Below are 70,554 nucleotides of genomic sequence, written 5' to 3'. Positions count from 1 at the left end.
AGGAGAACAGAACAGGGGTGGAGAGAATGTCCCATTTTCAGAGCCGTCCACTGGTTGGACCGTGTAGCTGGTGGACGCGTACCTTGATGATGTTAACTTACAACTGATTTCAGAAAACATGGTCTTGGTATGCACTTGGCCCACATCTCCACTCAAGTGCAGACTAAATTCCGAGGTCACTGATGCCTATGCTTTCAAGTGAAACCCAGGTTAGGCTGGGATCTTTCCTCAGTGGGTTTTACTTTGATGTGGTCCATTGAGCAGGATTCTCTGAAGCATGACTAGTGTCTGGTCCTGACTTTCCCCAGGAGGCCCAGGGAAGAGCAACTGAAGTGGGGGGTTCCCGTTCCTTAGATTCTCTTGCCCACCTGGACAGGTGAGCATTTACAACTCTTGATTTTCTAGAGGAGTACGACATCAGAACTCAGGTGTGTGCTGTCATTGAGCACAGACATCGGACCTCAAAACCTGAGCCCTGCACCAGGCGGCAGTTCCTCCAGTGTAAGTCGTGAGCTGCTCTGCTTTCCCGGGGCGGGGGGGCGGGGGGGGGAGGAGATGTGCATGTGATGCTTCAGAAGCAAGGATACCATCTTTCAGCAGGTTTCAGGTTCTTGCAACTTCAGGTCTATCCCCAAATGGTATATTTAAATTTTAAATAAGTTGAATTTCAAAAAAATCAGAACTTTTAATTTTGAAACCATTTCAGAGTTTAAAAAAACATTGCACGAAAGAGGACCAAGAATTCTGATACACCTTTCACCTAGCTTTTCCAAACGTGAGCACTTTACATAAATATGGTCCATTGATCCAAATCAGGAAGTGAGCATTGCTGGCTGGAATTTATCAGATTTCACCAGGGTTGCTTCCAGTGTCCTTTTTCTGGTCGGAAGTCCAGTCCAGAGTCACAGATGTTTTCTGGTCTCCTTAGCTTCCTTCAGTCTGTGTCCAGTCCTTTAGTCCTTCTGTGTCCTTCAAAACCTTGGCCCCTTTAAAGATCCTGGCTGGTTACCAGGTGGCTCCCTTTTAAGTCTGGTTTGGCTGAAATTACCTAGCCCATTGTCCTGTCCTGACGTTGAAGTGTCCTGGTCTGTTGGCATTTTTAGAAACACTTATTTCCAATCAATACTTGCTCATGGTTAACAAGACAGGGAGGTCTTGTCTCCCAGGAGAGGAAGGACATGTCTGGGTAATCAAGGCTAATTTTTCTGACTTTCATCTCTTTGGAACTCACTGTTCAACCCTGCTTCTGCTTGCTTTCTGGGGTAAGCTCTGGTTGGCTGACTCCTGAACCCCATTCTCTCTGGTCTTGACGTGGAGCCTCGGGTTTGATGACCCTGTTCTTGCCACAGCTCCTCGTCTCCCCCAGGACCTCTTGGTTTCCAGTTTCCTTTATTTATCTTTTGTGCTTCCTGACAGCAGCATATCAATGTTTTACAAACAGACAATGCAGTTAAAATAGGGGCTTCCCAGCTGGCGTGATGGAAAATAATCCTCCTGCCAATGCAGCGGACATAAGAAATGCAAATTTGATCCCTGGGTCAGGAAGATCCCCGGAGAAGGGGATGGCAACCCACTCCAGTATTCTTGCCTGGAAAATGCCATGGACAGAGCAGTCTGGTGGGCTACAGTCTGTGGGGGTTGCAAAGAGCAGGACATGACTGAAGTGACTTAGCATGCGCACATGTAGTTGATACAAGAAGCCAGCTGATGTGGAGCTGCTGCACGCGTCAGGGGAGATTCAGGGGTGGCTTAGATGGGGGTGAACGGGGTCTCTAGGTGGGACTTGGGGCTTCCAGTGTGAGTTGAGGGGCAAAATGAGGGAGGATGGGGCCAAGAGAAATGTCAAAATAACCTGGAGTGTGACTTGAGCATTTGGGTGTGTGGAGGTGTCCTCTGGGGCCAGAAAAAGAATATCTGTGTACATGTGGGGGGGGGACTGCTTGAGAATTCCCCTGCTAAATAGTGGCCAAATATTTTAACAAATGAGTGAATCAGATGTGGGTGTATGACCCTTGCCAACACTGCATAGAAAAGCACCTGAATTCAGGACGTGTTTGTCGAATGAATGAAAACATGAGCCCATCAGTAAATTTTATTTCTTGATTCAGTTCAACAAATAGTACAGTAAATGGCAAGCAGTTTGAGCTTCAAGAAGGAAGGAAGGAAGTGGGGGTGACTTGTTAAAAGGTGTCTGGGACCACTTACCACATGTGTGGAAGTGAGACCCCCTCCCCCAACCCCAACCTAGCAATTCCCCCAGACGTGGCTGGGCATCCCAGGATTTAACTCTGTCCTGATGCTATCTGCCTGGAGATGGTGTCAGAGCCCACCAGATGGACCCCGCTTCAGATGCCAGTCACAATTATGGGGCCCCCAGAGGACCCACAACTTCTGTCCGACTTGGCTGCAATCCAAGGCTCCCAGGACCCTCCTTGGATTCGAGCATTTGCTAGAACGGCTCACAGAATTCAGACACTTATGTTCACCAGTTCATCAAAGGGTGTGATGAAGGACACAGATGAGCAGCCGGAGGAAGGGAGAGATGCTCAGAGCGAGGGCTGGGAGGGTCCCCGTGGAGGTGGGGTCAATTGCCTGATGTGGATGTTTGTCAGCCCAGAAGTAGTCAGAACCCCACACTCCTGGGATTTTATGGGGGCTTTATCCTACAGGCATGATGAACCACTTCCAGCCCATCTCTCTTCCCAAGAGAAGAGGAATTAGGGCTGCAAGATCCAAGCAGAACTTGGTTATGACTTGGTTCTTCTGGTGACCAGCCAGCCCCACCCCCCCATCCCCACACACAGAGTCACTTTGTTAGAACGAAAGACACTGGGACTTCCCTGATGATCCAGTGGCTAATACTTTGAGCTCCAAGGCACTGGGGTCCAGGTTCAATCCCTGGTCAGGGAACTGGATCCCACATGCCAAAACTGAGATCTGGTGTAGCCAAATAAATAAATAAATAAACATAAAATGAAACCCCCAAACTCTACCTCTTAAGGAGAAAAAAGACATTTGTTTAACCCAGGAAATTACAAGGGTTTCAGGAGCTCTGTGTCAGGAACTGGTCTCAGCATGGGATTTTCTAGGCAAGAACACTGAGTGGGTTGCCATTTCCTCTTCCAGGGGGATCTTCCTGACCCAGAGATTGAACCTGTGTCTCCTGCATTGCAGGCAGATTCTTTCTAGGCAAGAATACTGGAGTAGGTTGCCATTTCCTGCTCCAGGGGATCTTCCTGACCCAGGGATCAAAACTTAGTCTCTTGCATCTCCTGTGTTGGCAGGCAGGTTCTTTACCTCTGAACTGCCTGGGAAGCCTGTCAAAGACCAAACATTAGAACAAAGGATGGTGCTAGTACTGTTACCACTCAGGAAATTACAGAGAACTCTGTGGTGGTAGCCAGGGGCAGAGACCAAGTCTACAATTACTGTAAGTCACAGAGTCCCGCTTGTGTTCTGTTTCCTGGTTTTCACCCACCTCTTCTTTGGGAGGGGACAGAACTTGGGTAGACAGGGAACAGAGGGATGGATGTCTTCTCATCCCTTGGAGGCTGGCTAGATGTGAGTCAGCTGCCAACCCCCGACCTTCTATATCCCCCCCAGATGCCTGTGACATTGTCTTCGACCCTGACACGGCACACAGGTACCTCCGGCTGCAGGAGGACAACCGCAAGGTCACCAACACGGCGCCCTGGGAGCACCCCTACCCCGACCTGCCCAGCAGGTTCTCACACTGGCGGCAGGTGCTGGCCCAGCAGAGCCTGTACCTGCACAGGTACTACTTCGAGGTGGAGCTCTCGGGAGCGGGCATCTATGTGGGCCTGACATGCCAGGGCATTGACCGCAAGGGTGAAGAGCGCAACAGCTGTATCTCCGGGAACGACTTCTCCTGGAGCCTCCACTGGGACGGGAAGGGGTTCAGGGCATGGCACAGTGATGCAGAGACCCTGCTCAGCGCCAGCGCTTGCCGGAGGCTGGGGATCTATGTGGACTTCCCCGGCGGGGGCCTCTCCTTCTACGGCATCGAGCCTGAGACCCTGACGCTGCTGCACAGGTTCCAGTGTAAGTTTTCGGAGCCCGTCTACCCAGCCTTCTGGCTTTCCAAGAAGGACAGTGCCATCCGGATTGCAGATCTGGGAGAGGAACCCGAGAAGCCAGGGCCGGCCCCGGTGGAGGCTGCTGCCTAGACGCCGGTCCAGGTCTCAGACCTGTGCTGACACACAGACAGGTGGCAGTTTCTATTGGGAGACTGACGGGGGGTCCAGGCCAGTGCCTGCTGGCTTTAGAAATCATGTGAGGATGAGGGGAAAGGTCTCTGGTTGCCGCCCTGGGCTCCTCACTGCGCTGGTCCCCGTGTTTGCAGTAATCCTCAAACCCTAGGTCCCCCTCACCATATTCTTATGATCTCGCCCTGTCTGCTTGGGTGGACGACATGCTGTGCCCAGAGGTGGTCACCAGGCAACCTCAGAGGGATCAGAAAGACTGCAGAGGAATCAGAACCAATCGCTAACCTTGTCTTACTCCCGTGTCCCCTGTTCTGAGCGCCTCCTGGGCCTCAGCCCTTGTGACCTTCTCGGCAGCCCCATGGGGAGGTGCTCAACCACCCCCACTTGGCGGATGGACAGGCTGCGGTTTAGGGGGTTAGTGAACTCACTCAGGGTCACTGTGGTCACGTGGCGAGTGAGTGGCCGAGCTGGGATTCAAACCTGACATCGAAGTTCTAACCACTACCCAACCCTGCCCTCCTCCTTAGATCACAGATGTTGTGTGTAAGTGAATAAACTACAAGCTGAACTGCATTTGTGAGCATGGAGAGTCTGACAGTCTCGGTGGCTTTTCCTGCCCACGTCTGATGGGCCTTGCAGCTGTGCTGTGACAGAGAGCTCACTACCTCACAGGCAGCTCTCCTGGCTTGGGCACAGCGAGAACTGTAGGACTGTCTTCATAGGGTCCATGTCCTAGTCCCTATGACCTCGGCATATGGCCCTAACACCTCTCTTCTGGAGCCACCTGGATGGTGGGGAGCTCCTTATCCAAAGGGCAGTTGTCTACACACTGAGGAGTAGCTCTCACAGGTCCCCTGGGAATATGCGTGTTTTCACATCCTGTTTCCCAGTTTCCTTGTTTCCAGATTTTTTACCTCTCTGGTCACTTTCTCTTCCTTTTGACAGATTGTTCCCTAAAATTAAAGGTGTCTTTAGTCCTTATTCTTGATCAATTGTGTCTGACTCTGTGACCCCATGGACTGTAGCCTGCCAGGCTCCTCTGTCCATGGGATTTCCCAGGCAAGAATACCAGAGTGGGTTGCCATTTTCTTCTCCAGGGGATCTTCCTGACTTGGGGATCGAATCTGCGTCTCTTGTGTCTCCTGCATTGGCAGACAGTTCTTTACTAACATCAAACCTTTAGGCAAATGACAAACTGTATTTCAATGGGTTTCTGAGGACGTAACCTGAAATCCCTTCTGGGATTCACTGGACATGTAACTTCTGGGTCTTTTCCATGACCTGTGTAAGGCAATCCTCTTCCTCTTTGCCCTGTCTGGTGGTCCTGTCTCAAGAGCACTTTGTTTCAGCATCACTTGACTTGTTTCTGGAGACCCTGTCAGACATTTGATCATAGGATTTACACAGTGTAGGATTTTAATTTTCAAACTGAATTTTAAATTTTTAAATTTTATTGACTTTTAAAAAATTTGAATTGTAAAACTCATGACATCACTGCTGCTTGTGGAGATAGATTTGTTTCATGATCCTACTGGGTTATAACAGCTCTCCTTCCTATCCTGCAGAAATTGGTGACCTTTTCTTAAATCTTACTTTCGTTGATACATAAATTGGTTAGAGTCTTGCAGTCCTCAGTCAATACCTTTTGGTTTTAGTTATTCAATAAGTCATGCATCCGTGTGGGACTTCCCTGGCTGTCCAATGGTTAAGACTTCGCCTTCTAATGCAGTGGGTGCGAGTTCAATCGCTGGTTGGAGAGCTAAGATCCTACATGCCTCGTGGCCAAAAAACCAAGACATTAAACAGAAGCAATATTGTAACATTCAATAAAAACTTAAAAAATAGTCCATGTCTAAAAAATTTTTTTAAAAGTTATGCACGAGTAGAACTCTTCGATAACATAGTCCACCTCTGCACCTTTATGCAATGGACACCATGAAGGACGTTTTCAACCGCAAAGGTCAAGATACACTAGGTCAGCGCTTCCTTCTAACAGTGCTCTGAAAGGAGAAAATGAGATCAGCTTGGCCACCGTGCTGTTTTTAAACCCCTATATGTTGTTGATGTTTCTTCCTTAAATGCTCACAAACTATTTGATAAAGCATTTTAGAAATCAGGTACAAATTCACATCTAGTCTGCTGTTTGTAGAATCTACCTTATTTTTCTTTTAAAAAATCTAGACAATTTTGCCTGTCTCCATCCTCCAGCATTCTCCCTAGTTTCTCAAAATTTACTGCTTGGATTTCAGTCACGTTGGTAAATTGTGTCAGTGTCGTGAGATGTCATTTGTTTACGCCACACTCAGACTCATAAAAGGAACCCTCTGGGTGTCTCCTCACCTGTCTTCAACACCGGCTTCTCTTTTTGTTCACTCATTAAGGGCTTTCCTGGTGGTTTAGGGGTGAAGAATCGGCCTGCAATGCAGGAGACACAGGAGACGCTGGTTTGATCCTGGGGTCATGAAGATCCCCTGGAGGAGGAGATAACATCTCACTTCAGTATTCTTCCCTGGAAAATCTCATGGACAGAGAAGCCTGGTGGGCTATAGTCCACAGGGTGGTAAAGAGTCAGACACAACTGAGCAACTATCACTTTTTTTCTTTCTTTTGGCTTGAAGACCTTTTTTCTTGATGTAAAAAAGTAGAAGTTGCTCTGCTGCTGCTGCTAAGTCACTTCAGTTGTATCCGACTCTGTGTGACTCCACAGATTGCAGCCCACCAGGCTCCCCCGTCCCTGGGATTCTCCAGGCAAGAACACTGGAGTGGGTTGCCATTTCCTTCTCCAATGCATGAAAGTGAAAAGTGAAAGTGAAGTCGCTCAGTCGTGTCTGACTCTTCGAGACCCCATGGACTGCAGCCCACCAGGCTCCTCCATCCATGGGATTTTCCAGGCAAGAGTACTAGAGTGGGGTGCCATTGCTTTCTCCGAGAAGTTGCTCAGTTGTGTGCAATTCTTTGTGATCCCGTGGACTGTACTATGGAATTCTCTAGGCCAGAATACTGGAGTGGGTAGCCTTTCCCTTCTCCAGGGAATCTTCCCAACCCAGGGATCGAACCCAGTTCTCCTACATTGCGGATGGATTCTTTACCAGCTGAGCCACAAGGGAATCCCAAGAATATTAGAGTGGGTAGTCTATCCCTTCTCCAGGGGATCTTCCCAACCCAGGAATCGAACCAGGGTCTCCTGCATTGCAGGCAGATTCTTTACCAACTGAGGTATCAGGGAAGCCCCTTCTTAAATTTTAGTAACACTCAGTTTTTCTGTGATCAAAATTGATTGATCACAGCAAAACTGGGTGTTAGGAACATTTAGTTTCTTTCTATTGTTGCCTCAAGTGACAGTCATATCTTCTTTTACTTGGTCCAAAACTGAAATTGCCTAAAACAAACAGATAAAAAATAAAAAGATAACAAAGGCCAGTGTTATGTTCTCTGTCATTTTCTCCAAGCTTGGTATATATATCTCCAAGCTGTATGTCATATAGGAGCCTCCACTGTCTCTGGCAGCTCCTTAATCACAGATGGAATGTAGGCCTCACACTAGGACGCCCCACCAGTCAGTGGTAAGCACCTGTCTTCTATGATGAGAACGGGGCCTGGAGGGGCTGTAGGGCTTGCCCAAGGCCACAGCTCCAGTAAGAAAACTGTGGGGGATTCCAGCCCATCTCTAACTCCCAAGGTTGGGCCCTCAAACATGAAGTCAAGGCCAAATTGGATTGTAAAACTGCTTCTTTGGCGTATGTCCGCTCCACAGATTAAAACCCTAATTTATTTAGACCTTTAGGAACAAGCTGCTTCCAGTATGTAGCATATTTGGGGGTAATGTGCCCCCTATACAGGTGCTTTGGGCCTCTCTGCTCTGTCGGGCCTTCCTGGTGGACCAGAAGCTAATCCACTCTTGCCGCTTCTCCAGGCTTGAGCTGTTAGCACTGATCTCCTTCTGGGTCCTGTCTTCACCCTAACCTTTTATAAGACCAGCCTGGCCATGACTTCCACCGCCTTTCTCTGGCAGTAGCTAGTTTCCAAATGTGGGTGCTAGAAATGCTCATGCCATTGCCTGCCTTTTGATGGTGTTATAGTTGCTAAGTCATGTCTGACTCTTTGTGACCCCATGGACTGGAGCCCGCCAGGCTCCTCTGTCCATGGGATTCTCCAGGCAAGAATACTGGAGTGGGTTGACATTCCCTTCTCCAGAGGATCTTCCTTCCTCTCCAGAGGATCATCCTTCCATCCAGTAAAGGATGAAGGGGGATCCTTTACTGTCTGAGCCAGTGGGGAAGCCCTGCTCGCATGTAATAATACCTCATTTAATCCTCACACTGACATTGAAGTGACGCTGACACAGAATGATCTCTGTTGGTTTCCAAGGTACCATTCAATATCATGGTAATCCAAGTCAATGCCACGACCAGTAACACTGAAGAAGCTGAATTTGAATGGTTCTATGGAGACCTATAAGACCTTCTAGAACTAACACCCCAAAAAGATGTCCTTTTCATTATAGGGGACTGAAATGCAAAAGTAGGAAGGCAAGAGATACCTGCAGTAAGAGGCAAATTTGGCCTTGAAATACAAAATGAAGCAAGGCAAAGGCTAATAGACTTCTGCCAAGAGAATGCACTGGTCATAGCAAAGACTCTCTTCCAAGAACACAAGAGAGGACTCTACACATGGACATCACCAGATGGTCAACACGAAATCAGATTGATTATATTCTTTGCAGTCAAAGATGGAGAAGCTCTATACAGTCAGCAAAAACAAGACCAGGAGCTAACTATGGCTCAGATTATGAACTCCTTATTGCCAAATTCAGACTTAAATTGAAAAAAGTGGGGAAAACCACTAGACCATTCAGGTATGACCTAAATCAAATCCCTTATAACTATACAGTGGAAGTGAGAAATAGATTTAAGGGACTAGATCTGATAGACAGAGTGCCTGATAAACTATGGATGGAGGTTCATGACATTGTACAGGAGACAGGAATCAAGACCATCCCCAAGAAAAAGAAATGCAAAAAAGCAAAATGGCTGTCTGAGGAGGCCTTACAAATAGCTGTGGAAAGAAGAGAAGTGAAAAGCAAAGGAGAAAAGAAAGGTATACCCATGTGAATGCAGAGTTCCAAAGAATAGCAAGGAGAGATAAGAAAGCCTTCCTCAGTGATCAATGCAAAGAAATAGAGGAAAACAATAGAATGGGAAAGACTAGAGATCTCTTCAAGAAAATTAGAGATACCAAGGGAACATTTCATGCAAAGATGGGCTCAATAAAGAACAGAAATATTATGGAGCTAATGGAAACAGAAGATATTAAGAAGAAGTGGCAAGAATACACAGAACTGTACAAAAAGATCTTCATGACCCAATAATCACGATGGTGTGATCACTCACACTCACCTAGAGCTGCACATCCTGGAATGTGAGGTCAAGTGGGCCTTAGGAAGCATCACTATGAACAAAGCTAGTGGAGGTGATGGAATTCCAATTGAGCTATTTCAAATCCTAAAAGATGATGCTGTGAAAGTGCTGCACTCAATATGCCAGCAAATTTGGAAAACTCAGCAGTGGCCACAGGACTGGAAAAGGTCAGTTTTCATTCCAATCCCAAAGAAAGGCAATGCCAAAGAATGCTCAAACTACTGCACAGTTGCACTCATCTCACACGCTAGCAAAGTAATGCTCAAAATTCTCCAAGCCAGCCTTCAGCAATACGTGAAGCGTGAACTTCCAGATGTTCAAGCTGGTTTTAGAAAAGGCAGAGGAACCAGAGATCAAATTGCCAACATCCGCTGGATCATCGAAAAAGCAAGGTAGTTCCAGAAAAACATCTATTTCTGCTTTATTGACTATGCCAAAGCCTTTGACTATGTGGATCACAATAAACTGTGGAAAATTCTGAGAGAGATGGGAATACCAGACCACCTGACCTGCCTCTTGAGAAACCTGTACGCAGGTCAGGAAGCAACAGTTAGAACTGGACATGGAGCAACAGACTGGTTCCAAATAGGAATTAGAGTATGTCAAGGCTGTATATTGTCACCCTGCTTATTTAACTTCTATGCAGAGTACATCATGAGAAATGTTGGGCTGAATGAAGTACAAGCTGGAATCAAGACTTCCGGGAGAAATATCAATAATGTCAGATATGCAGATGACACCACCCTTATGGCAGAAAGTGAAGAAGAACTAAAGGGCCTTTTGATAAAAGTGAAAGAGGAGAGTGAAAAAGTTGGCTTAAAGCTCAACATTCAGAAAACTAAGATCATGGCATCTGGTCCCATCACTTTCTGGCAAATAGATGGGGAAACAGTGGAAACAGTGGCTGACTTTATTTTGGGGGGCTCCAAAATCACTGCAGATGGTGATTGCAGCCATGAAATGAGAAGACGCTTACTCCTTGGAAGAAAAGTTATGACCAACCTAGACAGCATATTAAAAAGCAGAGACATTACTTTGTCAAGAAAAGTCCGTCTAGTCAAGGCTATGATTTATCCAGTAGTCATGTATGGATGTGAGAGTTGGACTATAAAGAAAGCTAAGCGCCAAAGGTGCTTTTGAACTGTGGTGTTGGGAGAAGACTCCTGAGAGTCCCTTGGACTGCAAGGAGATCCAACCAGTCCATCCTAAAGGAGATCATTCCTGGGTGTTCATTGGAAGGACTGATGTTGAAGCTGAAATGCCAATACTTTGGCCACCTCATGCGAAGAGCTGACTCATTGGAAAAGACCCTGATGCTGGGAAAGATTGAGGGCAGGAGAAGAAGGGGATGACAGAGGATGAGATGGTTGGATGGCATCACCGCCTCAATGGACATGGGTTTGGGTGGATTCCGGGAATTCATAATGGATAGGGAGGCCTGGCATGCTGTGGTTCATGGGGTCACAAAGAGTTGGACACGACTGAGTGACTGAACTGAACAGTTGTCTCCCTTTTACAGATGAGGAGACTGAAGCATAAAGGGTTAAGTAATCTACCTGTGATCACAGACCTTGTGAGCAGCTGGGCTGGGGTCCAAACCCAGGGGTCTGACCCCAGACTCCCCGCTCTTCTCCATTCAGCTGTGGTGTCTCCTAACACCAGGGTTGGCATGTGATTGAAGCTTGAAGAGACCCCAAATATATGCTCAGGCCCAATGACATTTTTTTCACTAAGGAGTTTTACCTGCAGAGATTTCCATTTAGGATTCTTTTTTTAAAAAATTATTATTTATTTACTGTAATATATTTATTTACTTGGCTGTGGTTGGGTCTTTGTTGTTATTTATTTGCTCTATTATTTGTATTTACTTGGCTGTGGTTGGGTCTTTGTTGTTATTTATTCACTTTATTATTTGTATTTACTTGGCTGTGGTTGGGTCTTGGTCACAGGCCTTAGGATCTTCCTTGTGTTATCAGGGATCTGTCATCGCAGTGCACAGACTCTGTAGTTGTGGCACATGGGCTTAGTTGTTCCTTAGCATGTGGGATTGTAGTTCACTGACCAGGGATTGAACCCACACCCTCTGTGTTGGATGGGCAGCATCTTAACCACTAGACAGCCAGGGAAGTCCCTTGGTTAGCATTCTGAAACACTTAAGTAACTTAAAAAGTGAAGTGAAACTGAAGCAAAAGTTTTAGTCACTTGGTCATGTCCAACTGTAGCCTACCAGGCAAACATACATTAAGCATTTGTGTTTTCACTTCAATGTTAAGAAGATAGCTATAAACATGCAAGATCATTCTAACTAAACAGCCATCCACAGAAGCCTCTATCTAATTTCATATTCATAAATATTTAAAATTCATTCACAACAACAATGGAAGCCTCAACACCAGGCTCCACCATATAATTTTCTCTTTAAAAGGGGTCCCTCCACTATCTAGATTTGACCACCTCTCTTCCTGCTGTTCTAGAAATGAGATGACCAGCTCTTTCAGAATATACAGCAACTGCCTCCCTCTGAGCAGCACCAGGCTTAGGAGATTTACGGTAAAGGCATGTTTCCTAGGAGGTCAGTACTGAAAGCCAGACTTAACCGGCAGTTTCTGGGAGAGACAAGCTCTCCACCCCATTGGAGCAGTGTACCTTTTCTTCGAGAGATGTTCATGTCGGAAAAGGCTCAGCTGGGATACTCATCAGCGTCTACTGTCCGTCTGGGGTTTGGCCGCAGGCAAGGATAAAATGAGCCAGTCTTCTCGGGGCCATGGCAAACCTGGAGTCCAGGCTCAAGAATGCCCCGTACTTTCGCTGTGAGAAGGGGAATGATTCTCTCCCTGTGTGCCAGAAGTGTGAGACATGCATCCTGGCCTGGAAGATCTTCTCCACGCGAGAGTGGTTCTGGAGGGTGGGTGCTGGGTTCCAGAGGAGGTTCCTGGTGAGTGTCCTGCAGCAACTGGACAGCCCGTACTTGTTACACTACTTCCTAACCCTCCTGCAGACCACACAGGGCAAGGACCTGGTCTACCACAGGACCCGGGTCGACCTGAGCAGGAAGGAGGGCAAGATGATCCAGTCCTGGAATCAAACGCTGGACGAGACGGTGGAGCAGAAGATGCGGGAGGCTCTGCGTTGGCTCCAGAACAGCAGCCAGCGGACGAAGGCCAACTACACGCTCCTGCTGCTGCAGATGTGTGACCCCGGATTGCTGCTCACCGCCACTGATGTCATCAGAGTCCTGTTTCTGAGAGAGTGGGGTGACGCCTCAGGTAAGCAAGGCCACAGGTAGAGAGACCAGGGGTCCCTGGAGACCAGGAGCCTATGAAGGGATGGGAGGTGTGGACGAGCTCAGGTTGACAGGGCACTGCCAGATGGCAGATGGTGGTGGGCTAGTTGCTCAGTCGTGTCCGACTCTTGGCGACCTCATGGACTGTAGCCTGCCAGGATCCTCTGTCCATGGGACTCTCCAGGCAAGGATTCTGAAGTGGGTTGCCATTTCTTTCCCCACGGGAATTTCCCAGGATAGAACTCAGGTCTCACCTGCATTGTAGGCAGATTCTTTACCGACTGAGCCACCATCCTGGTGCCTGGTCCTGTTGACTGAAGGAGAAGCTGCTGAAATGTGACTTCCTTCTGGAAAATGAGAAATGACACATGCAGAAGGAACTTTCAGCTGTCAAGCGTGGCTCAGGGACTTCTTCATCCCTGAAGCCCAGAAGTGGCTGGTCTCTCTGTCTCTGCTCATTAGTGCCAGGCTGGTTCCCGCCTCAGTGCATTCAGGATTGAAGTGGGTTTGGGAGAGGGTTAAGGTTACTGCTGACTTGTTTTGCCCTTCAGTTTGCACTGCACGGAAACCAGGCCAAGAGGTCCAAACCTAGGACTTTTCTCCATTCAAAGCGTTAGTCACTCAGTCGTGTCCTACTCTTTGCGATCCTATGGACTGTAGCCCACCAGGCTCCTCTGTCCATGGGATGCTCCAGGCAAGAACACTGAAGTGGGTTGCCATTCCCTTATCCAGGGGATCTTCTTGACTGAGGGATCGACCTGGGTCTCCTGCATTGCAAGCAGATTCTTTACTGCCTGAGCCACCAGGGAAGCCCTATCTCCATTCATTCCACTGTATTCCTTGCTTGGACATGAAATCGAACCTGGATGTGGAGTTTATCCAAAGCTGGGTCAGATGTTGTTGTTTAGTCTCTAAGTTGTGTCTGACTCTTTGCGACCCCATGGACTGTAGCATGCCAGGCTCCTCTGTCCTCCACTATCTCCCAGAGTTGGCTCAGATTCATATCCCTTGAGCCGATGATGCTATCTAACCATCTCATCCTCTGCCACTCCCAGCCCCTTGCCTTCAGTCTTTCCCAGCATCACGGTCTTTTCTAGCGGGTCTGATCTTCACATCAGGTGGCCAAAACATTGGAGCTTCACCTTCAAGGAGCATCAGTTCTTCCAATGAATATTCAGGGTTGACTTCCTCTAGGATTTACTGGTTTGATCTCCTGGCTGTCCAAGGAACTTCTCAAGAGTCTTCTGAAGGCATGAAAGGACTGAATAAGGCTGGGATAGGAGTTCTCCATTATTGTTGTATCAGAATCACTTGGAAGGCTTGTTAACATCCAGGTGGCTGTGGTCCTCCCCCAGAGCTCCTGACCCAGCAGGTATGATGTGGGTTATGAGTCTGCACTGCTAACATGTTGCTAAGAGATGCTGATATTGGTCTGTGTGCCTCATTTTGGGAGCCAGTGGTCCAGTCTGTTGGTGAGAAGGTATTGGCCAGCTGGACTAGGGCAGCAAAAGCAGCCAGAAAGGAGGCAAGGGACTGGGGTTGCAGGGGGGTGTCTAGAAAGGCAAGCAGAGGTTTAGTGGCATGGGAGAAGGTTGGAAGGGGGCAAGAGATGGAGAGATTCAGAGGTTGTGCTCTTGAGAGTGGGGGATTCCTGCTGTCCATGGTCCTATTTGCAGTGTGGTCCTATTTGCAGACTCATAGAATTTCAAGAAACTTTACAGCTCCCTAGGGGACTATTAGGGGCTTCCCAGGTGGCTCAGTGGGTAAAAATTCCTGGATTGGGAAGATCCTCTGGAGAAGGAAATAGCAAGCTATTCCAGTATTCTTGCCTGGAGAATCCCATGAATAGATGCAGGCTATAACCCCTGGGGTCACAAAGAGTCGGACGGGGCTGAAGAGGCTAAGCATGCACGCAGAGGGCTATTAGAACCTGATAAAGGCACTTGCTTTCTTTGGTGTCCAGGAAGTAAAAGAATAATCATATGGAATGAAGAAGTGGTGGAGAAAGTCAGAGAATCCCATCAGTTAGGTTAGAGATTGACCAGTCCAGCACCTTTATTTTTGTAGGTAATGATGTTGAAGTTCAGCCAATCTGAGTGACTTGGTTGTGGTCATCTGGTTGGGGGGTGAAAACCAGGCCTCCCATCCTAAGCATCTCCCATGGGCAAGGCTGCCCTCCAGGCAGGGAAGCAGATCTGTCCATATACATACCCTGCTCGGAGGTCCTCCCCCACCGTAGGAATCAGCTCCTTGTATTTACAGGTCTCCCTCTCCTAGGGGAGCTTCTGTCTTAAAAATGAAATTTTCTAATTTGACTCAAGGGCATTTATTCATATCACCGAAGAAAATTAAAAGTGCTTCGAAAAAGCAATCCCTCTTTCAACTCCTGCCTCTTTTTCTCTCTCTTGTCCTCCTTCCCTGTCTCTCAGTCTCTATCCTCATGTATATAGAAAACTGATGAGGTTTACAGTGCAGGCAGGGTGGCAAAGGCTAACAGAGGCTTTCTGTGACTTTTGTGTAGAAACTCAGAGGCCCCTAAATAAAAACAGACATGACTGGCCTGGTCTGTTTTGTGTAGATTTAAGAGAAACCGGTAGACCTAAAGCCACTTTTCTTCAGCACTTCCTCTCCATGCACCTGCTTCAAGGGCCGCTCGTCTTGGTCTTTTGTTCTTTAGGGACTGACCCAGACTTTACCAACATGTTTTTAATCCCTGAGAAAGGCCGCGTACACTCGTGCGACACCTCACAAGTCTGCTGGGCAGCCAGAACCAGGCACACAACCTTCCCGTTGTCCAAAGCTGCAGGAAAAGCAAGCTTGCATGACCTTGTGCGGCGGGGAGCAGCCACTGCTGGTAAGTCCGCTGGTGGCAGGAAAGCCCAAGGGGCGGGGTCCCCAAAGACCTGGAGGGGCTGGCAGGTGATGGCATCTGAGGAGGACAGATGTGGGCAACTCACACTCATTTGTTGTCTACAAAGTGGGCTGGGCACTCTGGTGTTTATTCCCTCATTTAATCCCATGTCTGGTAAGTGGGCTTCTCCAATGGCTCAGTGGGTAAAGAATCAGGCTGCAATGCAGGAGACACAGGTGACACAGGTTTGATCCCTGAGTCAGGAAGATCCCCTGAAGGAGGAAAATGGCAGCCCACTCCAGTCTTTTTGCCAGGAGAATCCCATGGACAGAGGAGCCTAGTGGGCTAATCCACGGGGTCACAGAATCGGGCGCAAGTGAGCGACTGAGCATGCACACACTCACTGCTGGGGTGAGAAACAAGGATAATAATCAGTCGGTGTGATCCTAAGTCTTCCTCTGCACCAGGCTGTACCCCTTGGTCTAGTCCTCCGACTTCTGGTGCAGGGAGGGGGAGGGGCACCTCCAGGATCCAGCCCACCAGGAGCTATTTTTGCAGCACTGGATTCAGCCTTTTTATTTATTTGTTTGGCTCTGTGAGGTCTTAGTTGTGGCATGTGGGATCTTTAGTTGTGGCATGAGGGACCTAGTTCCCTGACCAGGGATTGAACTCAGGCTCCTGGAGTGGGAGTGCAGTCTTTACCACTGGGCCACCAGGGCTGTCCCTGGATTCAGTCTTGAGGTGGAAATAAGAGCAGTGGGGAATTGGGCTCTGACCTTAAGGCTGTCCTCAGTTGGTTTTTGAATCAAGACACGTACATGGAATAAATATAGGAAACACAAAGCATAGGTTCTAAAACACTTTTTATATGGAAAATATGAAGTTTCAAAAATAGGTTTGTTTTTGTTGTTCAGTTACTAAGTCGTGTCTGATTCTTTGTGTCCTCATGGACTGTATCACGCCAGGTTCCTTCCTCTCTCTTCCCCTGTCTCCTGGAGCTTGCTTAAACTCCTGTCCATCGAGTCGATGATGCCATACAACCACCTCATTCTTTGTTGCCCCCTTCTCCTCCTGCCTTCCATCTTTCCTGGCATCAGGGTCTGTTCCAAAGAGGTAGAACAGTATAATTGTCACCCATGTTAACTGTCTTCCAGGCTCAGCAATTGTCACCATCTTGTCCATCTTATTTCGCCCACCCCTCTCTTTTGAAATTGTCTGAGGCTTTTTCTTGTTGAGACCCTTTAAAGGGAACTTTGGACACCATGCCTTTTCACCAGCAGGGCAGTTTTCATGCTGCAGATGTTACCTTGAGCTGGGAACGCTGAAAACTGCTTGGTTTTCAGCTTGGTTAGGGGAAATGGTATTTTCACTTTGGCAGAAGAAATCACCAAAGGTCAGTGGCCTCAGGGTAGACTCTGATGAGCTCTGTTTTGGTGGGGGAGCTTTTGGCAAGGACTTGTTTTGGGCCTGGTGGTGGTGGTAGTTTAGTTGCCAAGTCGTGTCTGACTTTTTTGCAACCCCGCATACAGTCGGACCCTATTGAGCGACTAAGCACACATACGGATGAGCTGTAGCCCACCAGACCCCTCTGTCCATTGGATTTCCCAGGCAAGGATACCGGAGTGGGTTGACATTTTCTTCTCCAGGGGATCTTCCTGGCCAAGGGACTTAACATGGTTCTCCTGCATTGCAGGCAGATTCTTTACTGGCTGAGCCACCAGGGAAGCCCAAAAGTGCTCGGAGAAAGCACACGTCCCTGGGTGGGCTTGGACCCATCCCAAAGATGCCCCAGCTGTGCCCCCTTCCCCGGATTCCCTCTAGAAATGCAGTGGAAGAGTTCGCTCCAGTGTATTTCCGAGATGAACAGGCTATTTTCTGAAAAAGCCAAATCAGGCTTGGCCCCGGCCCCTGATGTGCTGCTGGAGCTGGATACCGTCAGAAAACTGTCCTCTGGGGTCAGCAGGTACTGCGACTTCATCCGCCAGCTGCCCATCCACCTCTCCAAGTATATCCTAAGTATGTGGGGCCTGTTGGGGGGTTTCTCAAGCACCCCCTCTCCCTCATCGTGGCCCAGGTGGGAGGTTCCCAGGCCCACCTCTTGTTTTTCCAGGCTTGCTGGATAGGAGCACCTTGAACAGGTGTAGCTTTGTGAGCCAGCACTGGGCGGCGCTAGCGCAGCAGGTCAAGACCGACCTGTCCATGCACTCCTTCATCCAGCACCAGATCACCTTCCTGCAGGTATGGCCTGTCTGGGAGGGACAGGTCAGACCAGCCTCCTTTCTGCCCAGCCTTCCTGTCTGTGGTGGCCCCCGACTGGCCTCCAGCTCCACGTGGGCTGCTTCTTCACTGCTTTCATGTCCAGATTCCCAATCACCATTGACTCTCTAGTGGGGAGGACCCCGTCTAGAAGCCCCGCAGGCAGAGAGAGGCAGAGCCTTCCCCACGCCCCACGGAGCTGTGAGTTTTCCCCAGGGAGCCTTACCAGAGCTTGTGCCATAAGAGAGACTCATGTACACAGACGTTTACAGGGCCACAAAGTGTATTTTTAGGTTATGATGCATTATTCCCTGGCTAGTAACCACCTCTGGCATTTACAGTTCTGTCTCTTGCCTGAAGCCTGACTCTAAATCAGGGGTTCCTGGTAGTCTGGTTTTTTCCCAGCAGAGGGAGGGGGCAGGAGACAGATGAGGAGGCCCTGAGGCAGGCCATATGCTGGAGGCTGGGGACCACCCACCGTTGTTTTTTTTTTTAATTAATTTATTTTAATTGGAGGCTAATTACTTTATAGTATTGTAGTGGTTTTTCCTATTCATTGACATGAATCAGCCATGCCACCCACCGTTCTTGCTGGTCCTCCTTGGACATTTGATGTCATTACCCTCCTCGAGCCAGTCTGCCCATACCACTGGCCCAACTCTCCAGGCCCATGCCTTCCTGGGCCAGTGCTTGTCCATCTTTCAGACTCTGTCAAGCACTAGTTTTTAGTTTTCTCTTGGAGTGTAAGGACAAAGAATAACTGTTTTCTGTTATTTCCCCCAGGGGTCCTACACCAGGGGAATAGACCCTAGTTACGCCAGCAAGGTTATTATCCCAATTCCGAAAATGACGGATGATGGGAAGCGCCTACGTGTGAAAAATCAGAAGTGGAAACTGAGAACAAAGGTGGGTTCTGATGGCATATGGGGTAAGTGACTGTAGGGCGTCCTTTCTTACTGGCCGCGGAAGGCCGAAGTCCAGGCTCGGATCTCACATAAGGATGTCAGACATCAGAGGGTACAGGATAGAGCATATTATGGATGTGGGGTATGGAGGATATGGAATAGAGCATATGGATGTGGGGTATGGGAGGTGACATACCCTAAGAAGGAGGCCAGAGTCCTGTGCTGTGTGTCCATAAGCAAGTGATTTCCTCTCCTTAAGCCTTATCTTCCTCATCTGTTAAGTGAGGGCTCATTTGGGTGTCTTCTTGGAGTTCTTCCTGACTGCAGCTCCCACATCAGGTCCTATGTCCATGACACCAAGCATCTAGTGGGCAGCTGAGAGCCAGCAGCAATGTCAGGGTCACTGAGTGTCCCCACCACTGGTCTGTCCCTGCATTTCATGGCCGCAGAAGTCTGTGGCTGGGGATGGGGAAGGACATGGGGGCAGGGCCTCTCTGAGGCTACCCTCTCTGAGGCTCAGCTGTCTCATCTGTGAAATGATGAGAATACTTGGTGGGGCAGGTAGCATGCTGTGTGACTCAGCTGTGAGGAGATGAGGGTTGCTGATGCATAAAGACCTCGACACACAAGGCCCAGAGCGTGCAGCAGTGATTTCACTTGTGCCTCGAGTTCCCACAAGTATGCTCTGTACAGTTACATGTATGCAACATAAACATAAATCCCCGGGTTCCATGAAATAGTCAGTCAAGGGGCACCAGTGACTTTATTTTCCATGCATCTTGGTCCTGAGCTCAGTTTGAAAAAGTTGTGTTATCAGCAGCACTGGACGTTCACAGAATCAGAGGTGGAAGAGGAATTAGGACCCTCAATTCAGTATTTTTGCACTCAGGGGTTCCTTTTCTCACTGGTGGGCCCCCTCCCCATCACCACGTAGCGGTTGCCATGGCCTGAAGAGGAGGAGGCTGTGGACCCCTGCACCCTTGCCAGGGGGGAATCCCAAGGTGCATGTCTGGGACCCTGGGTCAGGTCGCTGCTGTCCTTTGACTGCGGGTGTTCCCTTGTTAGAATGACTACAACCTGTGGACTGCGTACCAGAACCAGGAGACTCAGCAGGTGCAGATGGAGGAGAGGAATGTCTTCTGTGGCTCTTACAACATCCGCATCCTCTCTGACACGTAGGTACTAGGCTCAGAATCTAGGGCCCAGGGCCCCTGGACTACCCACGCAAGCATCTGAGGATTCCCATGACCCTTGCTCACTGGAAAAGCAATCCTTCTTCACCTGAAACTCCAGCCCCAAGCCCATCTGGAGACTTGGTGCTTGATTTTTGCACCATTCTCAGTAGAGGGTGGGCTTCCCTGGGGGCTAAGTGGTAAAAGAATCTGCCTGTCAATGCAGGGGACATGGTTTCGATCTCTGGGTGGAAAAAGACCCCCTGGGGGAGGAACTGGCAACCCACTCCAGCATCCATGCCCGGAAATCCCATGGACAGAGGAGCCTGGCAGGCTACAGTCCATGGGGTTGCAAAAGAGCTGGACATGACTTAGCAACTAAACAACAACAAACTAGCTGGTGGAGGACACTCTGCCCTTCAAATTTTGGGTACACTGACCAGCAACCTTTTGCACAATTCACATGCATGAAATCTTTTAAAACTATCTTTACTGTTTAATTCTTATTTTAGAAGTAATATATCCTCATTGGAAAAATATACACTAAATGCCAGAAAATGTATAGAGAAAAAGAAATCTCTTCTATAATCTCGTCATATAGAGATAACTACCATTAACATTGATGTCTATCATAGAATTTTTTCTTGGCATGTATAAATACATATTTTAAATAGAAATGGGGCTATGCTATACATATTTTGGTAACCCACTCTAGCAAAGTACTGTGTCTTTTCATGTTAAATATGAAAATGGTATTTATGGTAACTATGTAGTGTGACATCATTTGAATATGCCAGAAAAAGATCCTTTCATAATGTCAACTTCCTGTCATATTTTAGATCTAGGACTTCACTCTTTACTCAAAGAGTTTTGTGAAGGACATCTTTTATTCTATTTTTGGCTGTGAACCTTACTAACAAATTGCATCTTGACCAGTCAAATAGGGGGAGGACAGAACAGATGGGAAAAGGCAGAGCTGAGTGTTTATGAGTAGTATGGTGATACGTGCTCTTTAGCAGAGAGAATGACAAGTTGAACTCTAGATACGACAAATGGAATGAGGGCAAAAATGTCAGGAATTGCTCCTTGTATTTAGAGTGACTATCCATCCCTGTTTATCCAAACAACCCTGCTTTACTCTGTGGTCCTCGAGTAATTAGTAATAGTGTCCCCTTTCATGATAAAAAAAATCTCAGTTTGGACAATAAAATTTTTGGTCATCCTGCTCATATTTAATCTATTTTCTAATAATCTTATGATTGGAAAATTAATTCAACTCGCTCTATTTTGTTGGATTTCATACTGATTGAGGGCAGGGTCCATCCATATCTTACTCATTTTTGTATTTCCCATGAGCACCTATTGGCACAAGACTTTGCCCCTAATGTAGTATGCTCACTGGATATTGGTTAAGGGAAACAGTGACAGCAGTGGGATATGCAGTGGATATAGGGCTTCTCAGCTGTGTTCCTCTGAGGTTTTCTGTGAAAAAAGGTTCCCATGGTCAAATAAAGCAGAAAATGCTGCATACTCTGTTCTCTGTCCTGGGCATTTATTATACATTAGCAGAAATTGTTAAAATAGTTGTGCCTTTTGTGTTTAGGTTTTAAATCTAGTTGAAATGCATTTTTGTTACAGTGTGAGGCAGGGATCCATCAGGGCTTATTAACGCTAGGCCTTGCCTTCTGCTACATCCCTTGCTGGATGGATTTTCCATGATGGCATTGCTATAGGCAAAAGGCACTGTACTAAGTTGTTCCATGGTTCTCTTCTCTCATGGTGCATCTTTTTCCCGGCAACTCAGGTGGGACCGAAACAGAATCATCCACTATTCTGGGGGAGATTTGTTAGCTGTGTCATCCAATCGAAAGATCCAGCTTCTGGACATCATACGTGTAAAGGAGATACCCATCAGGTTTCGAGGCCATGCTGGGAGTGTCCGGGCCCTCTTCTTGTGTGAAGAAGAAAACTTTCTCCTGAGTGGGAGTTATGACCTGAGTATCAGGTAAGTGGTCCAAGAAAGTTGTGGTCCTCAACTTGCCCAGGCTTAAACATAGCTTGTGGAAAAAGCACGTGTGCTTTTATGGTTTTTTTGTATTTATGCAAAAGTTATCCTAAATGATGCTGACTTCTAGAATAACCCACACTTTTTTTGGCAAGATAAAAACCAAAAATTTGTATATTGTTTAACTTTGAGTGAGATAGATTTATAGCAATTATTAGATCTATTTTCTAGCAGAAGGCTACGAATTGGAAAGTATTTTCTTTAGTATTCTTATATGAAAGCATAATTTATATTTCTTTTCACAGATTCCTTCAGGGGAAAGTAGTTTTTTTGTGGGTGTGAAACCTGGTATGGAAGCCAAATAGTGATAAAAGTATATATATACAAATATTTTTAAATAATATAAAACACTCATGTGCTTGTTACTCAGGTCAAGAAGTAGGGCATTACCATTCCCCAAATCTCATTATGTGCCTTTCTCTTATTTTTTCTTTCTTCTTCCTCCTGATCAGTATAAATTTTATACTTAAATTTCTTTATAGTTTTGCTACCTATTTATATATCTCCAGATATATTCACTACCTTTGTCCTTTCTTGAACTCAACATAAATGTAGTTGTATTTTAAAACTTCATGTGTACTTGATTCTTGCACTAATTTTGAGATTCATCTTTATGATATAGATGGCAGTAATTAACTTATTTTCACAGAGATATAGTATTTTATTGGATGAATACATCATCATAACTCATTTATTTACTCTTCTGCTGGTGGATATTTGCATTGTTGTTAGCTCTTTATTCTTTCACTGCCATAGACATTCCTGTATGTGTTTCCTGGTACCCATGTGTATGAGTTTAAAAAAATTTTTTTTGAGGTATAATTGACCTACAAATTTGAAAAAAAATTTTTTATTGAGGTATAATTGACATACAATATATTAGGTGTATAATATAATGACTTGATATATGCATCTATTGCAAAATGATTACCCCAGTGAATTTCGTTATATCCATCACTGCATAGAGTGACAGTTTTTTTTTCTTGTGATGCGAACTTTCAAGATTACTCTCAGCAACTTTCAAAAATACAACACAGTGTTGTTGGCTTGCCTTTCTATTCTTGCATCAAAACTACCTTTTAAAAAAAGACAGTTTTGATAGAGCAGTTTCAGATTCACAGCAAAATTAACAGGAAGACACAAAGTTTTCCAATATACCCTCTGCACCCACACATGAATATATTCTCTTGTCCTCAAGATTCCCCATCAGAGTGGTACATGTGTTACAACTGATGACCCTGCTTTGACACATCGTAATCTCTGCTTTCCTGATGGCTCAGTGGGTAAAGAATCCTCCTGCCGTGCAGGAGATACAGGAGATGCGAGTTTGATACCCGGCTTGGAAAGATCACCTGGAGGAGGAAATGGCAACTCACTCCAGTATTCTTGCCCGGAGAATCCCTTGGTCAGAGGAGCCTGGTGGGCTACAGTCTGTGGGGTCACAAAGAGTTGGACACAACTGAGCGACTGAACATGCATGCAATTACCTGAAGTCTACAGTTTATCTAGGGTTCACACTGGGTGGTGTACATTGTATGCATTTGGACAAATATATAATGACACATAGCCATCATTATAGTATCATACAAAGTATTTTCATTGCCCTAAAAATCCTCTGTCCTCTACCTATTCATTCTTCTCCCAATCCCTGACAATCATTAATCTTTTTACTGGCTCTGTAGTCTTGCCTTTTCCAGAATGTCATATAGTTGAAATCATATAGTGTGTAGCTTTTTCAGATCTTCTTTCACTTAGTCATATGCATTTAAGGCTCCTCCATGTCTTTTCATGTCTGGATAGCTCATTTTTTACTTACATTTCATAATAGTCCACTGTCCAGATGGACCACAGTTTATTTATTTCTTCATCTACTGAAGGACATCTTGGTTGCTTCTACATTTTGTCTGTTATGAGTAAATGGCTATAAACATCCATTTACAAGTTTTAAAAAATATTTGTTTATTTAGTTGGCTACAATGGGTCTTAGTTGCAGCATGCAGAATCTTCTTTGCTACATGTAGGATCTTTAGTTTCAGCATGTGGAATCTAGTTCCCTGACTAGGGATTGAACCCAATCCCCCTGTATTGGGAGCATGGAGTCTTAGCCACTGGACCACTAGAGAAGTCCCCATTCCTATTTTTCTAAAAGCGTTTATCGACTATCTTTTCTGCATAAATTATGAAAACAACCTGGGTATGTGGCTCACCATGCTGCTAGGAAGTAGAAATTCAAAACATGCTTTTTTTTCAGACCACTGGGACCTTGTTAAACTCAACTATGTATACATAGCAGGCTCTGATGAACAGATAAAGGCCATGGGACCTTTAGGAATATTAGAAGGAAAGGTCTGACAACGCCCCCCCCAAATCAAAAAAACCATTTACTTATTGTTTATTATGTGCCAAGTCTTCTGATAACTCTATGAGATAAGTACCATTAATATCCCCAATTTATAAATGAGGGAACTGAGATAGCAGGTGATTCAGTAACTTATTTGAGATCACACAGCCAGTGAGTGATGGATATGGGAGTAGATCTCAGGCAGCCTGGCTCCAGAGCCCAGTCTCTTGACATTATACTTTGTCCTGTCACAAAGTCAGTATGAATGATGGTTGAGAGACCTCAGGCAGGTTTGTATATTAAAAAACAGTATGACTCATACATGTTTCCCATGTATCTCTTAGATATGCTTTGTGTGTGTGTCTTTAGTTGCTAGGTTGTGTCTGACTCTTTGTAACCCCATGGACTGTAGCCCACCAGGTTCCTCTGTCCATGGGATTCTTCAGGCAAGAATACTGGAGTGGGTTGCCATTTCCTCCTCCAGGGGATCTTCTCAACCCAGAGATGGAACCCAGGTCTCCTGCATGGCAGGTGGATTCTTTACCACAGACTCACCTGGAAAGCCCTAGATATGCTTTAGAAATGCACATAAAATAGTCTGAATCCAAGTGGCATGTGTCAATTGTTCTATTGTTCTTGTTTGAAGATCAGCTCTACCACTGAATCAGTGTCGTGGATTCTTAGCCTGGTGATTGTTCTAGGGACCCTTCCAACTGATGAAAAGTGAAATTGTTAGTCACTCAACTGTGTCTGACTCTTTGCAATCCCATGGACTGTAGCCCGCCAGGATCCTCTGTCCGTGGAATTAAGCCATTCTCTTCTCCAGGGGATCTTCCTGACCCAGGGATCAAACCTGGGTCTCCCACATTGCAGGCAGATTCTTTACCATTTGAGCCACCAGGGAAGCCCAAGTTGTGACAACCAAACATGTCTCCAAACATTGTTACATGTCCCCTGGGAGCAGATGTCACCTCTAGTTGACAACTTCTGCATTACTGTATTTAATTCTTCATAAACCTGTGAGATAATTATTTTTATTATCATTTCCATTGCATCAAGGAGTAAATGAAGTTTTCACCAAAGTTCAGTAGCTTTCTTAAAGTTACACCTAAGAGATGCTGCAAGTGGGATTCAAATCCAAGCCTTGGACTTTGAGCTTAATCATGAAACTCTGATGCCTTCCAACTACCTATCAACCTGAAGGAACTCTATACTGTTGAACCCTTGGGCCCTCAGAAAGCCTCAAAAACATCTCTTTTTTGTGGTCTGATTCCTGCAGATACTGGGATCTGAAAAGTGGGGCTTGTATACGCATCTTCAACGGCCACCAGGGGACCATCACCTGCATGGATGTGTATAAGAACAAGCTCGCCTCTGGAGCAAAAGATTGCCAGGTAAAAGGTGAGAAAGAAATGCCTCAGACTAAGATGTTTCCCTAAGCCCATGGGTTGCCAGAAGACTTGTTTTGCTTATTTCTATAGGCAGTCGCTTGTTCCTTCATCCATCTGTCTATGGATCCACTGATCCATTCACTCGATGACTATTGGTTGAAAAAAGCAGCATATGCCATGGCCCTTTCGACGTGGCTTTCTATTTCCGCAAGAGCATCGTGGTCTCCTAATGGAGACAGATACATAAATACATCGTGGAGGGAAGAGTAAATATGAGAATGACGACAGTTGCCTTTTATTGAGTACTAACTTTGGGACTGCGATGGGTGCTTTACATTATCTTATTTCAGTCTCATAAGCGTTCTATGGCATGGATGCAGATAAGGGATCCACGACTCAGAGAGAAAAACAATTAGCCCCGAGTCAAAATTGCTAAGTGGTTGGGTGCGGATTTGAACCCAGGGCTGTCTGGTTCTAAAATGCATACTCCAGCGAGTTTGTGGAGGGCTAAGTCACCATAGAAATAAGAGTAAAAGGGAAAGTACTGCAGGCAGGGTACTGTTTGAGTGTGGTCCTGAGGATGAGTAGTTCTACATGCAGAGGGAGTGTGTAGGGCATTTCAAGCAGAAGGAACAGTTCAGGCAAATCCCAGAGTATGAAAGAAAATGAAGAATTGAGGGACTTTCCCTCTGCTCAGTTGGCTGAGCTGTTGTGTGTGGTGTTGGCGATCAGGCAGGTATGTTTGTTTGGGGGCAGATTATAAAAGGCCTTCTGTGTTGAAAATTGAACTTTATTCTGTAAGATGTAGGAGGCTGTAAAAGCATTCTAAGCTGAGAAGTGATATGATGAAATGTGTATTTGAGAAAGACTGCTCTAGTGATATTGTGGAAGAAAGATTTGGAGAGATGGCAACTCTGTGGGGACAGTATGTCTTCAGAATATTTGAGAATAGGCAAGTGTGAAGTTATTGGATAGATCTGAGTTTCTAGGAGATGGTACATACAGAGGGCGGGGAGGGGTGGTGGTGGTGGTGGTGGTGGTGAGATTTCCAGAATGAGAACTGTCAGGACTTCAGCACCAACAGGAGATGCAGAGCAAGAAAGAAGGGAGAAGGGTGAGGCCAGACTTTATAACTCAGGCCATTGGGTACACAGAAGTACTACTGATGGAAATGCGACCTTGGAGGAAGAGCAGGGTAGGGGAGGGATGGAGGAGAAGATGATAGCTGATATTTTGGACACGTTGAGTGTGGCAGGCAGAAGAACAGCCAGCCAAAGATGGTCCCATCCTAATCCCGGAAACCAGTGACTGTGTCTCCTTGCATGGCAAGAAGGACTTTGAAGATGTACTGAAGTCAGGGACCTTAAAATGGGGAGATGACCCAGGGTTATTGGTGTGGGCCCATGGGTCATCACCTGGATCCATAAAAACAGACATTTTCTTATGTGTGACCAAAAGGAGACTTGACTGTGGATGAATGGTCAGAGAGATGGAACGTTGCTGGCCTTGAAGATGGAGAAAGGGGGTTTTGAGCCAAGGTGTGTGTGGGGGACCCTAGAAGGTGGAAAAGGCAAGGACATGGATTCCTCCCCCCGCCCCCCCTGAGACTCCCTAAAGGAGCACAGCCCTGCTGACACCTTGACTTTAGCTTTGTGAGGTTGTGCAGTGATTCTGTAAGATAATCCATTTGTCATTTTCAGGTTCTAAGCTGATAGTAATCTGTTACAGCAGCAATGGGAAGCTAATGCATTGAGTGCAGAGTTCCCGCAGATGCCCAGGGGAGGGCAAAAAATCAGTGTAGAAAAGCTTACTCACATAGTTTGGGTTAATGGTTAGAAACATGGTCTCTGGACCCAGACTCTCTGGGTTCAAATCCCAGTTCAATCTGCTCACCACCCCTGTGATCTTGAGCAGGTTACTGAACCTCTCTGGGTCTCAGTTTCCCCATCTGAACAGGAAGGAGTAACAACAGCTTTGTCCTGTGAAGATGGGTTAATGCATGGCAAGCACTTTGATTGGTGCCTGGCTCATGGCTAGTGTGGGGTGGGTGTGCACTGTGGTTAGTATTTGGTCCTGTTGTACTTATTGCATTGCCTGAAGAAGTAGGTTCTATGAGGGGCTTTAATGTTCTCATCACTGAATTTGTGATGCCCACTTTCAGTCTCTTCCTTCAAGCTCAGTTCTCCCACCACCCATGGACTCTCATATCCACCCAACATTTACGATATGAGAGGTGGGGGCTCCAGCACCATCTGTGTAGAAGCAGCAGTAGATCCGCACTCAGCTGTGACAATCTCTTAGAAGTAAAATCCAAAAGTCAGATTCAGAAATACCTTAAAATGTAAATGGAGATAGACAGCTTTCTCTTCTTTGGAGGTGGGTAGGAGGTGAGGGTCAGGAGACAGCATCTGGGAGGAATCATGCCCTGAACACCTGCCATGACTTTCCTGAAATCTACTCTAGCATCTTTCAGGCTTGAGGAGGAGGCTTGCTGGAGATGAGCTGTCCACCTCTTAGACCAGGAGGCTAAGTTCCAGAGTCAGAGCCAAGGTCTACGCATTGCTGGATCTCCCAAGGGTTATGAGAGGGAAGCCCTGGGTTGCACGTACATGGACTGTGGGTGAGCCAGTGGGGGTGCTGGACCAGGTGAAGCCTTCTGGAATCTGACATGATGGGCTCGGCTGGTCTCAGCCTCTGTGATGGGGTATGGAGCCCCTTTGGCACCCTCTCCATGCACCCTCTTTTCTCTCTCCCCTTCCCTTTCAGAGTGGGATATAGAGACAGGGAAGTGCCTAAAGACCTTCAAACACAAAGACCCCATCCTGGACACCAGGATCAATGACACCTACATCGTGAGCAGCTGTGAGAAAGGCTTGGTCAAAGTGTGGCACATGGCCACGGCCCAGCTGGTAAAGGTGAGGGGTGGGGACTGGGGGGAGGGGACTAGGGGGAGGGGCTAGGGATGGGGACTGGGGAGCGGAGTGCTGCGGGTGAGAGGCTGGAGGACACTGACTGACAGACATTGACAGACAGGTAGCTCCGCAGACCACCCTAGGGTGGTTGAGAGGCAGTCACCAAAAGAGGATGGTCCTGAGAAAGGGAAGGGGAAGACCCCCTAAGAAGGGGCCATTCTGAGCTGGTTGAAGGTCAAGGCCCACGTGAGCCATGTTGTCATGGGTGGAGGTGGTAGAGGCTACATTCTGACTCTGAAAGATACGTGGATTCAGCAGGGTCTTTTCACAGCAGCACAGGTAAAGTACCTTTTCTTCTTCTGGAACATTTGACCCTGATTCTGGCACGGGGTCTGGGAATGAACAAACCATAGTGATCTCCTCTTGCCTCTCTTCTGAGAAGAGAATGTTGGCTGTCTAGAAAGTGATCGAATGTTCAAACACAAGAAGTGTTCTTGCCAGATAGGCAGCCCCTGTCTCTGGTGAGTGGTGCTGAGATATCTTTTGTGCTGAGAACACAGGATCACAGCAAGAAGTGGCTGCCTGGCTGGTGGGCTTTTCTCACCAGTGATGTTACCGTGGTCTAAGCAGCAGTTACTGGATATCAAGCTGCCTCTGGTCCTGGCAGGGAACTGACACATGATCCTTGCCCTTCTGACAGCGGAGGAAGGAAGATTGTGTCCCTCTCAGGTACTCCAGGAAGGCGGAGTACACAGACCCACTGGGTACAAGGCCTCTTCTGATCTCCTTCCTTCTTAACTGGGGAGGGAGCTCTGGAGAGCAGGTTGCCTGAACCTCATCAACCTTCTTAGAGCAGACATGGAGTGGGCTCAGGCAGACTCCCAGTGTGGTAGCCCCAGATTGGTGGAGCGTGGCTTTGGGATCCATCTCAAGAAGCCTCCAGCTCTGCTCCTTGAGGAGTCATGATTCAGGCTGAAGATGGGCTGAGAACAGAGGCATCTTTTCTTGCAGACGCTCAACGGCCATGAGGGGGCCGTGAAATGTCTATACTTCGACCAGTGGCATCTCCTTTCGGGAAGCACTGATGGCCTGGTCATGGCCTGGAGCATGGTGGGAAAGTACGAGCGGTGCCTCATGGCCTTCAAGCATCCAAAGTAGGTGCTCAGGACACCCTGGCCAGGTCCCTGCTCCTGAACCCAATTTTCCCATCAGAACCTAGACTTCGCTCTTTAGATCAGTCCCTACTGCTCTCTGCTGACCCTCTCGCCTCTGCTCCTCACGCATTTCCACTTTCCTCTTCTTCCACCTGTTGCCCAATATAGTCACCCCCTCTCCTGCCCTCCTTTGCTTCTCTTAAGAAACAACAATACTGTGTGCAGATTTTGAGAAGTTACTGAAAATTTACATTTACGGCACATGTGATGAATTTTATCTGTTACCTACCAAACTTAAGAATATTGGCGGAGCCGTCCCTCAATGATGCCAGTTTCAGTAAACTTAAGTTCTTGGAATATTGTGGTTTTGAAAGCTTAAAATGACCCAGGTGCCAAAGGTTTAAAAATAACTAAGGGCTTAAAGAAGGCGCTCCCTTAAAGCCTGTGGGCTCAATTCTATTCCAGGACAGCAAATGGATTTCATTTTGCATTTCCAATCCCAGTTTAGTGATGGTGCCTGCTTGGATCCAATTAAGAAGTACTCTGAGGTTATCTAAGTTTATTTGGAAAGGGCATTGTGGTCAGTTAATGGTTTTGCCATAAGCGTGAGTTTTACAGACTGCTCTATGCCACTCTTGTACTGCATGAATATTGTTTCTTCCCCTGAGTGCATTATAAGAGACACCAGGAAGCTAAGTGCTATCCTAATTCATTGAGAGAGTAAATGGGTCTTCCAGGAGGATCTGTCAGGGATAGTTATTTAATGAAATATGGTCCTAGATTTCACTGTACCCTCACAGGAACCTCTTTTTTAAGATTAATTTTTAATTATTAAAAAGGTTTTATATTGGAGTATAGCTGGTTAACAATGTTGTGATAGTTTCAGGTGTGCAGCAAAGGGACTCAGCCTTTGCTGAGAATGTACCCATTCTCCCCCAAACTAACTCCCTTCCCATCCAGGCTACCATATAACATTGAGCAGAGTTCCTTGTGCTATACAATAGGCCCTTTTTGGTTATCCACAGGAACTTCTTGAGCAGGCAGACTGGCTTTGTGGGCAATAGAGGGGGATATGGGCCTATATGTGTATGTTTTCTATCTGGGGTGTATAACTGCATTGTTGACAGGTGGGTAGTATCAGGAAGGGCCAGTGTTCAGTGATTTAGTCAACCCTTGGGTGATTATTGATAAACCTCTCAGCATTTATCATCTGGCTTGTCCAAACTTGACCTCAAGGAGGGACTCAAACTTTGTGATGTCACATTAAAATGGTAACGCTACATTTTTAAAACCTTCCGAGCATGATTCAGTAGGATTTAATTTAGTTGTTGGAAGATAATTGTTTCCAGCAAACTCAGCAGTGTGTTCATCATTTCATCAAACCCATTGTATTAGTACTTCAGCTATGAGACCTTCTTAAACCATTCCCATTTCCACTGAATGACAGCCCAACACACCATCCACATTGGCTTTTGATACCTTGCACACTTACAGCAAATCCATAGACAGTTGTAGTACATTTGGAGGACATGGGCAGTGTTCTCATTTGTAGGGCCCTTTCTCCCACTTATCTGTAGCAGCACTGTGTGTATATTAGTGCTTGATTGTTGTTCAGTTATTAGGTTGTGTCTCACTCTTTGCAATCCCATAGACTGCAGCAAGTCAGGATTCCTTGTCCTTCACCATTTCCCAGAGTTTGCTCAAACTCATGTCCATTGAGTTGGTGATGCCATCCAATCATCTTATCCTCTGCCATCCCCTTCTCCTCCTGCCTTCAACCTTCCCCAGCTCTAGGGTCTTTTCTAGTGACTCAGTTCTTTGCATCAGGTGGCCAAAGGACTGGAGCTTCTGTTTCAGCGTCAGTCCTTCCAATGAATATTCAGGATTGATTTCTTTTAGGATTGACTGGTTTGATCTTGCTGGGCAGTTTGATCTCCTTGGTAGGTAGTTTAGCTGGACATAATGAAGTGTTAAGAAAGCAAATTCATGCTATTGATTTGTACAAAGAAGCCAAATTATTAATTTACTGCAAGAAATATGACTATCAAGTACACTGAACACCTTCATTCCATTTAATGTATACATTGTATATTTATATACATTATATACTTAATACATTAAATGTATATTTATATATTATATATAACATTTTAATATATATTAAGTAAACTGAATATATATATTTACAACTTAAAAATTAAGATAATTCACATGACACAAAATTCACTGTTTCATGAGGTACAATAGAATGTTTTTTAGTATGTTCATAATGTTATGTGGCCATTCCCACTATCTGATTACTCAATATTTCTATCAGTCAGTAGTAACGTCCTCTGTTTCATTTCTGATTTTAGTAATTTGAATTTTATCTCTTATTTTTGGGGGGCAGTCTAAGCAAAGATTTTGTAATTGTTATATCTCCTTGGTAAATTCATTCTTTTATCATTATTATGTAATGTTCTTTTTTTGTCTCTATTAACAATTTTGTCTAAAAATCTATTTTGTGTTGTATTTGTATAGACACTCTGGTGCTCCTTTGGCAAGGAGTATGTTTTTTACCCACTCTTTCACTTTCAACGTTATTTGTGTCTTTGAATCTACAGTGAGCCTCCTGTAGGCAGCATTTAGTTGGATCATGTTTTTAATTATTTCTCCCAATGTCCGCCTTTTAGTGGAAGAATTTAATCTATTTACATTAAGTGTAAAACGAACTTAACTCTACCATTTGGCTCTTTGTTTTTCTATAGTCTTTGTTTGTTTGTTTGTTTCATTTCTCAAGTCTTCTATTGTGGTCTTTTGGGGTGTTGAATGGATATTTAGATATTAACAGTGTATCATTTTAATTCTGTCATCATGTTTTTACTATATATTTTTGAATTACTTTATTAGTGGTTTCCCTTGGGTTGCTGCAAGCCTTTGGTTGTTTTCTAGAGTTCCAAATAGTTGATTCTGACAGTTTTTGCCAGTTTTTTCGTTGCTTTTATGGAAGGATGGAATTTTGGAGTTCCTTTGAACGTCACCATTTTCACTGACATCAGCTTCTGCAGTGGTTTTTTTTTTTTTTTGATCAAGGAGGGACAAAGAAAGAGACAAGTGACATTTCTAGAGCAGAGATAAAATATGAAAGGAGACTGGATTATGCCAGAACCATGAAAACCACTGTTGTGTGAAGTATAGGCTTAGTTTTAAAAATACCTTGATTGATTTGATCCCGACAGGAATCCTCTGAAGCAGTTCCCCTTCTCATGGAAGAGAAAACTGAAGACTGAGAGGTTATTTTCTCAAGTTTATACAGTCAGTAAGAGATACGATCAGGTTTTGATCCCAGATTTTCTGATCCCAAAGTCTGTGCTTTAAATCACAGGCTATACTGGTATATAGGCTGAACCACCAAATGTCACAGGAACCCATAAGAAGTGTAGGCTCAGCTCAGTTCAGTTCAGTTCAGTCGCTCAGTAGTGTCTGACTCTTTGCGACCCTATGAATCGCAGCATGCCAGGCCTCCCTGTCCATCACCAACCCCCAGAGTTCACTCACACTCACGTCCATCACGTGAGTGATGCCATCCAGCCATCTCATCCTCTGTCGTCCCCTTCTCCTCCTGCCCCCAATCCCCAAAGTACTGGAGTTTCAGCTTCAGCATCATTCCCTCCAAAGAAATCCCAGGGCTGATCTCCTTCAGAATGGACTGGTTGGATCTCCTTGCAGTCCAAGGGCCTCTCAAGAGTCTTCTCCAGCACCACAGTTCAAAAGCATCAGTTCTTTGGCACTCAGCTTTCTTCACAGTCCAACTCTCACATCCATATATGACCACTGGAAAAACCATAGCCTTGACTAGATGGACCTTTGTTGGCAAAGTAATGTCTCTGCTTTTCAATATGCTATCTAGGTTGGTCATAACTTTCCTTCCAAGGAATAAGCATCTTTTAATTTCATGGCTGCAGTCATCATCTGCAGTGATTTTGGAGCCCCAAAATATAAACTCTGACACTGTTTCCACTGTTTCCCCATCTATTTCCCATGAAGTGATGGGACCAGATGCCATGATCTTCATTTTCTGAATGTTGAGCTTTAAGCCAACTTTTTCACTTTTCACTTTCACTTTCATCAAGAGGTTTTTTAGTTCCTCTTCACTTTCTGCCATAAGGGTGGTGTCATCTGCATATCTAACGTTATTGATATTTCTTCTGGCAATCTTGATTCTAGCTTGTGCTTCTTCCAGCCCAGCGTTTCTCATGATATACTCTGCATAGAAGTTAAATAAGCAGGGTGACAATATACAGCCTTGATGTACTCCTTTTCCTATTTGGAACCAGTCTGTTGTTCCATGTCCAATTCTAACTGTTGCTTCCTGCCCTGCATATAGATTTCTCAAGAGGTAGCTCAGGAGGTCTGGTATTCCCATCTCTTTCAGAACTTTCCACAGTCTATTGTGATCCACACAGTCAAAGGCTTTGGCATAGTCAATAAAGCACAAATAGATGTTTTTCTGGAACTCTCTTGCTTTTTCGATGATCCAGCGGATGTTGGCAATTTGGTCTCTGGTTCCTCTGCCTTTTCTAAAACCAGCTTGAACATCTGGAAATTCACAGTTCACGTATTGCTGAAGGCTGGCTTGGAGAATTTTGAGCATTACTTTGCTAGCGTGTGAGATGAATGCAATTGTGCAATAGTTTGAGCATTCTTTGGCATTGCCTTTCTTTGGGATTGGAATGAAAACTGACCTTTTCCAGTCCTGTGGCCACTGCTGAGTTTTCCAAATTTGCTGGATATTGAGTGCAGCACTTTCACAGCATCATCTTTCAGGATTTGAAATAGCTCAACTGGAATTTCATCACCTCCACTAGCTTTGTTCATAGTGATGCTTTCTAAGGCCCACTTAACTTCACATTCAAGGATGTCTGGCTCTAGGTGAATGATCACACCATCGTGATTATCTTGATCGTGAAGATCTTTTTCGTATAGTTCTGTGTATTTTTGCCACCTCTTCTTAATATCTTCTGCTTCTGTTAGGTCCATACCATTTCTGTCTTTTATCGAGCCCATCTTTGCATGAAATGTTCCCTTGGTGTCTCTAATTTTCTTGAAGAGATCTCTAGTCTTTCCCATTCTATTGTTTTCTTCTATTTCTTTGCATTGATCACTGAGGAAGGTTTTCTTATCTCTTCTTGCTATTCTTTGGAACTCTGCTTTCAGATGCTTATATCTTTCCTTTTCTCCTTTGCTTTCCATTTCTCTTCTTTTCACTTCTCTTCTTTCCACAGCTATTTGTAAGGCCTCCTCAGAAAGCCATTTTGCTTTTTTGCATTTCTTTTCCATGGGGATGGTCTTGATCCCTGTCTCCTATACAATGTCATGAACCTCATTCCATAGTTCATCAGGCACTCTATCTATCAGATCTAGTCCCTTAAATCTATTTCTCACTTCCACTGTATAATCATAAGGGATTTGATTTAGGTCATACCTGAATGGTCTAGTCGTTTTCCCTACTTTCTTCAATTTCAGCCTGAATTTGGCAATAAGGAGTTCATGATCTGAGCCACAGTCAGCTCCTGGTCTTGTTTTTGTTGACTGTATAGCAAGATCCAAAGAGACACACAAGGAGGAAAAGCCTTCAATCATGAGGCATCTCTCCCAGTGCTGGATTCGCCATAGGTGGACTGAGGTGCACTTAGGGCACCAATAAATTTATTGCAGTTTCATCTTGGAACAAAATGAGAACTTTGTTGAACGTTCTTACATGTATTTTATACCTTACATTTATTATGTATCTATCCATCTGTCCATCTATCCATGTGTTCATCACGTGATACATCAAGCCACATTGACTTCTTTGCTGTTCTTTGAATGTCTTCTGTGTTTCAAAGTCTTTGTTATTTTTGTTTTGCTAGTTGTTGGAGCCTTGAAAAGTCTCAGCATGACTCTGGTACCTTGGTCACCTTGGAATCTGACCAAGTCCAGATGATATGTGGTGGATGTCATTCTTTTATTTGTTTTTTAACTTTTATTTCATATTGAAGCATGAGAGTCAGACATGACTTAGCAACTAAACAACAACAAAAACACAGCTGATTAGCAATGTTGAGATGGTTTCAGGTGCACAATAGAGCAACTCAGCCATAAACAGAGAACGCATATGCATGTGTTCTCCCCCCAAACTCCCCTCCCACCCAGGCTGCCATGTAACATTGAGCAAAGCTCCCTGTGCTACACGGTAGGTCCCTGCTGGTTATCCATTTTAAGTAGAACAATGTATATTTGCCCATCCCAACTCCCTATGTTGGATGTCATTGTTTTAACATACCTCAGCAATGATCATACACTGAAACATGAGCCAATGTTCACTTTTATAATAAATATTTCTTGAGGACCTGCTGCGGGATTGGGCCGTGTGCTGGGTGCTGGGTGTGCAAAGGTGGATAAGACAAGCGTTGTGCCCGAGGACCTGGCAATATACTGGAAGTCTATGTATATAAGTGGGGTGAGAGGAGCAGTGGAGGTGAGAGATGGCTTTATGGAGAAAGTAACATATGAATGTGGCCATGGATGGACTTGGATGGGTGGAGGTGGCAGAGATCAATGGACCTACTTTGCACACAAGGTCTAACAAATTGGTGACATCAAGTTCCATTTTTCAGTAGCATTAATAGCAGTGGGGTAATGGCACTTGTCAGATCTAAATACTCCACTTATCTGGAGCCCAGCTAGGACCCAACTGTTGCCAGGGGGATTTTGTTAGAGGCATTTATCTAAGTCTTTTCCCGATTCCCACCCCCCCCTTTCTCCTGCTGGTAATCACAAAAGAGAGCTCAAAAATCTCAGCTGCTGGGTACAGTTTACCTATGGGATGTTTCACTGAAAGAATAAAAGCCACTAATTTGAGGACCAAGAGAACCTGCTCAAATACCAGATTTTTGCTTCTTATAAAGATAACCATTTTCCCGTCTGTTTTTTTCTTTATTTGTATAATAATGCTACTTTTAAAAAGATTCAAAACGTCAAATGATTCTGAGCATGACATTTGTAGAAGTCTGATAGCTAGAAATCAAATTGTAAGAGAGAAGCACAGTCATCTATATATCTGACACACACACACAAAATCTTGACATAAGCCCTTTTGTTTTTCTGCCTTGTGGCACTGTGACCAAGTTGTAGGAACAGTAACTGCAGAGTGAGGGGAGAGAGTACAGCTGCATCTTGAGGGTTAATGGTTTACATCCAGAATCACAAAATGAGGCAAACATTGCTTCAAGGACAGTCATGAGCCCCCCACCCCCTTCCAACCACACACCAAAGTCCCTAACTGCAGACACATCCGAGTGGTTTGCCGGAAGGTGGGTACTGCCCGTTGCTCTGTTCCCTTCCAGGGAGGTTCTCCATGTGGCCCTTCTCTTCCTCCGGGTCATCAGTGCTTGTGCCGATGGCAAGATCCGCATTTACAATTTCCTAAACGGGAACTGTCTGAAGGTGATGAAAGCCAATGGCAGAGGTGATCCTGTGCTGTCCTTCTTTATTCAGGGCAACAGGTGGGTGGCCGCTGTGGAGGTCAGGGTCCTGAGCGAGTCTGTTTAGATGGTTTCTTTTACCCTCCTCTGGGACACTGGCCCCGGATTTGCTGGCAGCAGGAGAGCACAGGTTGTGCTCATCTGCATTTTGGGTTGCGGTGGATGATAGGCTCAGGGGCTCATTTGTTTCCAGGGTCAGATCTGATCACATGATGGGCATGATACAGCTCTGCTGCAGGGACCTGGTTCTGCCAACAGGCAGCCTCCACCTGCCCCCTGATCCCGTGTCCAGCCTGAGCGCTCCTCAGCTCCCTGTGTCTCGTTTCTGATGCAAGGAGACTTGCAGGAGGGTTGGGGTGGCATTGGCAGGTGGCCCCATGTCCAGCGGGGCAGAACTGAGCAGAGGTGTGTGTGCTCAATCACTTAGTCAAGTCTTTTCTTTGTGACGCCATGAACTGTAGCCCACCAGGCTCCTCTGTCCATGGGATTTTCCAGGCAAGAATACTGGAGTAGGTGGCTCTTCCCTTCTCCAGGGAGCAGAGGAGTTTACGAAACAGAACCATGGTGGCACTAACTGAATATAGCCCTGTGTTGTTATATACTAGGTTCACGTGATATTATGTAAAAATACCCAACTAGACTTTTAAATTCTAGCACAGGCTCACTTGAGACATCACCTAGTCGCTCTGAACTACTTTGCCTTCCTTCTGTGTAATAAGGCTCAATAAATGAATACTCTTTCAGTCATGAAGTCAGAAAGCCATAAAGAGAGGTCACCTCTGACCTTTTTTCTCATTCGTGACATCCAAAGAGAGACGTCAGCTTGAGTAAAAATGAGTCTGAAAGATTTCTAACTGGGGTGGTTCCTTAATTCCATTCCAGCGTATCCTACCATAACCAGTCACTTTAATGGAGAGTTTATGCTGACTGTTGATAGCCTTAAAATTACAGCCTTTTGGAGCAGAAAGGAGCCTGCACACAGCATTTCCTTCTCTTGTTTACAGTTATAGGCAACCTAGGAACCAGGGTTGGGGAGCAGCACCCTGTGAATGTTGTGAACCCCAGGAACAGTGGGTGGGAGGTAATATTGGGGGTCCTGGGTTCAGGGGGCATTAGGGAAGATGGAAACCCTCCTGCTTTTCAAATACAAAATGTCCTGTCTGGACATAGAGTGTGCACAGAGATCCTGGAGTGATGGAGTGAAGATTGGGGTAGAAGGTCAGCGAGCGCTTGAAGACTTCCCCCATTAGAGAGCTTTCTTATCTCATCATGACGATAGACATGTGGCATTTGGATGCTGTACTTAAAAAAGGAGCGAACTTCCAGACATCTGTGTGCAGAGTAGCTAAGCTTTCTGTCTCAGGTACCTAGGTCCTTAGCACTTACTCCAGGAACAGAAATTCACTTAAAAATGTTTTAACTCGAGAAGTGAAGTGATCAGGACACGTGGGCTTTGCTCACAACTCATTTTTAAAGAAACCAGCTACAGAGCTAATGAGTTATGCTTCACGGCCTGCTACCTTTCTCCGTTCTAGACCCTACAACAACCTACACCACCCTGTTTGTGTGGTCATTGCCCCAGCACTGATCTCTTGGCTCAGGATCCAATGGGACAGTAGTCTTAATGCATATTTGGAAGCTGGGGCAATGGCAGCCTCCATGTTCCTTTTAGGGGTGTGTGGGATCTTAGTTCCCCAACCAGGGATTGAACTCGCTCCCCCTCACTGGGAGGTGTAGTCTTAACCACTGGACTACCAGGGAAGTCCCCTTTTGTGGGCAATCATGTTGCTTTGGTTCCAGGATGGTGATCAACACGGAGAGCAACATCCTCCTGTTTCAGTTTGAGAATATCAAGTGGCAGTACTCAGTGGAGCGGGCCAAACAAAAGAAGAAGGACAGAGAGGAGGACAGGGAAGAAAACAGCTTTGCAGAAGTCCTCTCCAAGTCTAGCACCCAGGTCTACAGTCCAAGGGATTCTGTGTCCAGCAGGCAGACAGCCCAGGAGTCCCTGTTAAGCAAACCTCACAGGTCCCGCATCTTCCGGAGGACATCCAGATTACCTACAGGTGAGACAGCTGAACCCAGGCAGCCTCTGTGGTATCCACTGGGGCAGGCAAGGGGCTGCCAGGACCAGCTTCTTTGTGGGATATTTTGGCCAGTGGTTTCTTAATGATGTATATCCAGTTCTTTAGGGCAGATGGGAACTGTTCTCTTTGACATGACAATCTAATAGGCAGCTCAAGGAAAGCTGCTTAATTTCAAGGCCTAATTTCCAAATGTATTAGACTCTTTCTACAGGAGGTGACGCTAGCCCTTCATCAGTCCAGTTCAGTTCAGTCACTCAGTCGTGTCCGACTCTTTGCGACCCCATGAATCGCAGCACGCCAGGCCTTTGTCCATCACCAACTTCCAGAGTTTACTCAAACTCATGTCCATTGAGCCCTTCATACTTGCCATTAAAACAAGAAACAAGCTACCAACACCTTCCTCCACGCCCTTGATCCAAACGTATGTTGCCGTTGGGTTAGTTGCTCTGTCGTGTCTGACCCCATGGACTGTAGACTGCCAGGCTCCTCTGTCCATGGGATTCCCCAGGCAAGAATACTGTAGTGGATTGGCATGCCCTTCTCCAGGGGATCTTCCCAACCTAGGGATCGACCCTGTAACTCTAGTGTCTCCTGCTTGGCAGGTGGATTCTTTACCACTGAGCCATCTGGGAAGCCATTTTCCAAACATATAGTTCATGATTTACTTTCCAAACATATAGTACGTGATTATTTCCTTAAGACAGAGACGAGATATATTGCTCTCTTCTCTCTAGACCTCTGGTTGATAACATGCTAACCTGGAAAATACTAGATCAATAGATCACCTCCAAGCATATTATACCACAAATGATCAGCTAGGACAGAGCACTAGAAATTTCAGATAACACTTAAAGCTTCATAATCAGTAGGAAATCAGATTGGGGGTGGGGTTCAGCTGGTGACCAAATGGACCTTTGGTTCTAGGTGACTGCCTAGCTTCAAGGAATAAGAAACATCAAACTATAAAGTGATAATTTGGGTGAAGATCAGTTGAATTATCAGCTGTGCCCCCAGTAGTCATCTTTGATTGAATCACAGAATAACTACAGTTTCCTCTTCAATCTTAATTTAGGTGTGTTAATGGAAACACCTCCAAGTCCAGGAAAGCCAAAGTCACCATGGAAAGATGGCAGGAAGAGACTGGGTTCTCAGGAAGCAAATGGCATGGGTGCTGAGCAGGAGAATTTGGAAGCAAAACCTGTTGTCGCCGGAGATCAGAAGACGGGTGATCCTTTATTCTGAATCAGTGTGACAGGATTAAGCCCCTCTTTCTCTCTCTGTTCAGTTCAGTTTTTCACCAGGCCAATAGCTTTGTTTATCTTTGATTCAGAACAGATAAATCCCCAGCTCCTCCTAAGAATGTGGTGTTGGTTTAGTGACTGATTTCCCCTAATCATCCCCTACTAACTTGAGGCCACACAGAAAAGTGTGAAACTGTTTAGTCACTCGGTCGTGTCAGAATCTTTGCCACCCCATGGACTGTAGCCCGCCAGGCTCCTCTGTCCATGTGATTTCCTGGCAAGAATACTGGAGTGTGTTGCCATTTCATTCTTCAGGGGCTCTTCCCCACCCAGGGAGCGAACCTGCATCTCCTGCACTGGCAGGCAGATTCTTTACCCCTGAGCCACCAGTGTGCTAGAATGAATCTTTTGTCCTTATCAGTGGCTTTTGGACCTGTTATCATTCAAAATGTTTTGGGATCTCCTGTTCAGGAATTGCTTTTTGGCCATGTGATAGTTTCCATTTTGCAGTGGAGACATATTTTTTGAAGGCAGTTTTGATTCTAAGAAACATCCAAAGATCTTTTGGAATCAAATATGATTATAATAAAGTGGAGATCAAGCTTTGCTATACAAGTTTTATTTAAAAATCTATGCGTGTTACTAAAAATTTATGGGCTTCCCAGGTGGTACTAGTGGTAAAGAACCTGCCTGCCAGTGCAGGAGATGTAAGAGATGAGAGTTTGTTCCCTGGGGCTGGAAGATCCCCTGGAGGAGGGCATGGCAACCCATTCCAGTATTCTTGCCTGGAAAATTGCATGGACAGAGGGGCCTGGTGGGCTACTGTTCACAGGGTTGCAAAGAGTTGGACATGACTGAGCAACTAACACTTCACTAAAAATTTATAAGGCCCATAAATGGGGTGTGAAGTTCATTCCCACAGGGGAATTTCAAGAATGTGTGGAAGAGAGATGTTCCTTCCAAAATATGCATATCTAGATGTTAATGCACCCTTGGACACAAATACTAGCATATCTATTAAAAGCTCACGTTAAATATGTTCTGATTGCTCATCTCATAGAGGATTTTTGTTCACATGATGGTGGCGTGTCCATTGGGCAACAACGACCTTAGTCTGCATAATAGTTAGAATGGATTTAATTTTCATGAATGAGTATTTAATAGTTTACATGGAACACTGATTTGCTTTTCTTTTCTGTTTTTGGGAAAAGCAGATGATATGGAGAAATTACCAAAACAAAGGTATCTGGGAATTTCAGGAGACTTGATCAGTCGCTCAAAGAAGTCCTGGGGCATTCCCATGTCACCTGACCAGTTCCTCCTGACCGTGAACGCCCTGCAGAAAGCCCATAATTCTGGGGAGTTTGCCTATCCCCGGAGGCCCCAGGCCCAGATCATCGATGTCTGGGGACCTTCCATTCCATACCCAAGGAAGGTCTTGAGTTTGAAGGGCCAAGTGGTCCAACAAGCAGTTGACCGACTGAGATTCAGCACTCCTCCCATAGAAGTGAAGCAGACCAATATTCCCCTCAAAATCCAGAAGCTTCAGCCCAACCTGAAGAAGTCTGTACATGGCCCCCGAGTGCAGTCCACCATCCCCCAGCCGGTGCTTATCTGCCCCAGGTTCCGTGGTGGCTCGAAGGGCGAAGACCGGGCGACCAGTTCAACTGATGGAGTGCGCAACTTCAGCCCCTTAACCAGCACGCAGGTCATCAAGCCAAACCGCATGCTGGCTCCGCTCGTGAGCACCGCAGCCCAGGCTGCCAGGAAAGAACGGCCCCGCTTCTGCTCTGCCCTTGACCCCTTACGAGTGAACACAGAGTTCATGCTGCTGACTGTGAAGGAGCAGAAAGAGTATAGGGAGGCCAGGATGAAAGAGTTTCAGGCCATAAAGCCAGTTGGAGCGGTCGATCCAGAAAAGGCCAGCAGAGCTGCATGGATCAGGAAGATCAAAGGTCTGCCCATCGACAACTTCATGAAGCTGGGGAAAACCGCGGCCCCTGAACTTGGACAGAATGTGTTTATTTGAACCAGCCTTGGGAAATTACAGTGTCTTATAATAAACAAGAAACCAAGTAGATGTTGATATTTGGCCTCTTTTGTTTTGTTTGTTTTCAACTGTTCCCTGGCATTTACCATGGGGACTCTTCATTATCTTCCTATAAGTCAAAGAACTGATACTTAGCAAAGTAAGGAAACAGAGACTAAGAGAGATTGGTATCTGTATTCCCACTGAAAACCATTTAATGAGATGCATGGAAACCCTGTTTCACTGATGGGGGATGGAGAAGTGGTTTTTGGAAATTTAATACCACTTGTCGCTACCAATTTCCTGTGCCATTTCTTCTAGCAAATGGACCAAAGGGATTATATCAGAATCATGCACTGGAGTCCCCTGGTGTTTTTGTACGGAAGCCTGATGAAGCACAGTAAGTTCAATTAAGTATCAAAAAGGAGCCCTCAAATTGTGTTTCCTTCTCAGGGCTAACTCCTAGGGAGAAGAATTAATATGCCAGCAAATTTGGAAAACTCAGCAGTGGCCACAGGACTGGAATAGGTCAGTTTTCATTCCAATCCCAAAGAAAGGCAATGCCAAAGAATGCTCAAACTACTGCACAACTGCACTCATCTCACACGCTAGCAAAGTAATGCTCAAAATTCTCCAAGCCAGGCTTCAACAGTATGTGAACTGTGAACTTCCAGATGTTCAAGTTGGATTTAGAAAAGGCAGAGGAATCAGAGATCCAATTGCCAACATCTGTTGGATTATCAAAATAGCAAGAGAGTTCCAGAAAAACATCTACTTCTACTTTATTGACTACACCAAAGCCTTTGTGTAGATCTCAACAAACTGGAAAATTCTTAAAGAGATAACAGACCACCTGACCTGCCTCCTGAGAAATCTGTATGCAGGTCAAGAAGCAACAGTTAGAACTGGACATGGAACAACAAACTGGTTCCAAATTTGGAAAGGAGAATGTCAAGGCTGTATATTGTGACCCTGGTTATCTAACTTATATGCAGAGTTCAGTTCAGTTCAGTCGCTCAGTCATGTCCGACTTTTTGAGATCCCATGAACCGTAGCATGCCAGGCCTCCCTGTCCATCACCAATTCCCGGAGTCCACCCAAACCCATGTCCATTGAGTTGGTGATGCCATCCAACCATCTCATCCTCTGTCATCCCCTTCTCCTGCCTTCAATCTTTCCCAGCATCAGGGACTTTTCAATGAGTCAGCTCTTCGCATCAGGTGGCCAAAGTATTGGAGTTTCAGCTTCAACATCAGTCCTTCCAATGAACACCCAGGACTGATCTCCTTTAGGATGGACTGGTTGGATCTCCTTGCAGTCCAAGGGACTCTCAAGAGTCTTCTCCAACACCACAGTTCAAAAGCATAAATTCTTCAGCACTCAGCTTTCTTTATAGTCCAACTCTCACATCCATACATGACTATTGGAAAAACCATAGCCTTGACTAGACGGACCTTTGTTGACTAAGTAATGTCAGCACCGACTCAATGGACATGAGTTTGAGTAGACTCTGGGAGTTGGTGATGGACAGGGAGGCCAGGCGAGCTGTAGTCCGTGGGGTTGCAAATAATCCAGCACAACTGAGCAACTGAACTGAACTGAACTGACCCTTTCTACACTGATAGCGTGTGTCGATGTTGCTACTTAAAGCTGTTGAGGGGCCAGGCAGGTAATTTAGAAGCATGCAGCCCAGCACAGGGCCTCTGGCCCATCAGAGAGCTCAAGCCCCATCCGAAGGGGGTACCCTCCACTAGCCCAGCATGGCTGTGGGATGCAAACCATTCAAACAGTAGCAGATTAAAACAACAAAACTCCAACCCCACAACCCACACACTGGGTGGGCCACCAAAACCCTGGCATGACAGACTAGATGCACGAGACACCTGCTCCCAGCCTCCACTTTCACCTCCAAGTCCGTGAATACTAATGTTTGGCAGCCTTTCTCTCCTTGGAGAATTTTTTTCTCCATTATTAAGATATCAGGTGTAAAGTAGCATTGGCCAATAGCCATACAAAATTGTGATTTGTATGGAAAGAATCCCCTCAATTAAGGAAACGTGCTTCTACATATTATTCCGAGTCTTCCAAGAGCAGTTTCACATAGGCCTAGCAGGTAGAACACTGTTACCATCTCAGTTTCAGAGAAGATGCCAAGTCCCTGAACTCAGCTCCTTCAAGGGGCAAGACCACATCCTTAGCCGCTAAACTTAAAACCATAATAAGAATAACATCTCCTATTGAGTAGGTACCCATCCTGTAGGGACACCCTTTCATCACCTTCCCGAAGAAGGGACGGAACACAGGGGTCAGTTAGATAATTGGTAAGTGCACATTTATTTTTTCAATTGTTTCCACCATTTAAAGTACAAAAGCAATGCTGTACAGGATTACAGATCATCGTAGAACACTCAAACTAAAACTATGGAACACCCCGTCCCCAAACCTGCCCTGAGGCCGTCCACAATGATGGGAAGGACACCCTGTAGTTACAAGCAACATCTCTACGTGATAAACCATGAAGCTTTCCGCGATATGCTGCACGGTTAATTTCAGCTCCTGCTTGGACCAGTCCGCGAGTCCCCGCCCACTTGCTAGCCCCGCCCCACCCCGAGTCCTGGCTTCTCGTCTCGCCCACTCGTTAGCCCCGCCCCACCCCGAGTCGCCCAGTCCCCACACTCGCCCCACCCCACTCGCTCCTCCCCCGAGAGCCCGGATGCGGAAGTAGGGCCGGGTTTCCGCTGTTACTTCGGCTCCTCCTGGCTGGTGGAGTGCTTTTCGCGTCTGGTCGGTCCCTCCCCGCGGCTGCGGCGCTGACGTGGCTTCCGGAAGTGGGGCTGGCGCCTAGCCGTCATGTTGCAGCAGGTGAGGGGCTGTGGGCGCCGGGAGAGGGCCTCGGCGGCTGGGTCTGCCAGGTGAGGGCCTGGAGGGGCCCGGCCTGCTGGGTTTGAAGGGGGCAGTAGCGAAGACGCCGAGTGTGGACGGGCGAGGGGAGGGGGCCGCCGCTCTGGACGTGGGATTAGAGGAGTTGCCCTCCCGGGCCTAGCGGTGAAGTTTATGCCGTCGAAGCAGCGTTGGAGGTGATGGACGCTTGGTCCACTCCCGTGACCACATCTGCCCTCAGGGCATCTTCCTGTTTTTGGAAAAATTACACTTTTGCTTAGATTATCGTAGGTGGTGTTTTCGTGTTGAGGAGTTACCGTGGTCGAGGCCACCGTCTTAGGCCCTGGGAAAGAGCTGCGCACAACGCGGAATGCTTCCTGCCCTGAATGGGAGGGTGAAGTGGACTGTGCCGGGGGTAGGGGCTGGTCCAGGGCCGGGGCGCGGAGACAGGATAAGTTACAAGACTAAGGTGTTTTCACATAGTGATAACAAAGCCAGGATGAGACCTGGGCTGTGAGTTCTAGGTGGCTGTGACTGTGTCTTTCCGTTGTCTTCCGTGTTGACTAGTGGAAGACGGGATTTCATTTTGCTTCATGACCCAGAGAGATGTTATGGGGAGGGAGGTGGGAGGGGGGTTCAAGTTTGGGAACGCATGTACACCCGTGGTGGATTCATGTCAATGTATGGCAAAACCAATACAGTATTTTAAAGTAAAATAAAGTAAAAATAAAAATAAAACGATGTTTGCATTTTGCTTCATGAGTGTCTACTTTTCCTATCAGGACAGTACTGACGACACTGAAGATGTTTCACTGTTTGATGCGGAAGAGGAGACAACTAACAGACCGAAAAAATCCAAAATCAGGTATAAGGACAAGTTGTAAGGGATGGGTCAGCGTCTGGTGCTGTTTCGTCTGTTGACTGGTGCCAGCACTGGTTTTCTGGGCAGAGTGGTTGTGACTATGCTGGTGAAGATTGTGTACTGCCAGTTCGCTTTTCAGTCTGAGATGAGATGACATCTCACGTTTTCTCTGGGAATAGTTGACATATGGAATTTTACTCAGTACTGAGTTTTCAAATCTGCAAAGCCAGTTATTTGAACACCAGTGTTTTAAATTCTGACTTTTGTACCAAGGATGCACCATTTTTAAAGCTAATTTCTAAAGATACATTACATTTGGGTTTATTGTGAAAATTTCAGTACTGTATCTTTTGTGTCAATTAATATGAAAACAAGCCAAATTTCAGTTCCAAACTTAGTACTCTCTAAAGAAATTCACTTAATGAAATAAAACTACCTGAACCTTGAAAGCATTACGCCAAGTGAGAGATACCAGTGCAGAAGACCACATTTTATATGATTTCATTTATGTGGAGTGTCCAGAACAGGCAAATCCATAGGGACAGAAAGCACGTTAGTGGTTACCGGGGGCTGGAGGAGGGGTGTAATTGGGGTAAATAGGGGCGTGACTGCCCACAGGTATAGGATTTCTTTTGGGGGGCGGGGAATCATGAAAAAGTTCTAAAATTGATTGTGTGATAGTTGCACAATTCTGTAAATATTACCAGAAATCACTGAATTATACCCTTTAAACAGGTGAATTGTATGGCATGTGGTTATAGCTCAATGATGCTGTTAATAAAACACCAGCTCTGCCTGATAGGTATTTTGTCTTAATGCCTGAAGGGATTTCTGAGGGCCTGGGAATTCTGAGGGCATGCCTTTTAGACAGGTGAAAATAGGAGTTGGTCCTAAGAGTATAGTGTCCCTTATTTCTCCAACCTTGGTAAGGTTTCTTGTTATGTTTCTTGTGAAAGTTTATAGTCAGTGAGGTGTAAAGTCATGTTTACATAGTGTATTTTCTGTGACAGCAGGGCCTAGTCAAATAATGGGACTTAGGAAAAAAGAGAGGTACTTGGTTTGCTTCTTCCTCAAGTCACCTTTTATTTTGACAAGACTCTGCACGGTTCTGTGGCTGAAACATTTTCATCTACATCTGCAGTATCTGTCGTAAAATGTAATTGCATTTCTTTTGTTATGTTTTGGTTTTCAGACACCCAGTGGCATCATTTTTCCATTTATTCTTTCGAGTCAGTGCAATTATAGTCTATCTTCTCTGTGAATTGTTCAGCAGCAGCTTTATTGCCTGTATGGTGACAATTATCTTGTTGTTGTCATGTGACTTTTGGGCAGTCAAGGTAGGTTTGATTGCTTTTATTTTAAAATCGTTTAATGTGATGAGATTGAATGACATATAAACAGTAAAAAAAAAAAAAAAGATAGCATTTTCGATTGGGGTTAATTTATCTTTTTGTTACCTTAGGCTTCATCTGTGTACAAGTGCCAGTTATGTCAGTAGGTTACTACTGTACTGACTTGTCTGTGTGTTATGTTAACCTGCATCAGCTTTAAAGTGAAACACACAAAAATGCGACCAGCAGCTACAGACCACGCACATACTGCTTCTGGTCCACACCATTGGTTTTGCTTCAGGGGTCACCTCTGGCTGTGCCATGTGTGATTTCTAGATAAGACCCCTGGATAGCTTGACCACAGATAACTGAAGGAGTCCCCACCATTGCGAAGGCTCCCATGGGAGCTCCAGGACAGTGTTTCTTAGCCAGGGTCAATTCCCCCCCACCCCTGCGGGCGTTTGTTGTGTGTCACCATCCGAAGACATTTTTGGTTGTCGCAGCTTGGGGTGGGGAAGTGTGCTCTTGGCATCACGGTGGAGGCCAGGGATGCTGCTGGCCATCTTAAGGTGCATAGCCGGGACAGCCTCCCATGTCAGAGAATTATCTGGCCCCGAGTGCAGATAGTGCTGGGCCTGAGGAGCCATGTCGTAGGGGATACTGAGAAGGTAAGAAATAGACCCAGAGGCCATGGTGGTGGAGCGGTAGTTGTACAGATAGAGGGGCGTGTGAGGAAGTCACTGGTCAAATATGAGATATAGACTCCCGGATTAGGCATATACGTATTCACTGTAAAGCTTTTTTGTATGTTTGGAAATTTTTAAATTTCGAATACAGGGGGGAAAAATGCAAAAACTAGTTTTGCAATTTCAGAGATGTGTTTACTGATTCAAAAACCAATAAGGTGTTATGGGTCTACTCATGCCCACCAGCCCAGCCATTTTAGATCTTTTGATTGTTAGAGATAATCAGAAGTCTTTGGCTTGGTGGTGGCCAGTTTCTGTAGGCCACAAAATGTGGAGAATAAAAATTACAAAGGTCTGTTTTCTGTAAGGACTTATTTTGTACAGTCTTCTTTGGCTTGACTTTGAATTCCTTTTGTTGCTTTATGTCCTAAAGTGTTTACTGTATCCAGGTCATAGTTTTGTTTTGATGAATGTTTCTTTTTGTTGTTCATGTTATTTCTGCCTAGCCAGATAGAACACTACCTTTTTACTTTTAGTCAGTTCCTCCTGGTAATTTCTAAAAATTAAACAATTAGAACCTTGTGGGTTTAGAGTTTTAAGAAATATGGTCAGAAAATATATTTTCTGATGAACTCTTAAAAAAAAAAAGGCTTAAAGAAAGTCACTCTTTGTGTGTGGCAGGATTACATACAGATACACAAATAATTGAGATATGAAATTAAGTCAGGAATGGGGAAACTATTAAATGGACTGCTTACACAATACGAGAGACTGGGTGGCTCGCAAACAACAGGGATTTATTTTCCACATTCTGGAGGCTGGAAATCCAGGTACAGGGTGCCAGCATGTTCAGCTTCTGGCGAGGGCCCTCCACCAGGTTCTAGACTGCTCACTTCTCACACAGCTGAGAGCAGAGAGAGAGGGTAGAAACTCTCCTGCCTCTAAGGGGGACACTAATCCCATCTGCACAGGCTCCCCCCTCCTGACCCCATCTCACCCTCGTCACCTCCCTGAGGCTTTCTCCTGACACTATCACTGGGCGATGCTGTGGGGCTAGACTTTCAGCACATGAATTTGGGGGAACTCAGTATTCAGTCCAAAAGTAGGTCCCAGTGGCTAAAGAGTCGGGTTTAGAAACAGGAAACCAGAGAAAGGGCGAGAGCTCACGAGGGGAAAGAAGGGCGACATTTGTGGATGTGCCGATCCTGTCACCTCTGTCCTGCTGGGCCTGCGTGGCCATTGTAGTTACTCTTTTGTCCAGGCCTCACATGTGCTGGTCTTAACTGGGTGTTATGGATGGAAAGCTGATGATTTGTTGTTTGTGAAATGTTACACTAAGATAGGATGTTAAGGTAGATCTGTCGGTGGTGTTTTTAAAATGTGTGTATGTGTGTTAATCTTCACCAGAATGTCACAGGTAGACTAATGGTTGGCCTGCGCTGGTGGAATCATATTGATGAAGACGGAAAAAGCCATTGGGTGTTTGAGTCCCGGAAGGTAAACAGCCTCTGGTGTTTTGGTTTTCTTGCATGTCATTTAATACATTTTGTATAGATAATATTTGATTATTTAAGGATAAGTTACCTATGTAGACGTAATCAACTCATAAAGAACCACCCCAGATCCCTTGGCGGGGCAGCACTAAACTGGATGGCCTTCTGAACTCCCCGTTTTCTCTGGCCGGCTCAGGCTGAAAATGGTGTGTCCAGGAAAGAATCATGAGAGACGGCTTGGGCTCCGAGTGTATGCCGTGTGCCCGGCTGGCCCCTGGGGACTGCTGCTGCAGGATCTCTTCTGAGCCCCTTGGCTCTGTGGGCTCTGCCAGGGGTAACTGCCTCCAATGGCTCCCTCTTGCCCCCATGGCCCTTCTCCATTCCTGGGCAGGGAAGAAAGAGGATTGCAAGTGCATAGAAAATCTGAGTTGATGGAAGCAGTTTGCTCTTTAGCTTTGCCTTCAGAAGCCCTGGGGGACACTGGTTACTTTGGGGTTTTAGCCTGCTTCCCTATAGTGGAATCAGCTTGGGCAGCAGAGGACAACATTCTTGAAGACAGCATGGGTTAAATCTCTCACCTTCTGCTTGGAAGGGCCCTGACTAGTGCTTCTCAGAAAGCAGTGTGTGCTCAGTGAGCCCTAGACCTTTATGTTATAAAACCCACCTGGGGAACAGCACACAACCTTTTACATTCCTGGATATTGCTGAGATGTGTTGGTCATTGTCAGGGTCCTGACTCTGGACCCTGACTTCACCTTTGAGTCTCCAGGATGACCACAGCCTTGGTTTACTGAATGCTTACCATGAAGGTGTTGTTAAAGGGTTGGTTATGAATAACCAGTGTAAGTGTAAGAGGCATGACTAGAAGCCTGTCAGAGGCCACTTTTACTGTGTTGGGTGATGACAAACTGTCCACTCTGCCTTGAAAATAAAACATTCTCGATTTAAAACAAAGCATGTTAAGACCAGTTCTAAACATCACAGTGGTGGTACATCTACTGTTTGAACAGGGCAGGGAGTAGGGATTCAAAGTTGGGACTTGGGTTGTCTGTATTAATTTATTTAAATTTGAGGGTAAGGAGTTTTTCACTAAAAATGTTTTAACTTTTTGCCAATAAATATCACAGAACCTTGGTTATTAAATCTGTGTTGTTTTGTAGGCCTCCCCTCAAGAGGGTAAAACCGTCTCTGAGGCTGAATCAAGGATCTTCTGGTTGGGACTCGTTGCCTGTCCTGTGCTGTGGGTGGTCTTTGCCTTCAGTGCTCTCTTCTCTTTCAGAGTAAAGTGGTTGGTGAGTGTCGGTGACCCACCCAGGTGGCCAGTGGGTAATCGCAATAGGTGACCACCAGTCTTATCAATAACATTAGGGTCCTGTCTCAAACAGGCAGCTTCATCTTGTATTTCCTGAGTTTGGATTCTCAACTCTGCTTTCCTCTGAGCACTAGAAAACAGTCCTGTGAAAGACCCCGTCTCACCAGTTCTCCAGGTGCCCAGCAGTGTGTTGACTTAGCCCATCTAAGGGATTACCACATTGGTCCCAGGACCTTGTCCGGTGTGGGTGGTCCGCATACTCCCGACGTGCTTAGCTTAGTTTGGAGCTGACGGTGGTCCTTCCTGAATGTGCTGGTGGTGACCTGTCCTGTTATCTACTGCAGCAGTCATTGTACAGTCTCTCTCAGTTTCTCTGGTTGAGGAGGTTGGAAGGGGCTTGTCTGGGAAGTTCTGGCTTGGGATCTTTTGTTTTTTTGATTGGACAGTGGCTGGGGGCTGGTATGGCCCCTCTCTATGAGGTCCCATGGCCTCCCACGTGGACTTTGCACACGGCTAGTTGGGGCTTCCTCACAGCCTGGTGGCCTTGTGGCAGTAAGACTGCTTACTCGAGGCTCGCAGCTCCGGGTGAGAGTGCTGGAGCTCACGTGCTGAGGTACCTGGTGCAGCTGAACCTGTCTGCTCTGGCTGCCCTGACAAAGTACTCAGACCGGGGGCTGACACGGCAGCACTGTGTTTTCTCCCAGTCCTGAAGGTCTCTGTCTCTCTGGCTTATTGGCTGTCTTCTCCCTGTGTCTTTACGTGGTCTTCCCTCTGTACATGTCAGTGTCCTGATCTCTACTTGTAAGGACATCAGTCATGTGGGATTAGGGCCATGTTGTCTTTCTCTTGACCATTCTTTTGGAATTCTTAAGGAAATAATTGACATTTGCGCTCCTTCTGGGTCTCAGTTACTTTTCTATGTCTACTCACTGAACCATGGAAAATAGTAGGGAGGTCCCGCCACTGTACCCCCAGGTCTGACACACAGCATGCATGTTGATGGCTGCTTGTTGGACAGTGCAGAGCTCGTGGTGGATGAGTCTGTTCTGGAAGGGAGATGGGAGGAGTCTCTGCCACCCTTCACAAAGCTTCCTCTTCTTTTGCCAGCTGGGCTCTATGTGTCATTGATGGCAGAACGGTCAGTCACCGTCAGGCCCGTAACTGTTGATTGTTGCCTTCCCCCAGGCGGTGGTTATCATGGGCGTGGTGCTGCAAGGGGCCAACCTATATGGCTACATCAGGTGCAAAGTGGGCAGCAGGAAGAACCTAACCAGCATGGCCACCACGTACCTTGGGAGGCAGTTTTTAAGACAAGTAAGTGTTCTCTGGATGTGAGGATCATTTTGATGTGGTCAGTGACTAATGCAGTGATGATTTCTAACTCTTGTAGAGTTTAATTTCTATGAAATACTTGAAGTTTTTAAAGGGATATATTTAAGTATGAAATGATGATGGTCAAGTTATTTTGTCTTTGGAAGCTTTTAGGACATTCCAAAAATGTCACTGTCCTGAAGTTATTTTAAAACCAGAGGGCTAAACTGTTCACTGCCAATAATTTTTTTTTTTTTTTAGAAAAATTTAGCTGAAGTTCAGTTGCTTTCCATTACTTCTGGTGGCAGTCTTAAAGAATGTATCTTATATGGTTTTAGGGTTTATAGTAAGAGCAAGTTAGAAACATAAGACCGTATCATTAAAGATTATTTTAAAAGTACTCAGATTTTTTTAAGAACATGTAAGTTTTATTACTGTAGTTTCTGGATGTGAAGGTTTCAGTTAAGAGTTTTCAGTGGGATCAGTAGTATTCTTAGGTAAAAATAGTTGCTGGTAAAATCTTTAGGAAATTGATTAGGTCTTTGTGTGAGTGACGCCTCACGTTTGTGTTTGTGCAGTAGGTTGGGCAGGTAATGATGCGTAGGACAGTTAACGGGTTTTCAACCTTGGCCCTGCATCAGGATTGCTTGGAGGGCTAGAACACAGATCTCGGGGTCCCACCCCCGAAGTTTCTTACTTACTTGATAACCTGGGGCCAGGTCTCACCAGTTGCATGTTTACACGTTCCCAGGTGGTGCTGATGTTGCTGGTCCAGAGATTACCTTTGTGACTAAGGCCCTGAGAGGCTAAGTGGCGTCTCAGAAATAAACAGCGGCTAAGTGGTTCAAAGTGAGGGCTTAACCCAGCTCTCCTCTCTTGAAATTTGTTGCTCTTTCCTGTATGGTTTCTCTTGTAGAAAAGTGAAGAAGTGGGGAAAGCAAGGATTCTTGCAGGGCCAGGACTCATCTTGACGGCTTTGGCAGAGTCCTAGTATACTTTTGCTGGGTGAAGTCCACCTTATGGTAATTTTCAGGTGTGCGCTCAATAGGTTTTTCCCTTCAGATTTTGAACTTTGAGCCTAACGTACATAGACAGGGTTGGTAGACTTACATGGCAGCCAGTGATGCTCTGCTCCAGTGAGATTGCTTGCTGGACATCCGGGTGGACTCACTGCTTTACTTCTCCAGCATGACAGTAATTTTTAACATAATGGGGCCATGTAGTAACTGCATCTGCTGACAAATAGGAAATGTTTTCCTAGTGCTTTGAATCTGGTGTTTTATGTAAAATAGCTTTTCTTTATTTTGTAAATCACTTTTGTCATTAAGGAATTGTTTCTCTTTTCCAGACCACTGGCGACACTCAGACCTCCTCAGGAGAGTGAAAGTCTGCGTGCTTTTTTCATGGGGAACCGCCCAAGGGGGTCTTGACTGAACCTTCAGAACTCAGAAGCTACTGCAAAGAGGAGTGTGGGGTTTGTTTTTCCATTTAAAAATTGACTTTAAGAAAAAGGAAAAGTAGTTTTCATATTGTCTTCTTTCTAGCACTTGGGCCTTGAAGGTGTGGTATGGCTAGAAACATTGTCGGCATTTGGTTTATGGTATACATAGGCGTCTGTCCATAGTCTTGTGAGATCCCTGTGTCTTTTAAGTTAAAGTGTTTGTGTTCACGTCCATGTAAATGGAGACCTTTGCATCTTGGTCCATAGAACACAGAAGGATGTTCTTAGTCTATCTCAAAACTCTGTGTTTACACACTGTTTCTGTAGATTATTTTAGAAGTTTTTGCTTCCATGGTAAGAGTGAGCACTCTGGCTAATGTATACGTTAGAAATAATGGTTAATTTTACACTTATATATACTTTCGTGATGAAACTTCTTATCCTAGGCATTCACAGGCAGGTACAAACCACACTTGGGCTGTTGGTGTTAACTAGTTTCTAAAATTTGGTTTACTGATGAGTCTTGTACTCAAGACCCAGTTAACATAACAGGAACATTCATAGTTTATTTTCATGGGATTCCTAGGGATGGCTGCTGTTCTATTTATTTTTGGGGGAGAATAGCCAGATTTTACTTCGAAACCCCCAGAAGCACTTCAGTGATCCTTGGCCTAATGAAGTCTTTCTCCACTAAAAAGAGTATTATTCTTATGTAATAGTGAGAATAATTATTTCAGTACTTGGCATTGTAAATGCCTAAAAGACGTTTTATTTTATGAATCTATTTTTTTTGTCTTGCTGTAATGGGGATATTGTAAATCATGCATTTGTATTAACGGTATTTGTTAAAACAACATATGTAACAATCTGCAAAATACTGTAGGCATCTGTGAATTCTGTTGTAGGTACTGTAAACTTTGTTTTAATCAATGGATTATTTTGTGATTGTATTTATACATTGTTAAAATTTTTTTGAAGATGTTTTGTTTAATTGAATGCGTGTCTTTATTGGAGTGAGAGCTTTGAAGGTGCATAACTTTATATTTGTATAAAACTCTACTGTTTACAAAGCACCGTGACGTTTGTGATCTCATTTGATCCTCATGGCAAACCTGTTCTGTGTGACACCAGTGTATCGGTGACAGAGCGGGACCTCAGGTCACTGAGTGACTTGTCCAAGGAGCCACTGATTGCAGGAAGAGCCATCAGGACACGTCTCTGATTTTTGAGGAAATCTTTGTCTCTAAATGTCCTTTCCTTTCTTATGAATCATTAACTTACTAAGTCATTAATTTGGTAAGTGCTTATTTCCCATTTTATTTATACATATCTGATGAGGAAAGTGAATGCTGTGTAAAGACATGATATTATTGAACCTGAAAGATCTGACGTCAGTCTGTTGAGTTGGGAGTCTAGCAGGAGACCCAGTGGTGTCGTTCTTGAGGCAGCTGTTGTTATTTGAGGCTGCGATCCTAAACCAGACTGATTTTCGCAATGTGCATGTGGCAGCACCTGCTGTTTGCTGCTGTTTATCCCCCACTATTAGTTTTTCCCTTCTGCTCATTTCCCACTTATTAGCCAGAACATGGCAACAGAGACAGTGTTTCCCAGATTTTTTTTGCCGTTTTGTGGCTGCACTTGCAGGAAGTGTCCTTAGAAGGATGGTATGCCTGTCTCTTCTCCTTTCCACCCCTGTTAGCTGAAATGTACATGGAACAGATGGTGCTTAGATAGTTGTTGTGGTTAATGGGGTGGAAGCCTGATCTTGTGAACAGCAGACAAGTAGAGGTTGAGTTCCCTCTGGTGGGGACAGTAGCCCTGAAGTGCCCGTCTGAATTTTTAACTGAGAAACAAACTTCTCTCTTTTTTAAGTGTTACTACTGTTTTCCTGTTGCTGCAGCCTAACTAAATTCTTACCAGTCTGTATTTTTAGCTTCCCCCACAGTTTCTGTTAGTGTGGAATTTGAGATGTAGGAGTTCAGCAGACACACGTTTGCTCTTTCCACTGTGAGGTGTTTAAGCTAACAAGTCTAGCCCTTCCAGATGCTGTTGTTCCATAAAAATTTACCCCAAAACCAAGCCTTGCAGAGTAGTCATTTCATGACACTTACACAAGCTGGGGATCAGGGGTCTGGGTGAAGCCCATCAGAAACAGCTTTTCACTGCTGCACAGTCTAGGCTCAGCTGAGAGGTTTGAAGGCTGGGGTTTGCATGCTCTCCAGGAGGCAGGAAGCATCTAGGGGTGTCTTCTTGGGTCTGGAAGCTGATGCTGGCTGTCAGCTGGACCGTAGCCAGGTTGCAGTTAGAACATCTATATTTGCAACCTCTGGGTTGTCTCTCTGTGGAGGCTCATCTGAGGTCGTCTCCACAGCCTGGCAGCTGGGGTCTCAGACAGGCTTCCCTAGGGAGCCAGAGAAGTGTGTGACGTTCTATGACTAGCCTCGGGATTCACGTAGTGTTGCTTCTGCTACACTCTGGTTGAAGCAGCCACAAACTTCCCCTGCATTCACAGAGAGGGGACATAGCAACCATCTCTGGAAGGTAAAAATCTGCGCCTCCCACACACTTTAATCATTTCAAGACTGAAAGCTAGTTGGAAGAGACTATGGGGTGCAAATACTGCTTTCCCTTTTGTCTTGCTTGGTCAGCCTTGAGCACAAGTGAATTGGCTGACTGGTGCAGTTAACGTGAAAGCAGCGTTGCATTCCCCGGCCCCCCCGTGCCTGTTCCCTGACCCACACCTTTGAAAGCTGTGTGTTGTGCAGAGCTTATGGCACAGTAAGTCCACGGAGGTGTCGATACTATCATCCGTCAAATTAGTAAAACTCTTTAGAGCTAATTCAGAGTTCTTTTATGTCTATTAACCTCATTTGTTTCTCCCTCTGTAACCTCGAGAGGGAGGTGAGACTGTGAAAACCTTGTGTTACTGACAGTTGCATGTAGTAGAGACAAATGATGTTCCCCTGCTATTCCTTTGGTTCTCCTCTGCTTCTCAGCAGCCCCCTATTTTACAGAAGCCATGAGGTCAGTTGTGGCCCTTGTGATGCAAGTGAAGGTGTGACCTGTGTCACTTCGGGGTGAAGAACGTACAGCGGATGTGGGATTCTCCAATCTTTTTTCCTTCCGAGGCAGCCAGAGGTGCTCGAAGTCGTACCTCAACCAGCCAGGTCCCTGGGGGGCTTGTCGAGCAGAATCTCCCACCTGCTGCTATCAGACGAATGGTGTGAGTGAGGAGTAAGCTCCTGGTGGAGCCACTTGATCTCCTGGTGAATTTGTTTCCATAACAACACAACACAGTAGCCTGTTCTGATGAATATAGGTGCACAACTGACAAGTAATACTCAGAAAGCTTGTAAGTCCCAGTTTGCTGTTGGATTCTGGTCCCTTGGTGCAGGGCTGCCAGTTCTGGTCATACCAGACAGGTAGAGTCAGTGAGTGGAAAGTAGGACAGTCCACCTGCGTCTGAATGAACCGGAAACTCCTCATTTCCAGCCGTTGCTTGCCCCCTTAGGCATGTGGTCCCTGTGTGCCTAGGGTTTTCAGTTTTTCAAGAGAAATGGAAAATTTGGATGCTTGTATGAAATCTAGTCTTTTAATGCTTGTAAATTAAATGTTAAGAGGAAAAAAGGGAACACATGAAGCCAAATTGTTTGTTTGCAGGACAAGTTCAGCTGTGCTAACTTGTGCTGTTGTGTGATCGTGTTCACACTAGTGGGACTCTCTCTTCTGAGTCTTGAGTCAAAGCTGAGCGTCTGTAATGAGCACAGCTATTCGGCCATCACCTACTCTGCCCTAATCACCGATTTCGGAGGAGCCCGCAAGCCACTGTTTGCAAACCACTGCTAGGAACGTGAAGCCAAAGTCTGCGTGGTTTTGAGGAACACTTGCTCAAATCATGTGTCAGATACATTTTCAATTAAAACTAAAGTCAAAATAATAAGTTCTTGTGAGAAGCAGGAAACATTCTTTCTATCCTTTTTATTGTTATTCTAGAAGGAAAAGAGCAAGCCTGTCATTTCCTGAAGAGGTTAAATGTACCAAGGAAAAGGGTAATCTTAACTTTTACCCACTTTTAATTCATGAAGAAATAATAATTAAAGTACGATGGTCAGAAAATCAAATAGTACCGAAGGGCTACAAAGAAATCCAAGTCTTGCCCACTCTCAGTTCTGCTATCAAGTAGTAGACATCTTTAGGTGCGACAGTTTTTGTATTTGGGGGTATTTACCTCCATACTGAATAAAATGCTTATTGTTTTTACAGTGTTTCTTGACTTACCAACTGTCTCTATTAGCTTTTGGCTTCCTACTATGAAAAATGAAGATTTAACTCAAACCCCTCAGGTGGTGCTAGAGGTAAAGAACCTGCCTGCCACAGTCCCTGGAGGAGGTCATGGCAACCCACTCCAGCATTCTTGCCTGGAGAATCCCATGGACAGAGGAGCCAGGGGGGCCACAGTCCATAGCGTCACACAGAGTCAGACACTACTGAAGTGACTTGGCACACAGTATGCACCTCCCCCTCATAGTTTGAGCACTTTTTTCCCTAGTTGTTTGTAAAATTACAGGCTTAACATAAACCTCCATTTGCTAACTCCTTAAGTTGTCCGAAGGTAAAGTTAGTTTTCTCTGTTTGTTAGTAATTTGTTCAACTGCAAATAACAATTAATAGTGGCTTATTATATTACAAATAAATATTTATAATTATATATTATAAATAATAGTGGCTTAAAAAAAAAGAGTTTGTGCGGTTTTCTACAAAGGAGGTCTAAAAGTGGGCACTTGGTGGTGTTGATCCACTTACTAAACAGTTCTCAGAAAGCTGGTTTTTGTCCCCATGCTTATTGTTTCAGGGTCACAAGATGACTGTCACAGCTGAAGATGACTCATCTGTTTATAAGCAAGGAAGGAGAAGGGAGGTTCTGGTCCTGTCTGTCCTCTTCTATCAGAAAATCAAAAGCTTTCTCAGCAATCACAGTAGGGTTTTGCTTCTGCTTACATCTCATTGGCCAGAGTGGTGTTGCTCAGGTGTGTAAAGTCTGGAAAAACAGGTAGGTAGGTGGACATTGCTTCTTTGAGTAAAAGTGAGGGCTTCCCCCATGGCTCAGACAGTAAAGAATCTGCTTGCAATGCAAGAGACTCAGGTTCAATCCCTGGGTCGGGAAGATGCCCCTGGAGAAGGAAATGAAAACCCACTCCAGTATTCTTGCCTGGAGAAGTCCATGGACAGAGGAACCTGGTGGGCTGCAGTCCATGGGATCGCAAAGAATTGGACATGAGTGACTAACACTTTCAAAGGAGAAAGGGACATTGGGTAGGGAACTGGCAGTGCCCACCACACACTTCTCATGGGAGCTTTATGTAGGGGACACACTGCTGCTGTCAGCATTGCTTCTATAATAAATAGGTAGGTGAGCATGTTGCTGCATTGGATCTGGACAGCTTTTTAAATGCCAACTTTTGCTGTAAAGCTATTGAAGCACAACTTGGTGAGGTCTGTGAAGGCATAGGGTGCTGTGCTGTTACATAGGTATTCTTACTTCAGTGTGATTTGGGGGTTGGATTTAGAATATTCAGAGCCTGCTCCCTCAAGAGGTCTCTCGAGGTGGTGCCACCCCCAGGGGAGGGTGTTTTTGTAAATACGTTAATCATTGGTTTGCACAGTGATGGGTTTTTTCATGGGTAGAGAACAGTTCTGTACAACCCCAAGTTGTCTGGCATCTCTATAGCTTCCATATGCCCCAGGAAAATTATGTACATGCAAATCCTCCTTTAAAGAGAAGGGAAAAGCAACCCCTGACAGCTGTCAGCTGGACACTGACCTGGCCCTGACTGCTAGGCTCTGGGGTTCTCCTTGAACATAGGTAGTCCTCTATGACACTGACATCTGACAGGGTCATTCTGTGGCCCTGAGAGAGCAAGACAAAAATGTGGACCCTGTGTAATTGTGTTGGAGCATAGAAACAACCTTTTGAATTGCAAGTTAAAGTCACTGCAGCAGCATTAGTCTGCTTTGTTGTGGCCACATTCACAGGAATTTTATGTGTATTTGCAAGCTCCTGACTGTGCCATGTGCATGTACAGGGTCTGCATGTCCAGGAAAGACCTGAAAAGGCGCTAATCTCTTGCCTCTAGACTGTCTTGAGGTTCTACACAAACAGGAAATCAAAGCTTAGGTAGAGATGTAAATTACTAGTGTTACGCACCCCAGTGCACATGAGCCCTTCAGCAAAAGGCTTACTTCAGATGCTTAAGGAAATCTCTGATTATTAGCTGAAGATGAACCTAGCTGAGTAGAGATTTCAGTGACTACACATGACAAAGAATACTACAGATGTTCAGAGTTCTGAAAAGTCACTGAAAGACCCTGCAACCTCCACCACAACAAGCATTAAAGGAAAGAGGCAACAAATCTGATTTCCAGAGTTGTCTCCTTATATTACTGAAATTGTCCAGTTTTCAACAACAACAGCAACAAAAATTGGCAAGACACACAAAGAAACAAAGACAGTATGGCTCATACACAGAAAAAGAATTCAACAGAAACCTTGCCCAGACTTCAAATCAGCTGTCATGTATGTTCAAAGAGCTAAAAGGCACTGTGGGCAAAGAACTGAAAGAAAATAGGGAAATGATCTATGAACAAAATGCGAGTATCAGTAAAGATAAAAATTATAAAAAGGAACCAAATAGAAACTTTGGAACTGAAAGTTTAGTAACTGACATGAGAAATTCAGTGGAGAAGTTAAACAGATGAAAGAACAATTGAAAATAGGACAATTGAAATATTGCAGTTCGAGGAGCAGAAAGAAGACTGAAGAACAGTGAACACAGCCCGTGGACCTCAAACACACCCTAGGGGAGTTCCAGGAGAAAGGCGGAATATTTGAGGAATTAATGGCTGCAAACTTCTCAAATTTCATGAAAGATTTTGGAAAAAAGAAACAACCCACATTAATCTGCACTTCCAAGAAGTGTAACGAATTCTGAGTAGGATAAATTTAAAGAGGCCACGTCTAAATACATTCATAGTTGAATTGTCCAAAGCCAATGCCAGAGAATATTAAAAGCAAGGGAAAACAATCCACCACGTGTAAAGGATGCTCGGTGAACTTAAAAGCTTGCTTCTTATCGAAACCATGAGGTCAGATGACACTTTCAAAACAGACTTTAAGACAAAATGAATTGTTACAAGAGACAAGGACATTACATATTGAAAAAAAAGGGTCAATCCATCAGGAAGACGTGACAATTATGAACATATATGCAGTTGGTGTCAGAGCTCCAAAATGCATGATGTGAAAGCTGAGAGGATTGAAGGGAAAACTCAGTAATCATTACTGATGATTCACTATTAATAATTTAATGATCAAGTGAGATGATCCATGTAAAATATTCAGCATAGTCCCAAATACTCAGTAAGCACTCCATAATGGAAACTCAGAAAAACAGAGTTGCTTAGCTAGTTGAAAGTAGAGCAGTCAGGAGGCCTAACCCCTAGTTGAGTGACTATATGGTTTGGATTCCCATTCAGGATGTGGCATGGAGAATTCAAGTGGAGAAAAGCCATCAGTTGCAGGAAAGACTTTTTTTCTTCCCTATATTCTGTAATATACTATTGATACATGATTCCATATTCTAACATAGGGAAGTTATTATAATAGAACTATACTGTATATATCCAAATTTTTAAAAAAAATTTTTAATTGGAGGCTAATTACTTTATAGTATGGTGGTTTTGCCATACATTCACGTGAATCAGCCATGGGTTTACATGTGTTCCCCATCCTGACCCTTCCTCCCACCTCCCTCCCCATCCCATTCCTCAGGGTCATCCCAGTGCACCAGCCCTGAGCTCCCTGCCTCATACATCGAACCTGGACATATTCACATATGATAATATACATGTTTCAGTGCTATTCTCTCAAATCATCCCACCTTTGCCTTCTCCCACAGAGTCCAACAGTTTTTTCTTTACATCTGTGTCTCTTTCGCTATCTCATATATAGGGTCATTGTTACCATCTTTCTAAATTTCATATATATGCGTTAATATACTGAATTGGTGTTTTTCTTTCTGACTTACTTTGCTCCGTATAATAGGCTCTAGATTCATCCACCTCATTAGAACTGATTCAAATGCATTCTTTTTACTTGCTGAGTAATATTCCATTGTGTATGTGTACCACAGCTGTCTTATCCATTTGTCTGCCTGTGGACATCTAGGTTGCTTCCATGTCCTAAATATTGTGCTGTGATGAACATTGGGGTACACGTGTCTCTTTCAATTCTGGTTTCCTCAGTGTGTATGCCCAGCAGTGGGATTGCTGGGTCGTATGGCAGTTCTATTTCCAGTTTTTAAAGGAATTGTTCTCCATAGTGGCTGTACTAGTTTGCATTCCCACCAACAGTGTAAGAGGGTTCCTTTTTCTCCGCACCTTCTCCAACATTTATTGTTTGTAGACTTTTTGATAACAGCCATTCTGACAGGCATGAAAGGGTACCTCATTGTGGTTTTGATTTGCATTTCTCTGATAATGAGTGATGTTGAGCATCTTTTCATGTGTTTGTTAGCCATCTGTATATCTTCTTTGGAGAAATGTCTGTTAGTATTTGGCCCATTTTTTGATTGGGTCATTTATTTTTCTGGAATTGAGCTGCATGAGCTGCTTGTATATTTTTGAGATTAATTCTTTGTCAGTTGCTTCATTTGCTATTATTTTCTCCCATTCTGAAGGCTGTCTTTTCACCTTGCTTATAGTTTCCTTCGTTGTGCAAAAGCTTTTAAGTTTAATTAGGTCCCATTTGTTTATTTTTGCTTTTATTTCCATTACCCTGGGAGGTGGGTCATAGAGAATCCTGCTATGATTTGTGTCAGAGAGTGTTTTGCCTATGTTCTCCTCTAGGAGTTTTATAGTTTCTGGTCTTACATTTAGATCTTTAATCCACTTTGAGTTTATTTTTGTGTATGGTGTTAGAGTGTTTTGGATGTGAGGGTGATCTGGTTGTGACATCTGTCACCCCATTGATTGCCAGGGTTGATTCAGCTGATCTAGACGGGTGTCCCCTTTTTCCGTCACTGCTCCATGTGCGTCCCTCCCGAAGCTGCGTGCTTGGTCGAAGAGGATGACCGTCCCCGACAGAGGAGGACCAGTCTTCGGTCAAGGGTATATGAGTATCTGCACTTCCCTGTGAGAACCTCCAAACAGGCTCTCAAGGAAAGATTCTTTTGCAGGCTGATTCTTCTATTTTTCATTTTGCTTAGACCAAGTTAGAGATTGTAAGATAAGCTGGTAACTTACTATAGTGTTTGTTTATAGCTTATATTTAGAACACATATTATTATTTAAGTTTTTCAGATAGTCACTGAAATTCAGCAATGCTATGGACCAGTGTTCATGGTGAACATTTCTTTTAGGGTATTGCCTTTCTCTGCGTGCCCTTTTCCTCTTTTGCTTGTAACTTTTGCAGGGTCCACTAGATGGCAATACATCAACGTAAAATGCAAAGAAAAGAGCCAGACTGGAGCATCTTGTTTACTTGGTTTGGTGGGAAATAATAGTTTTCCTGGAAAATTAGCCTGCAAGTAGTGAGTTAGGACTAAATCCATGTTTCCTGTTGTGAAATTAATTAAAACCAGTGCCTATGAATGAGTAGATGCTGAATGAATAAGTGCAATTATTTAGTACTTACAGCGTACCAGACACCGAGTTAGGCACTCCATACATGATACATGTCTGCTTTCCTCTTATCACCAACGCCCTCTCCCCCGGTTGAACAGTGGAACTCTGAGGATTAAAAGATCAGCAGCTTTCCCTGGGTCATACAACTAGAGACAGGTGAAGCCAGGACTGGTCAGTGTCAGGGGAAGATGATGAGTTTGAATGTAAAATATGTTTGGTTTGAAGCCAGTGTTTACATCCAGGTACCAGAATGCAATGGAACGATGGATTTCCATTAGGACTGGGCAAAAGCTATGAATTTATGAGGCCTCTCTGCAGAGCAGAGTTGAAGCCATAACAATGTATGGGCTGCCTTTGGCAAACGTGCCTGTTGAAGGACAAACAGCTGTGGGACTTCCTGGCCATCAGGTGGCTCAGAATCTGCCTTCCAATGCAGGGGATGCAGGTTTGATCCCTGGTCAGGGAACTGAGATTCCACATGTGGGGCAAATAAGCCCAGAGCTTCAGGTACTGAGCCCACACACTCTGGAGTCTTGAAGCCACAATTAGAGAGAAGCCTGCACACTGCAGTGAAAATCCCGTGTGTCGCAACTAAGACCTGACAGCCAGATAAATAAATATGAAAAAAAAGAACAGCTGAAGTGTAATTCCCAAGGAGAAGGTGATTCAGCATAGGGCTAAGGGAACACGCACTGGAGGCAGACAGTCTTGAGTGTAAAACCTGGCTTTGTCCTTACTGGTGGTGTGTTCTCAAGCAAGATAAGAACCTCTTTGACCCCTTGCGATAACCTCAAGAGGGAGATACTCTCACCATTTTACACATAAGGAAACTGAGGCCTGCAGAATGTAGGAATTCACCCAAGTTCATGGTGTGTCTGGTACATGATGGTGCCAAGACTCAGATCTGGCGAGTCTGACTGAGGCTTGAGTTACACTGCCAGGTACCATGTACGATGCTTCCCCAATCATAGCGCATAGGACACTGCCTAGTAATTCCTTGTGTATGTGTGTATTTGCTTGTATCAGTCAGAGAAACAGACCAGCAGGAGATATAAACGTGAGCTACCCAGGTGGCGCTAGTGGTGAAGAACCTGTCTGCCAATGCAGAAGAGATAAGAGACGCAGTTTCCATCCCTGGGTTGGGAAGATCCCCTGGAGGAGGAAATGGCAACCCACTCCTGTATTCTTGCCTGGAGAACCCCATGGACAGAGGAACTTGGTGGGCTGCCATCTTTGGGGTCACAAAGAGTTGGAAATGACTTGAGTGACTAAGCTCACACACACATTCTATGCTGAAAACCTAACCACTGTGACTATTTGGAGGCAGAGCTTTTAGGAGGTAACTAAGAGGTTAAATAAGGCAGGATGGCTCCTTATAGGTGGCCTTATAATAACAGGAAGAGAGATCACTTCCTGTGCCCACGCCGAGGAAAGGCCATGTGAGGACACAGAGAAAGTGTCTGTCTGCAGGTCCAGCTGAATCCATTGGCACTCTGATCTTGGACTTCCATCCTCCTGGAACTGTGAGAGGTGAACTTCTATTAGCTTAAGCCACCTTGTCTATGCTGCTTTGTTACCGCAGCCCAAGCTGACTGCTACAGTCTTAACCGGAATGAACAGTAGTATTTTTAAAGCTTGTCTCATAGAGGATGTGAAATGAGCCAGAGAAGCATAAAGGAAGGAAACACTAATTTTCATGAAGGCTTTTCCAGCTCCAGGAACAAAATAGAAGCTCTTTCTGCATCTAATTGGGTCCCGCCTTCTCCAGGGGATATTCCCAACCCAGGAATCAAGCCCATGTCTCCTGCATTGGCAGGTAGATTCTTTACCATTAAGCCACCTGGGAAGCCCTTGAAGGGATTAGCAAGGTTAAAAGTGATGGAGATATAAAAAGGGGAAATAATTATAACTTATTGTTCATGACTTTTTAAAAATAAAGTGAGTTTCAACAACAACAAAAAGTGATGAGGCCCCACACCACAAGGCAGGAATTTGGACATTGAGAAGGAAATGGCAACACACCCCAGTATTCTTGCCTGAGAAATCCCATTGTCAGAGGAGCCTGGCAGGCTATACAGTCTCTGGGTTTGCAAAGAGTCAGACACAACTTCGTGACTAAACAACGACAATCCCTTCAAGCCTGGTTACCTTGTCTGAAAAACTCGGATAATGAAACCCACCTCACAGAATTGTGGGAATTAAATGATAACTTATGTGCCAGCCACTTCCCTGGTGACTCAGACGGTAAAGCGTCTGTCTACAATGTGAGAGACCCAGGTTCGAGTCCTGGGTTGGGAAGATCCCCTGGAGAAGGAAATGGCAGTCCACTCCAGGACTATTACCTGGAAAATCCCATGGACAGAGGAGACTGGTAGGAGCCTGGTATAGCCTCCTCAATACATAGGATTGATTTACACATGCTCCTGGACCAGGCATTCTCACACATCACTGGTGGGACTCTCAACTGGATGAATCTCTAAAAATGCTCAGAAATAACTATTGTTGTTGTTTTATAGTTCAGTCGCTAAGTTGTGTCTGACTGCCCGTGACCCCATGGACTGCAGCCCATCAGGCTTCCCTGTCCTTCACTGTCTCCCAGTGTTTGCTCAGACTCATGTCCATTGAGTTGGTGATGCCATCCAACCATCTCATCCTCTGTCACCCCCTTCTCCTGCCCTCAATCTTTCCCAACATCAGTGTCTTTTCCAATTAGTCGGTTTTTTGCATCAGGTGGCCAAAGTACTGGAGCTTCAGCTTCAGCATCAGTCCTTTCAGTTAACATTCAGGGTTGGTTGGTTTCCTTTAGGATTGACTGTGCTGATCTAAACACAGACTAAACTACAAATACATGTTGTGGGGGACTTCCATGATGTGGTAGCAAGGACTGGACTGAACCTCTCATTGTAAACAATGGTAAAGCTCAACAAGATACATAAAATAATTTCCTCTACTACCTTGGCATCGTACCACAAATGGTGCACAATGGTGGTGCCTGAGAAAAGGGATAAAAATGAAGTGAGCCTTTTAGTTGCCTTGGATTTCCACCTGCAGGCAGTTTCTGATGCTGAGATGGGGAGGAGGAACCCAGAGAGAGGCAGGTAATCCCTCCCAGACTTTCCTGGTAGTCCAGTGGTTAAGAATCTACCTTTTAATGCAGGGGACAGTTTCCATCCCTGGTAGGGGAACCAAGATGCCACAAGCCTCAGGGCAGCTAAGCCTGCGTGCTCTGGAACTTGAGCTCGCTATCCCACATGCTGCAACTAAGACCCGATGCAACCAAGAGAAAAAAAAGCGCATATTGAGAAAACTAGAAAAAAGTCCCTGAAAAACCCACACCGTAAAAAATTCAAGTACAAAGGAACAGAGCAATTTTCCCTACGCATCTTTGGCATTTATATTTTTATTTGATTTCTCACCTCCGTGCATTCCTTGTTGAAGGCAGAGACCACTGTCATGCGTCTCCCCCCACCCCCCCCCCCATGACAAACCCCGTGGGTACCACGTGTTTCCTCAATACCTGACTGTCCTCATGTGTAGACCCTTGGCCTGAAGAAGGGCTAGCAAATGTGTACCCATGTGCTGCCCACCTTCCTGGGCCCTGACAGACATCACTAGTCAAGCCTGGAGTACTTCCCCAATGAGCTTGGTTGTAGCCAGGGTTCTATTAATAGGTTCTATTAATAGATGGTTGCTTCTAATTCACTAGCATTAGTGCTGACAGTGTTTAACTGTTTGGCATCCTGGGCCCGAAGGAATGCTTAGGATTCAGAAAGGCGCAGTAACATCCTGTCCCGGACATGGTCTAAGTTTTCTGCCAGCTGTCATCTGCTTTCCAGTACGTGGGCACGGCTGGCATGCTGGCGGTCTGGCTGAGAGCCGGCGGTGGCGGGGGGAGGGAGGCAGACATTCTGGGGGCACTGGAGGCTTGGGATGCCTTGGGGCTGATGGAATGAAGAGGCTTTTGAGCTTGGCTGGGGTGCTGACAGAGTGTCCAGGGTTGCAACCACGGCGGGTGGAAGTTGGGACTTGATCACAGCTCTGAACCCCTTGTTTTGGGGGTGGAGCCTGATGTGATGTTGGCCCCTGCTTTGGACTCTTAGTGCCTGAGGGGTCCTCTGTGAGCACCTGCAGTTGTTCTCGGCTGAGGATTATCTCGGCCTAATTTGCAGACGGAATAGAAAGAGACTGGGAATGAGACCAGGCTTGGAACTCATGTTCTGTCTCTGCTGCTTACCGGCCAAGCAGTCCAGCTTCTACCTCTGTTTTTTTAAAAATTTACTTATTTTTTAATTGAAGGATAATTGCTTTGCAGAATTTTGTTGTTTTCTGTCAAACCATAACATGAATCTCTAAGGAGGGGTTGGCGACATCAACTCAGGAAGTTGTTTGGAGATTTAATGAGACAAAGTAGGTAATATATGAAGCACACAGTGGATATTAAAAATAATCAGCACTGGGACTTGCCTGGGGGTCCAGTGGTTAAGAATCTGCCTTGCAATACAGGGGCTGTGGGTTCCCTCCCTAGTTAGGGGACTAGAACTAAGATCCCACATGCCTTGAGGCAACTTACCTTTGGACCTCTAGTGCCACACTGAAGACCTGCCACAGCCGAATAAATGAATACACGAGCAGCACTGACATACTGTTTCCTGTGTGCTGCGCTGTGAGGTAGCTTCCCTCATAGCTCATCTGCCTGCAGTGCAGGAGACCTGGGTTCGATTCCTGGGTCGGGAAATCCCCTGAAAAAGGAAATGGCAACCCACTCCAGTATTCTTGCCTGGAGAATCCCATGGACAGAGGAGCCTGGCAGGCTACAGTCCATGGGGTTTCAAGAGTCGGACACGACTTGGTGACTAAACAACTACTACTACTGGACTAATTCAGTTAACGTTCGTGACATTGCTCATGCTGTGAGGTTCTATAAGTATCATCATAACTTGATAAGGTGAGGGGAGCTCAGAGCGGTTGGTTCTGCCCAGGGTCACGCAGCTGGTCCCTGCTAGAGACCCGAGTGTTCTGACCTCTGGCCTGCACTCTCAGCCACTGTTCTCCCTGTGGAGGCCAGGCCCCTTCGCCACAGTATGGCCAGCAGCTCGTATTCATTGACCACCAGCTTTGTGCCAGCACCTGTGTTAGGTGCTGGGAAATACAGATATTAATGTTATACTTGGGAATGAATGAATGGGGACATGAAGTTGAGTGGGATATGGTTTTGGGGTCATGGAAAGCTTGTAATTGGTGTAGGGTGATGGGATGGGAGAGAGAAACCCAAACAGCAGCAAAGAAGGGTCCTATGGAAATGACTGGCAAACTCAGTGTCCTTTCAGAGATCTCCGTGGGTAGATTATTAGACATGCTCAGTTGCTCATTTGTGTCTGACTCTTTGTGACTCCATGGACTTCAGCCCACCAGGCTCCTCTGTCCATGGGATTCTCCAGGCAAGGATACTGGAGTGGGTTGCCATTCCCTTCTCCATCTTCTCTCTTCTTGCTGTTGCCTCTGCACTGATGACCTGCTGTGGGTATCCCTGAGCCTCCCTGTGCCTGGAGACCCCAGAGCAAGGGAGAGGCTGATGAAAGATGGATTTTAGGATAATTGCGGTCTCAGCCCCTTGGAGTGGTGTTGAGAGGCTCGTGTCTTTATGACCTGGCCTTTCTGGATTCTGCTTCTCCACAAACAAAAATGAGTATGAAAAAAAAATTCTGTTCTTTCTCTCCTCTGAATCCAAGTGACCCTGGTAACATTTCATCATGAAAGTCACATCCAGGGAGGGAAATTGAAGGGGGAGGGGACACATGTGTACATATATTAATGTATGGCAGAGACCAATATTGTAGACCAAAAGTGAAGTGAAGTCACTCAGTCATGTCCGACTCTTTGCAACCCCGTGGATTGTAGCCTGCTCGGCTCCTCCAACCATGGGATTTTCCAGACAAGAATACTGGAGTGGGTTGCCATTTCCTTCTCCAGGGGATCTTCCTGACCCAGGGATCAAACCCTGGTCCCCTGTACCGCAGGCGAACTGTTTACCATCTGAACCACCAGGGAAACCATGTGGAGCAATTCCACGTAGCTGGCATCTCACTGCTCAGGCCCCGAGGAGGCCTCCTGGGTGGAGAGACACTGCAAGGCTGGGTGGCAAGTCTTCCATGGAGCCTGGCTCCAGGCCCCCTTCACCCAGCTGGTCGTCCTGGGTCAGGTCCCCCACGAGGGACACTGAGATGATAGTTCTGCAAGCTGTATTCCTGGTTCCTGGAGAAGCATGAGAGGAGCTGGGTGGGAGAGGGTGTGACTTCAGACTGAATTCCAAGGAAGTGACTTTAGCCTATTTCTGCAGGGGGTTTGTAAACAAGGGGTTTTTAAGTGCCCAGGAGCAAAGGATGGGAGGCTGGGTTCTTTCTGCTCCTTCCCGTCAGTCACTGAGTATGCCCCCCCACCAGTGAGGAAGGGGTTCACCCCACCATTTCTGACTGCTTCCAGTAGCCCAAGGGCAGCTGTTCAAAAAAGACTTGCATTTGCAAGCTGTTGGAAGGAAAAAAAAACCCTGAAGTTGGGTAAAGTATGCCCCCATACAGTGATAGGGTCCCTGGGGTGGGGGCAAGGCTCCTACAGCTGGGACCTCCCCAAGGCCAGGACCTGTGAGTCATCAAACTGTTAGTCAGAAGGGAGAGAAGCCTTTCACCCTTTTTTACTTTGAAAATGTAAATTGAGAGATTGAAGAT

At 45.5% G+C, this 70,554-nt stretch overlaps 3 protein-coding genes across 7 annotated transcripts in view; all 3 read left to right on the top strand.

The window, feature by feature from the left end:
• The window catches only part of TRIM16 (tripartite motif containing 16), a 17,064-nt gene extending 10,994 nt beyond the window's left edge, over positions 1-6,070 (top strand). For all 3 annotated transcript variants that reach the window (XM_069603588.1, XM_069603589.1, XM_069603590.1), the window contains 2 exons: positions 406-501; positions 3,604-6,070. In XM_069603588.1, coding sequence (XP_069459689.1) covers positions 406-501; positions 3,604-4,187 — 680 coding nt within the window. In that variant the 3' untranslated portion in view covers positions 4,188-6,070. The remainder of the gene's footprint in view (positions 1-405; positions 502-3,603) is intronic.
• A 6,047-nt stretch (positions 6,071-12,117) lies between these two features.
• On the top strand, positions 12,118-42,892 carry FBXW10B (F-box and WD repeat domain containing 10B). 2 transcript variants are annotated; one of them, XM_069603586.1, is made up of 14 exons: positions 12,118-12,909; positions 15,604-15,780; positions 17,599-17,793; positions 17,888-18,015; positions 18,817-18,939; positions 20,004-20,113; positions 21,915-22,115; positions 25,796-25,917; positions 28,674-28,822; positions 29,831-29,973; positions 37,341-37,499; positions 39,279-39,544; positions 40,638-40,790; positions 42,021-42,892. In XM_069603586.1, the coding sequence occupies exons 1-14, from the start codon at positions 12,408-12,410 to the stop codon at positions 42,833-42,835; spliced, it is 3,243 nt and encodes a 1,080-aa protein (XP_069459687.1). In that variant the 5' UTR covers positions 12,118-12,407; the 3' UTR covers positions 42,836-42,892. The 2 variants fall into 2 exon arrangements, with proteins under 2 accessions (XP_069459687.1, XP_069459688.1); XM_069603587.1 differs by lacking the exon at positions 37,341-37,499 and having other exon boundaries at positions 12,202-12,909.
• Positions 42,893-45,315: 2,423 nt separating this feature from the next.
• TVP23C (trans-golgi network vesicle protein 23 homolog C) lies at positions 45,316-55,224 on the top strand. 2 transcript variants are annotated; one of them, XM_069542923.1, is made up of 7 exons: positions 45,316-45,697; positions 46,498-46,580; positions 47,770-47,914; positions 50,002-50,091; positions 51,248-51,379; positions 52,585-52,713; positions 54,059-55,224. In XM_069542923.1, exons 1-7 carry the CDS (start codon positions 45,686-45,688, stop codon positions 54,092-54,094), a joined length of 627 nt encoding a protein of 208 aa, XP_069399024.1. In that variant the 5' UTR covers positions 45,316-45,685; the 3' UTR covers positions 54,095-55,224. The 2 variants fall into 2 exon arrangements, with proteins under 2 accessions (XP_069399024.1, XP_069399025.1); XM_069542924.1 differs by having other exon boundaries at positions 45,573-45,747.
• Positions 55,225-70,554: the final 15,330 nt, after the last annotated feature.

The sequence above is a fragment of the Ovis canadensis genome, chromosome 11 (assembly GCF_042477335.2).
Source record: "Ovis canadensis isolate MfBH-ARS-UI-01 breed Bighorn chromosome 11, ARS-UI_OviCan_v2, whole genome shotgun sequence".
NCBI lineage: Eukaryota > Metazoa > Chordata > Mammalia > Artiodactyla > Bovidae > Ovis > Ovis canadensis.
The sequence above is the reverse complement of the archived record's forward strand: the minus strand, read 5'-3'. Positions and strand labels throughout refer to the sequence as shown.

Coding starts and splice junctions, on each gene's coding strand:
- TVP23C (XM_069542923.1), top strand. Junction 46,581..47,769: donor CCGAAAAAATCCAAAATCAG/GTATAAGGACAA, acceptor TTTGGTTTTCAG/ACACCCAGTGGCATCATTTT. Junction 52,714..54,058: donor GGAGGCAGTTTTTAAGACAA/GTAAGTGTTCTC, acceptor TCTCTTTTCCAG/ACCACTGGCGACACTCAGAC.
- FBXW10B (XM_069603586.1), top strand. CDS start 12,408: ATGGCAAACCTGGAGTCCAGGCTCAAGAATGCCCCGTACTTTCGCTGT. Junction 29,974..37,340: donor ATGGCCTTCAAGCATCCAAA/GTAGGTGCTCAG, acceptor GTTCCCTTCCAG/GGAGGTTCTCCATGTGGCCC. Junction 40,791..42,020: donor CGCCGGAGATCAGAAGACGG/GTGATCCTTTAT, acceptor TGGGAAAAGCAG/ATGATATGGAGAAATTACCA.